This window comes from Blastomyces dermatitidis (genome assembly GCF_000003525.1).
Source record: "Blastomyces dermatitidis ER-3 genomic scaffold supercont1.1, whole genome shotgun sequence".
NCBI classification, from domain to species: Eukaryota; Fungi; Ascomycota; class Eurotiomycetes; order Onygenales; family Ajellomycetaceae; genus Blastomyces; species Blastomyces dermatitidis.
In genome coordinates this window covers 1,523,936-1,596,024 of record NW_025544774.1, presented here as the reverse complement: position 1 = coordinate 1,596,024, position 72,089 = coordinate 1,523,936, and the positions used below count along the sequence as shown (strand labels likewise).

Below are 72,089 nucleotides of genomic sequence, written 5' to 3'. Positions count from 1 at the left end.
CTTATCTGAAAGCATTCTGTATGTCATACAGAACCTGAAAGTGAAGAAAACTAAGATAAAGAATATATAAGAGAATAAGTGTATGAAGAAGCTTCTGAAGAAGTATGAAAAGATCTTCTGAATAGATCTTTCACTGAAATTATTACTGAAACAAGGATTCATACATGAGATTGACACAGAGAATATAAAATCAGTCAATCAGAATACATATTCTCTGTCACAAACACATCTTGAAGAACAGAAGCATCAGATCATAGATCTTCTAGAACATGATCTTATATAACTCTCATTAAGTATGTGAGGCTTTTCAGTTCTATTTGTAAAAAAGATGAGTGAGGAGTAACAGATGTGTATCAATTATTAGAAGAAGCTGCAAAGGAAATCTTTGTTAGAGCAGATATCAATCAAATTCAATTTGATATGAATAAAACTGAGTTAATTCACTTCTTTTCTAGATTCAATGAGAAAGAACTATCTCTAACTCTTTTAAATAGAGAGATTAAACCCAGTGTAAATGTCAAATGATTAGGAGTATGATTAAACTTCAAGTTGAATTTTAAATATCACATTCAACAAAGAACTGTCAAGGCAGAAAGACTATTGAACAACATAATCAGACTATCAAATACAGAGAGAGGTCTATTCTTCCAGGCTATGAGACAGTTATATATAGCCTGTATTACATCAGTAGCTGATTATGAAGTTCAAGTTTGATGAAATAATCAAGAGAATTTCACTGAACTCTTTCAAAGTCTGTAAAACAGAGCCTTGAGAAGAATTCTGAGAGCATTCAAATCATCTTCTATTAAAGCAATGAAAATTGAAGCTTCAATTCCTTCTTCTACTATTAGATTTTAAAAGGCCTGTATGAACTATGCTCTAAGAGTTGTAAAGATGAGCTCAAATCATATAATCAGAGAAAGAGTCTCTTCTTCATTTTCATCAATTAACTCTGGAAATGAACTGAATTGAAATAGATTTCTTGATTAAAATGAAAATAATTCTTCAAAGAAAATGTCTTTTCAACTGTACAGACTATACTCTCTGATTAAAAATCAATTTTCTTCTTTAAATGTTGAAAAAGTTGATCATGAGAAGTTATCTCTCTGAAGAGAAAAGCTTGAATCTCTTATAGACTTATAAATAAGTGAACTATCAAAAGAGAAAGAATATGAACAGCATTCAAAGAGAATTTCTACAATCAATATAAAAGACTCTATTCTGATTTATTCAGATGACTTAAAAAATGAGAACTTGAATAGATTAGATGCAGACATTACTTATACTGAAGATAATATCAATTTTATCTCAGATTTCTGAAATCTAGGCTCTGAATATGAAGTCTTTGATGCTGAACTATTTGTAATAGTGAAAGCTTTCAAACTCATTGAAATAAAATCTTATAAAAGAGAAAATTGTTTAAAAGAGATATGAATATTCTCTGATAGTCAAGCTGTTTTAAAAAGACTTAGAAATAGTCAGATTTATAATGATCAAATAAATCTTGAACTGATCTTAAACTCTATTTTAAAAATTCAAAAGAGAAGAATATCAAAGCTGATAATTCATCTACACTAAGTTCCTGCTTATATGAATATTTATAGTAATGAATTAACTGATTCAGCTGTAAAAAAAAGTACAGAATTAAGCAGATCTATTTAAAAAATTATATTCTAATCTTTTATAAAGAGAAAAATAAAAGAATCTTGTTTAGATAAGTGAAATGAAAGCTGATAGAAATAAAAGAAGAGTATACATTATTCAAGATTTGAAATAAAATTCAAGTGAAAATCTTGTTTAATTAAATATAAAAAGAAAATATTCTCATCTATAATACAGCTGAAACTAGAATATGACTATTTCAAATCTTATATATAAAGATTTAATGATAGATTTGACTCAATAGAATACTCATTCTGCAATATAAATAAGAATTCTGAGTATATTGTAATGCACTGTGCATTATACAATAGTCTCAGAGTCAGATTGAAAGAGAAGTATGATCTAAATCAATTAAATATGAGATTCTTATTCTCAACTGAGACAGAAATTAAATACTTTAATTTCTATCCAGAAATTTAAAGCAAGCAGCTATAAGAAAATGACTAAATTCAGGAATTATCCGGAATATGAAAGAGGAGAAAAATTCAACCCAGATATTAGTTCTGTTAAAACAGCTTATATACTATCTTTTATAAATTTATTTTGTTATAGTCTTTCTTTATTTTATCTTTTTCCTTTTAATTCTTTCTGTCTATCCTATCTAATGTGTCCATCTTTAAGACTGTATTCTCTTTTCCTTTGTCATGATATTGTCAAATAGTTTCAAAGTATGAGATGATGTTAAAACACTGTAATTCGTAAACAGTTTTTGTATTCTGAGCTGAAATTTTCTGATTTTGCATATCTGAAATTGATGAATGTATAATAGTTAACTTTACAGATATAGGAAAAACCCTGAGAACTAAAAGTTCTCAGATAAATGTCATAGTCTCTGACTGCATACATCTATAATTGAAGAATAATATAATAATAATAAGTATCAATTATTAAGCACTTAATAAGCTTATAATTAAGAATGAATATTCATTATTATGAATTCAATAATAGTTGAATACAGTTGAAAACACCTGATATCTATCAAAGATCAATCTTCTCTCAGAATACTGACAGATCTGTGTAGACAAACTGTCAGTTTTGTGAACTGTGTTTAATATATAATAAGACAAGTTCAAATTTCTGATAATATTATTTAGTCTGATAAATGCACTTATCATCTTTCAAATAATGATGAATATGATTCTTCATAAACAGAATGAAATCTCATATCTTATATATCTCAATATCATTCTAGTCTTTTCAAACTTATATAATGAATATCTGAAGTATCTTGATAAAGTGTTTATAACTCTGACAGAGTATAAGCTCTATATTAAATTAATCAAGTGTGTGTTTGAAATGAAAGAGTTGAAGTTTATAGAATATGTAGTAAGTAGTGACTGTATACATCTTATTCTGAAGAAATTGAATATCATAGCAAATTGACTGTGACTGAGAAATATATATCATATATGACAGTTTCTTGAGTTAATCTCATATTACTGCAGATTCATCAAGAATTTCACATGAATATCTATATCACTCTCAGATCTCTTAAGAGAAATAAATACAAATCTGTAAAAGAAGAAGTTTCATTCAATTATCTGAAATACTGTGTGTGAAGAGGCTTTTCTCACACTGAGAAAATGTATAATAACATTCTCAGTGCTTATTTAACTAGATTATAATAAATCTTTCTATATCAAGATAAATGCATTTAAATGAGCTATCAGAGACACTCTTTTACAGATGAGTAAGAACAGCAAGCTGCACTCAGTGACATATGATGATAGAAAACTATCAGATATCAAGCTCAATTACTCAGTATATGAAAAGAAATTGCTAGTGATCAAGCACACACTGATATTATAAAATAGATATATCAACAACAGATATACAATAACAGTGATTATAAATTATAAAAGTCTCATCTATCTACAATCAATGACAAAACCTTTCAAATACTTAGTATATTGAATCTCAGAGTTTCAAGTGTGTAATCTTTATATTAAATACTGAAAGAGATTAAACACTGTGATATCTGATACAATTAGTCACAGACTCAATTTCATGAATAAGAATTCTGTGAATCAGATATAAGAGATATTCACATTAAACACACTGAGAGAATGTAAGAAATCAGAATAAGTGAACATTATAATCTCTCACTTGAAGAATGATAAGATATCAGATAATAAGTATCTTATAAGAGCAGTAGAAGAGATGCTTCTGAACTTCAAGTTAAGAAAATTGAAAAATGATGTTATACTTTACTATAATCTAGAATATGCAGAAGCTCTCTATCTAGAATCTTTATTTAAACATGACTTAATGACTCACATACACAAGAAATTCAGTCACTTAGAAAGCTCTGAACTCATAAGTATACTCAAATCAAGAGTATACTGATCAAGCATGACTGAGAATATTCAGATATACACTCACAAGTGCCTGAATTATCAGGTCACAAAAGAATCTAAGAAAGAATTAGAATATGAGAAAGTATAATATCAGATGAAGTATACAATACAACTGTTTAAATAATGAAGAGTGAATCTTATAGACATATTACTGTGAATATCAAATGAAAATCAATGAATAATCACTGTTATTAATTATACTACTAGCTGATCAGTCATGAAAGCAGTTTCAGAGATAATAGAGAAGATGATGATGAAGTTTCTATATAATGAGATCTATATTAACTATGAAATGCTGTATAAGATTCTAACTAATAACAGTGTGAATCTCATAGAAGAAGTAGTGAGGCATTTTATAAGTCAGTTATAGATAAGATATTGTAGAACAACACTATATCATTCACAGATAAATGAGAAGATGAAACACTTGAATGAAATCTTAAGTAATATACTGATAAAATATCTAGTGAGCAAGCCTACAAGACTATAGAATGAATATCTCAGACAGATGCTACTAATTATGCGGATTTAACAGCATGCAGTCTTCAAGTATTCATCATTCTACCTGTTGTATGAATTGTATCCGCGCATTCTGAAGAATGCTTCAGAAAAGATGAGGAAGAGAACAGCAGTTGCAGATGCAACAGTCATGAACACAACAGTTGTGAATGCAGCAGAAACAGCAGTTATGAACACAGTAGTAGCAGTTGTGAACACAGCAGTCGCAGATGTGAAACTAAGATTGAAAGAGATCAGTTATACATATATAGAAGCTAATGAGTTACTTCTGAACTGAGTAATTCAATTGAAAAGAATATGAGACTCACTAGTTAAGAAATTGAGTCTCAAGATGAGAATATAAGTTCTTATATATAATGAGAGTTCTGAGAAGTTTCAATCTAGATGATTTGAGTTATATAAAATACTTAAATCACATTCTCTGAAAATATATATATTGAAAGAATCAGAGGAACAGATCTTATACAACTTAATAAATAATTCATAACTTATAAAAGTAAAGATACAAGATCTGAGTGAATTATGATTATTCACAGTACTATTATCAGTATTAAAAAAGAAGAGACTTACAATTAAAAAGTCTTACAAGATAAGAGAAATTATAGATACTTATGAATCAGATGATCTTACTTATTTCAATCTTTTTATAATTATAAGAAAAGAATGAGAAGTAATGAAGAAATCAGATGAATATTATACTTTAATAAGTAATAAAACTGTAGCTGATTATACAATAACACACTGCAGACAGCAAGTATAACATAGTAAAGAGTAGTCTCAAAGTAGCAGACTTGTATATAAATCAGATCATAGAAGAAAAAGAAATTCAGAGTTGAATTTAACTGTTTATATCAGTTCAATTACAGAGATCACAGAGGATGAATTATCTGAAACATTCACAGATATGTAAGATTAAGTCATCTTAATCTCTGAGAATACTCAGAGATCAGATAAAGTTAGTTTTAATAAGCTGTTCACTGTAGTAATCTGAGCAGGTAAAGAGAGACAGTATAATATATGAGACAGAATCACAAAAGATGAAAGCTGCTGAACCTAGTCATTAAACACTGTATTATATAGAGATTGTGTAAGAGTAGTGACTAGCAGATAAAGAAAAAGTGTAAGAAAAGAAAAGAAATAATGAATTAATTATTAACTGTAAGAGTCAGTTATAAAAGACAAATATTATCATATATATTTCATTCATTTTCATACATCACATGTTTAATCTATTTCCAATATCAAGTTATCTAAAAAATGTTAAAAATAAAGGAAATCTCAAAACTTGAGATCTGTAAGAGATTTAAGAGTTACAAGTCACTCTTATAATAACACTATACATATCTCTGATTTCTCTATCACTCTATGTATAATATTAATGTCATTTATCACAAGATTGGCTGGAATGCCAATATAGAAATGCATATATATATACATAGAGAAATTGAAGAAGAGCACAGAATCTGCAGAATTAGAAGTCAGAGCAGAGAGAATAAAGACAGAAGAAATAAAAGAAGAAGGCACAGAACTGAATAAATAACAGCAGAAGTCACTCAGCACTGAATACTTACAACTCAGTGTATGCATAATCTTTTCTGCAGAGAAGGAAGAAAAAGTGATAAAAGAAGCTTAAGAGCAGAAGAGAGTAGTCTTGATAATATTATCATCTTTAATTAGAATGATTTCTGACACTGAAGTAACTAAGAATCATTATTAGTGTATGAAAATTGTAAAATCAGAGATGAGAATAGTTACTGAATAAACACTCACTGATCTTAGAGTTGTATATATAATTACAACACACATGAGACTTCTTAGAAAGAGAGAGAGAGATATAAGAGAATGCAGAAAGCAGAACACAGTGTGTGAACAGCTCATTCTCATGATAATATCTTAGATAAGATATATAAGTCTCATATCTACAGATGTAAAAGAGTATGATATCTATATTTCTATTTCTGAAAACATGAATATTCTTCATCTGCATTATAAAGTTGAATAATAAATATCAAAGAATAGACTGATACAGATCAATCATTCTGAAGATATTTATCAGAGTGAATATATCTGCAATATTGAATTTAATTATTATGAAAAGTTTCTTAATATCTGTGAATATTATGACTTCATACATAGTAAAACTTATAATAATTTCCTCTAAGAATAGAAAAATCAGTGTTAGAAAGAAAAGATGAAAAGAAAAAGACTTATAATCTCAATACTATTGAGAAGAGAGATAATTCTCTGATATGAATAAATAATTATCTTATCATAAATATTTAAAATGAATATAATAATCAGTGTTTATAACTGAGCTTCAGATTATCATATTATACACAGTCTTTATATAATAAATTATTCTAGAAGTTAGTAAGAAGAGTGAGAGTATATACACTGATAAATATGATTCATTAAGTCTACACAATATCTTCTTGAAATGAGGAGAGCTGATAATGAAAGCAGAGATAACAAAATCAGAAGTAGTGAAAGTGAAGATCATGAGAACAGAAGTAGTAAGAGCAGGAGAATCAGACACAGAAGTAAGTATAGAAGATTGAGAAGTGACAGAGAAAGAAATAGAGAGAGAAGCAGCAGAGAAAGAAGTGATAGAAGAGGTAAGAAAGAATATGAAAGATCTGATCACACATGACACAGACAATTTCTTTATTATCATGTTCTTCAAGTTCTCAACTGATGATTTAACATTGAGTTCACTATCATCAGCAGACACAGATCTGTCAACATGTGAAGATTCTATACAAATAAAAACAAACATATCAGCATCTGCATTGATGCAAAATCATGCCAGAAAACACAATCAGAAACCCACTGAGAAGAAAAATGATTGAGAGTATATAAGAAGATGAAGAGAATGTGTCATTCATGATAATATATTCTGACAATTATTAGAAGATAAACAAGTTCTGATCACATTTCACAACATGTTACACTTACTGCTAATGAACTGCTCAGTATGAACACTACAATGATACTTGTTATGAGAACAAGGGGCCATCGCCAGGAATACGTATGATGTGATAGGTGAACAGATAGAAGGTGTTGAACAGAAGAAGAAGCAGTAATCTTGAATGAGATGATGATGGCGTTCAATGATGACGATGATGAAGAAGAGGATTAGAGAATGAGAAAAGTTAGTGAATGAGTAGTGTAATATAGTGGAAGTTTCTTTGTGAGAGCGTACGACATGGTCACGTGGGCGTGACTGAATCTGGTGAGGGAGGATGTGGTTCAGAAGAATATATGACTGTTGGATAATAACGCGGCCGCTTCTGAACTTGCTTACAAGTGTAAAGAGGCCATAGCAGCCACTAATTAATTTAGCGTACAATATCATGATATATAAGAAGCCAGCGTACGCCTGTAATCATACGCTGGCTTAAGCAACCTTTGAATCACAAGACTCTGTGAGTTAAACAGAGAATATCTGAGCCGTAATTATTAATATTAGAAAAAGAGATAAGAAATCTGATAAAAACTACTTATAGTGCTTTATAAAATTATATGAGATCTGTGAAAACAGAGCTCTGAAATAAAACCTGAATAATGATATATAGAATAAGCTCATTAAATAAGACTCTAAGCTTTTAACTCTGAAGAAACTGATGACTCTCATTCAATATCTGTGAATCACTATGAGAGTCACAGATCTGTAGAGAGTGAATCATCAACTGACTCTGTAAGAGTTAGAATAACAGAGAACAGATTTACTGAGAAAAAATAACAAGATATAAAGAGATTTGTATCTAACTATGAAGCAGAAAGAGAGAGCTTTATAAGCTTCTATAAATAAAGTATATAATAGAGAGATTAAGAAAAAGAGTCTTTACTTTATCTATTCTAAATCAGAATATCTTCATACAAACTATTCAGATAAATTAAAATAGAAATTTGAGAAGTTATAAACAGAGTTAGTAATAGTCTTCTTAAGAGTTTTAAAGTTAATACCTGAATCTGTTACTTCTTCAATGAAAATATATACTTATAGAAAGAGACTATACTATAATACTACTACTCTATCAGTATAAAAAGTATTAATAAACTTAGAATCTCAGATCACTATAGTGTCTCTAAAGCTTATAAAGTAAATAAGCTGAGTGATGAAAACTGAGAATCTACTCTTATAATAAACAGAGTATGAGAACTCAGATCTGAGAGTTAAGAGACTTATAAGAACTATCTTTAAATTATACAATCTCTCTAAAATCTGAAGAAGATTTGTAAAAACTGTGATTATCACAGATATTATAGATAATATATACTTAAGACTTGTATAACTTCAAAGATATAATCTGTATATAGCTGTTTATAAGTTAGGTTTATACTTCTGATCAGTGTTGTTAGACTTACTTATAGAGATAGAATCAGTTAATACTATAAAGTTAATTAGAGAAGATAAGCTTATCTATATAATAACTTTATAAATATCTGAGAACTTCATAATCATGAAAACTGAGCTTTAGATACTAGAGAAATACTGAGATCTTATAAAGATGTTTAGTTCAGTTAAGATAGCTAAGCTTTTATCTCACTATAAGAAGAATCTGATAATAGATTTAGTAGAAGAGTAGAAACTCTTCTGAGAATTAATCTATAAGCTCTTTTATTATAAGACAGAGATCTTACAGACTTATATAAAGAAGAATCTGAAGAATAACTTTCTCTGATCTTCACAGATCTCTGCAGAAGTCTCTGTGATATTTATAAAGAAGAAGAATAAATATTTCAGATTATATATAAACTATTATAATCTGAACTTTAAGATTATAAAGAGTTATTATTCTCTGTCACTGATTAAGAATGTGATTAACTGTCTTATAAAAGCTGTTATATTTATATAATTGAATATAATTAATATATATATATATATAGCTATAAATACAGTTTGAGAATGAATGAAAGACTGTCTGTAAAACTATACTGAAATTATTTAAATATCTAGTAATATCTTTTAATTTGACTACTATCTCTATGATATTTCAGTCTTTTATTAATAAAATACTTTATATATATTTAAATATCTTTATAATAATATATCTGAATGATGTGATAATGTACTCTGTAAAGAAGAAAGAATATACTAAGTATATACAAACTATATTAAAGACTCTAGATAAGACAGAACTGTATATTAAGTTTATAAAGTATAACTTCAGTACTTATCAGATTAATTTTCTAGAATATATAATCACTGTAAATAATATTCAGATAAAATCTTCACAGATTAAGACTATTCTATTATAATCAGAGCTAACTAGTATTTATAAGATTCAGATCTTTCTAAGCTTTATAAATTTCTATAGATGATTTATCTTTATATTTATAAGAATCTTTTTAACTCTTACAGATATACTGAAGAGTGAAAATAAGAAGAAGTCATCTCATAAATAAAGAATAAAAAGATTATTAAGAAGAAAGAACTGTGAGAACTTTCTTATCTTAGAAGCTTACAGAGTCTTTACAGAATTAAAATAGATATTTATAGATATAATAATACTGTTTCACTTTAATCTCTTACTCTTAATTAGATTAGTAACAGATATCTTCTTCTTTATAATTTCAGAAATAGTCTTATAACTATAGTTAAATGAGAACTGAGTTTCAGTAACTTTTTTCTTATAGAAGATATGATCTACAGAGATTAACTATAATATTTATAATTAAAAGCTTCTTATAATAGTGAAATTCTTTCATAATTAATATCATTACTTTGAGAGTCTTATAATAGTAATCACTGTTAGAACTGATTATAATAGTTTATAATAGTTTACTTTAATTAAGAAACTCTTATAATAATAGATTCACTGAGCTCAGAAACTGAGTAAATTCTGATTTAAAATAGAATATATTAAGAGAACTAAGAACTCAGTAGACAGATTCTCTCATAGATCTGACTATATTAAGAAGATCAGAATAACAGATATAGAGAGACTAGAAAAGATAGAAAAGCTTCATAGAATACTCAGACTGAGTATTATAAAGAGATTAATTAAAGAGTCTTTTAATTCTCTATAAGAGAAGAGAAAGAAGAGAGAAAAGAAGTCTGTATAACTACTCTTTATAACACTAAGAGTTAACACTCTGAGAATCTCTCTATATATTATAGAAAAACTAACTTTTTCAAATAAAATACTCTGTAATGTAATCTCATATAATATTACATACATCTCATCAAATTCATGTAAACTACTGAGATAAAAGAGCTCAGTCATTACTAGTACTGCTGATAGAAGAGTCAGTATATACTGCTAAATACTCTGTAATAAAATCTCATATAATGTTATATATATCTCTTTAAATTCATGAATGAGATTGAATAGCTGACTCTGTAGTCTACACAGATCTAATTAGCCAGCGTGACCCAGTTGATAAGACTGGTAATCAAGGCCGCACACATTAGAGATGCGTGGGTTTGAATCCCACTGCTGGCATCTGTCACTTCTTACTCATGAAAGCTCTCATATAATAGAGGCTGAGCCTAATTAGTAAGGCTTGATGCAGGGTAGAACTCTCTACTGTAAGTTAAGTCACTAGTTAAGTGAGATTCTGCGAACACTTATCAGAGTCAGTATGAGATGTTAATGTCTCAACTATTCTACTGTGCACCTGTCAAGGTTCTAATGATATAGAGCCAAGCTTAATGTAGTGATTATACACTACTTAAGCAAGTTTCTAACTAGAACTGTCATCAGAGCCTAGCTTCCTCTTAAATACAGAGAATGATTTTGAAAATCATCTGACTAGCAGGCTTAGATGTGTATCTAGGCTCTAGACAGAGCACTCTGATAGGCTAGAGTCTGTAAGCTCTCTGTCAAGCTCTAATACTAACAGGGAGAACTGCAGTCATCAAGTCTATGATTAGTTTCTAACACAGGGCAAGGTCATGACAGCTGATTGATAGGCCTATGAGCATCTAATGAGACTGAGATCAGCAACCGGAAGCTTGATGTGTATCAAGTAAGCAGTAGCAGCCACTAACTAACACCTCTGAAAATTAGTGACTGGCCCGAGAGAACGGACGCGGTGGTCGGTTAATTATAGAGAGGTTAAATGTAATTAGCTTAAGATGCATCCTGCGGGTGACTAGTGTCTGTAGTCATGAGAAGTTATCTCTCTGAAGAGAAAAGCTTGAATCTCTTATAGACTTACAAATAAGTAAACTATTAAAAGAGAAAGAATATAAATAGCATTTGAAGAGAATTTCTACAATCAATATAAAAGACTCTATTCTGATTTATTCAGATGACTCAAAGAATGAGAATCTGAATAGATTAGATACAGGCATTGCTTATACTGAAGATAATATTAATTTTATCTCAGATTTCTGAAATCTAGACTGTGAATCTGAAGTCTTTGATGCTGAACTATTTATAATAATGAAAGCTTTCAAACTTATAGAAATAAAATCTTATAAAAGAGAAAATAGTTTGAAAGAGATATGAATATTCTCTGATAGTCAAGCTGTTTTAAAAAGACTTAGAAATAGTCAGATTCATAATAATTAAATGAATCTTGAACTGATCTTAAACTCTGTTTTGAAAATTCAAAAGAGAAGAATATCAAAGCTGATAATTCATTTACACTGAGTTTCTACTTATATGAATATTTATGATAATGAATTGACTGATTCAGCTGTAAAAAAGAGTGCAGAATTAAGCAGATCTATTCAAAAAGTTATATTCTGATCTTTTATAAAGAGAAAAATAAAAGAATCTTGTTTAGATAAGTGAAATGAAAGCTGATAGAAATAAAAGAAGAGTATACATTATTCAAGATTTAAAATAAAACTCAAGTGAAAATCTTGTTCAATTAAATATAAAAAGAAAATATTCTTATTTATAATACAGCTGAAACTAGAATATGACTATTTCAAATCTTATATACAAAGATTTGATGATAGATTTAACTCAATAGAATGCTCATTCTACAATATAAATAAGAATTCTGAGTATATTATAATACACTGTGTATTATACAATAGTCTCAGAGTCAGATTGAAAGAGAAGTATAATCTAAATTAATTAAATATAAGATTCTTATTCTCAACTGTGACAGAAATTAAATATTTAATAGACTTTCTATCAGAAACTCAAGCAGCTATAAGAAAATGACTACATTCAGAATTATCTGAATATGAAGAGGAGAAAATCAATTAGATATAGTCTGTTAAAACAGCTATATACTATCTTTTAATAATTTGTTTTATTACAGTCTTTCTTTACTTTATCTTTTTCTTTCAATTTCTTTCTATCTATCTATTTAATGTGTCTATCTTTAAGACTGTGTTCTTCTTTTCTTTGTCATGATATTGTCAAATGATTTCAAAGTATCAGAAGATGTTAAAACACTGTAATTTATAAACAGTTTTTATATTCTGAGCTGAAATTTTCTGATTTTACATATCTGAAATTGATGAATGTATAATAGTTAACTTTACAGATATAGGAAAAACCCTGAGAACTAAAAGTTCTCAGGTAGATGTTATAGTCTCTGACTGCATACATCTATAATTGAAGAATAATAATAATAATAATAACAAATCTGATTAATCTAATAATAATAATAGAGATAATACAGAGTGAAAGAGAATAGAAGTGAAAGAGATGATAAGAGAGTAGAGATAGAGAGTGAAAGTGATAGAGAGAGCTATGAGACAGTAGACATGATAATGATAATAGAGAGAGTAGAGAGTGAAAGAGATAATAAGAGATAGTAAGAAGTGATAAAAGATGATCTGAAGAGAGAGTGAAAGTGATAGAAAGACTGTGAAGTGATAGAGATAATGATGATAATAGAGAGAGCAGAGAGTAAGAGATAGAAGAGATAGAAGAAGTGATAGAAGTAATACAGAGTGATACAGAGTGAAAGAGAGTGATAGAGAAAGAGAATAGAGATGATAGAGACAGTGATAATAATAAAGAGAGTAGAGAGTAAGAGATGAAAGAGATAGAAGAAGTGATAGAGATAATACAAGATGATACAGAGTGAAAGAGAGTGGTAGAGAGAGAGAATAGAGATAATAGATGTAATAATGATGATAGAGAGAATAGAGAATGAAAGAGGTAAAAGAGATGAAAGAAATTATAAGAGATAATAAGAGAGAGATAGAGAGTGATTCTGAACTTTTGAGAGAGAATGAAAGTGATAGAGAGGCTGCAGAGTGATAGAGATAATGATAATAATAGAGAAGATGAAGAATAAGAGGTGAAAGAAGTAGAAGAAGTGATAGAGGTAATATAAGATAATATAGAGTGAAAGAGAGTAGTAGAAGAAGAGAGTAGTAGAAGTGATAGAGATGATGATGATGATAGAGAGAGTAGAGAATAAGAAGTGAAAGAAATGATAAAGAAGAGATAGAGAGTGATCAGAGAGAAGAATGAAAGTAATAGAAAGAGCTGTATAAATAGAAAAGTAAGTGTAAGTGAGTATTTAATGCTTATATCTATAAGAATTCTTGAAGAGAGTATCTATAATCTGAAGAGTCTATAAACTTTAAAAAGTACTGTAGAAGATCTGATGTAAGAAGAAATAAAGTATAAGTCTTTATAAAATCTTCTATTCAGATTATTTAAACTATAACTGAAGAATGACTATACTCAGTATATTCAGAAACTACTTACAGCAGAGATCAATTCTGCAGAAATAAAGAATTGAAGACACTTAAATAATCTCTATTATTATTATTATTATTATTATTATTATTATTCTTCCATTATACTCATATGCAAGCGGAGCTTATGATGAGTCCTTGCGTGATGTTAAATACAGGCCAAGTGTTGATTATACAGAAGGAAATACAGGTGTTGAGACCATGTCAAGATAACAAGAACATAGAAAATACAAAGAAGTGACAATTAGATACATGCGATAATAACTTCCCAGCTCAGAAACATAGAGTGATTTATTGAAGTGATTTGTACACCTCTGTATTTATTAGAAACCTGAGGTGCTTGAGTTCTGGATTTAATGTATCCTCTGCGGGTTTCGAACTCACACGCCTTGGTTTCCCACACCAAGGCACTACTGAGTGACTGCATTAATCATTCAGCTACCAGGGCTAAATAAATAATCTCTTATAAAGAGAGAGCTGAATTTATATATCTATAAATAAGTTTCTATGTATAGAACTTATTAAAAGATATCATAACTCTTCTCTAGTAAGTCATTTTATAAATACTAGAACTTATAAGTTACTTATAAGAAAATACTTCTGACTGAAGATATAAGAACTTATAAAGAAGATAGTGAATTCTTATACTATTTATTAGAATTCATAGATAGTGTAGTTTAAATTATATAAAGAACTTACTTCTCTACTCATTTCACAGAAATCTTGAGAATAGCTAGAAATAAACACTCTTATAAGTCTCTCTGAAAGTAAGAATATATATAATATCTATTTTAACAGTGTGCTGATAATAGTAGATTATTTTATCAAGATAACACACTTTATACTCATCTATAAGAACTTAAAGTTAAAGAATTTAACTTATATCTTTATTCATAATACAATCTAATTATATGAATTATCTATAAATATTATCTCAGATAGAGAATTAATCTTTATAGAAAAGTTCTAATTTAATTTAATAACTATACTAAAGATCTCATAAAATCTAAGTATAGCTTTTTATTAATAGATAGATAATTAAATAGAATATTTGATAAGTATATTAAAATAGTATCTATAGTACTTTATTAATTATAATCAGAATAACTGAGTATATTAATTTTTACTCACAGAGTTTATATATAATAACTTAAAATATATCAGTATAGATAAAACTCTCTTTAAGATACTTATTAAGACTTATCTATGAATAATCTTAATAGACTTACAAGAGTATACTATAGAGTGTAATAATATCTGTGAATAGACTGAGAGAATTCAGAATATTCAGAAGAAACCTTATAAATTCTTAAGAAAGACTTAAGAGTATCAGAAGAGATACTATAACTCTAAGTATATTATAAAGAGTTTTAAGAAAGATAATAGAGTCTGACTAAGTCTGAAAAACATTATTATATAAAGATTTAGTAAGAAGCTGAATCTCTTATAAATAGAGTCTTATAAGATTATAAAAAAAGTCAGTTTACAGTTCTATAGATTGAAACTATTATCTAAAGTATAAATATATAATATTTTTTATATCTGTTTACTTCTGTGAATATAAGAAATTCTTAGAAGAGAACTCTGTGATTCATCACTCTATTTATAAAGTACTAGAGAGTGAAATTATTATTATTATTATTATTCTTCCATTATACTCATATGCAAGCGGAGCTTATGATGAGTCCTTGCGTGATGTTAAATACAGGCCAAGTGTTGATTATACAGAAGGAAATACAGGTATTGAGACCACATCAAGATAACAAGAACATAGAAAATACAAAGAAGTGACAATTAGATACATGCGATAATAACTTCCCAGCTCAGAAACATAGAGTGATTTTTATTGAAGTGATTTGTACATCTCTGTATTTATTAGAAACCTGAGGTGCTTGAGTTCTGAATTTAATGTATTCTCTGCGGGTTTTGAACTCACACACCTTGGTTTCTCACACCAAGGTGCTATCAGATGGCCGCATTAATCATTCAGTCATCAGGGCACTAGAGAGTGAAAGAGAATATCAGATTAAAGAAATTATTAACTAAAAGAAGTAAAATTATAAGCTCTGATTTAAGATTCAGTGATAAGAGTATTCTGATAAGATAAATAAGTTCACTTAAGAATTATTCAAGTAGATAAGATATCTATAGTAGCTGAGATATGACTTTTATACTGTAAATTCTGATAAGTCAGAATAATACAGTCTTTACTAAGAATCTGATTATAATAAAGATATTAATACTGCTATTTATAAACTCTAGTTTATAAAATAATAAATTTTTACTGAGATGAACAGTCTGCAGTATATATAAAGATAAGAAGAAATCATATTATTATTAAAGTTAAAGAAAAATAAAGAAAAATAAAAACAGAACTATGAACACAATTTAGAGATTAATAAAGAAAAAAATAAAGAAAACTTATATTTATATTCTTAATATCTATGATACTTAATTTCTTTATAACTATTAATTTCTCTTTTTAAAGAAGTAAAGAGTATTATATCTGTAGTACAGACAATTATTATATTTAATATAAAAACTATCAGAAATGCACAGACTTTAAGAAAGTCAGACATTAGAGTATACATAGTTATAGTAGAATCTTAAGAACTGATTATCTGTGTATATAACTAGATATCTTTTATAAAGCTATATCTGCTCACTCAGTTATACTGAAGTATTCAGTCTGAAAATAATTAAGATATAAAAAGAGAGCTCATCTACTCAGACTAACTCTTATTATGAATTCATGATATTTATATTATCTTAATTATCTGAATTTAGTAGATAACTGAGAACTTATCTCTTATTAGTAATGAACTTACAGAAATGTGCTGCAGTATAAGAACTATTGATATAAAATCTAGATATATTTATATATATCTAATCAGAGATTGTATAGATAGAAGAGAAATGATTATAGATCTGTGAAACTGTAGAGAGCACTGATAGTACTGAGAGTTTAATAGAAACTATTAGCTAGAATCTGTAAGAAATTACTTATGAAGAGACTTATAGTAAAGAGTGAGACTACACTGCTTAAAGTCAGAGACTAATCTGAGAAAGACATGAGATTAACTGCTAGCTCAAAGATTGAATACAGTAACAGAGCTGAAGAGAATAAAGATACTGTTATAAGAGATAATATTTCTACTTCATCAGCTGATAAAAAGTAATCAGAGAAGTTATGAGAATACTTATAAAAAGCTTAACAGCAGTCAGACATTGTTTATAAAGATATTGAAATTTAAAAAAAATTTTATTCTTGAAAAGTTCTTGAATTAATATGCAGATATTGTCAGAAATACTCTCTCTCTATTATCTAAGAAAAAATACTTTATGAATGAATAAGAATACTCACAGTTTGTAAACATAAGAGCTGTTATAGAAAATGAAAAAAAAAGATGAGATTTTACAGAGAGATCTGAGATATTTATATTACTCTAAAGAGATTTATTTACACTATGAATAATTTTATAAAATAGTCAGATCACTCTAGTGAATAAAGAATAATTATAAATTACAGATCTGAATCTTTCTATATAACTATAAAGAGTGATTACAGACTGCAGATATCTTAATTCTATAATTCTACAAAGTTAATAAAAGAATGAAAAATTTCTCACAATTCTACAGTATCAAAGAATGATAATTTATAAGAATGAGTAAAAGATTATCTTAAAAATACTTCTCTTTAATAAGAATAATCTTATAGAAAGTAATTCATCTGTGAGATAAATCTGTGTAATGATCATATAAAAATCTTATAGAAAAATGATTGAAGATCAACTGAAGTTCTTCAGATTAAAAGATACAGAATAAATCTATGTAATAATTATACAAGAATGCCCCGGTGGCCGAATGGTTAATGCGGCCACTCAGTAGCGCCTTGGTGTGGGAAACCAAGGCATGTGAGTTCGAAACCCGCAGGGGATACATTAAATCCGGAACTCAAGCACCTCAGGTTTCTAATAAATACAGAGGTGTACAAATTGCTTCAATAAATCGCTCTATGTTCCTGAGCTGGATTATTGCATGTATCTAATTGTCACTTCTTTGTATTTCCTATGTTCTTGTTATCTTGATGTGGTCTCAACACCTGTATTTCCTCCTGTATAATCAACACTTGGCCTGTATTTAACATCACGCAAGGACTCATCATAAGCTCCGCTTGCATATGAGTATAATGAAAGAATAATAATAATAATAATTATACAAGAATCTTACAGAAATAATTAAGAGTCAACTGAAACTGTTCTGTATGAAAGATATAAGATGAATCTGTATAATAGTCAGAGAAAGATCTGCAGGTTATAAAGAATTTTATAGAATAAGAAACTGAGTAATAGATACTTTTCTCTTTACAGTAATAAGGGATTTTTTCTCACTAAGATTTTTTATAGATATGATGAATTTTTAGTGAGTATCACTGCAGTGCTGAGTCTGACTCTATGAAATCACTCAGTGAAAGACTTTGTAGATAAAGTCTTAGAGAGAAAGAAGTATATAAGAAATCTCACTTCTTACAGATTCTTTATCTCTATTTCTATCTCTTATATAATTAATAGAGTTAGCAGCTCTTGACTATATACAACTATATAGACTGAAGTTCATGAATACTATTCACAACTCAGCTTGAATACTATTATATATTTAATCTCTACATTTTATCTTTCTACTGTGAATACTTCTAGTAGTTAACAGTATATATCACACCAAGCTGTAAACACCTGAATAATCACTCACAAGCACTTATTCTTACACAGTATTGAAATTAATAAAATATTTATCAGAGTATTTCTTTGAACAGTTATTCTAAATATAATTAACTTTTTCACAGTGATAGCAGATTCTCATTATTATTATTATTATTCTTCAATTATAGATGTATATAGTCAGGGACTATGATATCTATCTGAGAATCTTTAGTTCTTAGAGTTTTTCTCATATCTATAGAGTCAACTGTTATACATTTATCAATTTCAGATATGCAAAATCAGAAAATTCCAGCTCAGAATATATAGCAGATTCTCATTTCATTGTCTTTATATTTAGATTTAAAGTCTGTATTTTTATTATTACTCTTTTCATTATCTGAGTCTCTTATATTATCAGTTATATTTATTATTACATTCTTCAGAACTTCTCTCATTACTAAGAGATATAGTAAAATATTTTAATAAAGACTTATAAAGTCAGCTTTCAGAGATTGACTATTATTCTTATCAATCTAATTCATCTAATTTCTAATAAATAATATTCATCTCTTACTCACTTCAGTGAGTAAATAGTTAAAAAATATAAAGTCTTTAGTTGTATATTCTAGATGGATATATTCAGTCTGTATAATAATTAAATATTTAATAAAGATGTAATCTGAGCTCTTTATCTTGATAGATAGAGTTATTATTTCTCTATATAATCTTATTCTTCTAACAGTGAGTCTTTCAGTGAAATTTTTCTTCATGACTTTTTATAAAGAGTAGACTAACAGCTCAAAATTCTTTAAGACAGTAAAATAAGATTTTGCTTATAAAGTAATTACGTATTATATATAATTATACAATTATATATTATATTCTTCTTAAAATTATTGTATATTATTACTTACATTCTTCATGAAACTGATTTGTTTTTTATTAATAATATTAACTGTACAGAATTACTTCACTACTAGTAGAATCTCTTTCTTTTATATTAAGTAGTTCTCAGAGTCTATAAAAATAACTAACTTTCTAATATACTTAATCTGATCTTGAAACTTCTTTAAAATTTTTATTAGAGTAGATATTCTCTTTTACTTCTGTCAAAATTACACTAGATTTATACTGACAGTGTTATTACTATCAGTCAGAGTCTTATTAACTCTGCTAGTTTTCACCTATTCAATTTCATATTGAAGTTTAATTATCTTCAATCTCATATAAGCTATCTCACTTGCAGAATTTATATCATAGTTATATAGACTATCTGTGTTATTTAACATCTCACTGATGTATTTAATAACTGAATCTTTAAAATCATTATTGAATTTGTTCATTGTAAATATTAATAAGCTCACTGTTATTCTCTATTGTACTTTCAGTGCTTCTGAATTTCTTTTTCTATACATTGATATGTATTTCTTTATTAGATCTGATGTTCTATCAGATCTCAAATTAATCATAGGTTTAAAGAGACATCTAAATATGTTTAATAATATGTGAAGATGTGATTGATGTGTTATCAGCAGTTATTTATTAAATGACTTTATAATCTGTTGAAGAATAATGTTATCATCTATAATCTATCTAGAGTGAAACTATATATAAGTTGAGTGACATGTGATTAGAGTAGATGTGTAGTATTCACTCTAGTAATGTTGTTGTAGCAACTGCTCCGTCTACACATGATCTTATATATAATATATATATAGCTAGCTCTTTCTACATGAATACAACAGATTAATCATCTCACAGATTATAGTCTGAATAGTATATTTTTACAAAGAATTACATTATTTTTATTTTTTATTTTACTTTTGTCTTTTGTTTAAAAACATCTATGTAAGTATTGAATGTGTTCACTTCAGATAGAAGAATTCTTTTATCACATTTACATTGCATATTTCAAGTGTATCTGCTTAGTTAGTAATTGAAATAGCAGAACTCTACAGTATAATATAACACGTTTTTTTTTTTTTTTTTTTAATTTCTTCATTCAACTCTTCTTTGACTGATGAGTGATTTGTCTACACTATAAAGTGATAGAAGAAGAACTTTACATTCACATTCTCATACTCAGACATCTATCAATGAAGAATCAGAGTAAATAGATACTATATAATACACAGAAGCTATAGAAGAGATCATGAAGTCATCTATAAATAGTAAAGTAAATTATGAATCAGATGATAACACTTCAAGCTTATAAGTAATATGTATAGAAGTATGACACACAAGTATCATATCTAGAATGAGTTTAGATAATATAATATCAATGACATTTAATAATCTGATAGCATTCTGTGACAGAATGAGTATATATCAAGTAGTCATCTCTACAGCAGATGATTTCAAATCTGAGTTCTGTGAATATCAAAAGAATGTTCAAAAAGCTATGAATATCAAAGCTATAATCACATTTGATAGCAATAACTACAAGATCTGATGTACAGAAATTCTTGTGAATGCTGAAGTTATCAGCAGATCTGATATTATTATAAAAAATTAACAAGTCTACTCAGAAGACATCAGTCAAGACACATTAAATACTGAAAAATAAAGCATTTATATTAAAGCACTGTATTACTGTATGTTACAGTTCTTGTTAGAGTCTGTACATACAATCATTGAAACTCTTGAGTCAGATAATACAGTTATACTATAAAAAAGAATTGAAGTTGAATATACTATCTCACTTGCAGAGAAATGTATGAATATTGTGAAAGAATTGATCATCTTACATATTAAAGATAATAATTATCTGGTATTTCAAAAAAGATTCTGTTATCTAGTTGTATATTATAAGAAATTGATAAATAACTTAGAGAACTTCTATTATAATCTCTTTCTTATTGATCTGAAGAAGCATTAAAAGTCTTCTATCAAGATATATTTAGACAATTTCTACACATCTGGCCAGAACTCTATACACAATATCAATATTGATAATCTTATGAAACAGTTGACAAACTGTATAAGCAAGTTCAAGAATGAACATTCTAAGTCTCAGTGAGTTAATACAACTATCATAACTCTCAGCCCCGGTGGCTGAATAGTTAATGCGGCCACTCAGTAGTGCCTTGGTGTGGGAAACCAAGACGTGTGAGTTCAAAACCTGTAGAGAATACATTAAATCCAGAACTCAAGCATCTCAGGTTTCTAATAAATACAGAGGTGTACAAATTGCTTCAATGAATCACTCTATGTTTCTGAGCTGAGAAGTTATTATCACATGTATCTAATTGTCACTTCTTTGTATTTTCCTATGTTCTTATTATTCTGACATAATCTCAACACCTGTATTTCCTTCTGTATAAAAATATCTTAATGCACACGAGCCTCTGTGTGCAAAGACATTGCGGAGCTAAGCTCAAAACAGAAGACCTCACAAGATTGATTTTACAGCTTATTATTAATAATAATAGAAGAGATAGAACTGTAAAAACATATAGAGATTCATTTTTCAGTGCAAAAGCACCAGCTAACTAAGCAAGGAAAAAAACAAAAAACATCCTGCCCTGTCCCGCCGGCTCATATGTCATTCTCAAGAACAGTTTGAGTGGCCTGAAGAAGACTTGTAATAGTTCTGAATTTGATCTTCAGAGCTGCATTCTTCTTGTGCAGAGCCTCATTTTCAATACAAAGAGTTAAAATCTCAATATCATGATTATTAACTGACTTAACACTTATCATCTGTTTTTTCAAGACTCTAGCTTCTGTATTCTCAGCTGCAGAATGCTTCTTGAATAAACTCTTCTTCTTGACTTTCTTTCTCTTTTCATTCTTCTGCTTCTTTTCTTTCACTTTATCATTCTTCTTACTGACATTGACTATGTATAACTATTAGTTAATTGTATTGAAATTGACATATTTCATATTGAAAAGTGACTCACTTCTATGATAAGAGCAGTGACTTTCAGTGCTATTGTAATGACAACTAGCACAAGCTTCATAACACTGATTCAGAGCACTGATGCAGATGGTAAAAGAGCCTTCTTCTCTGACACAGTGGCTGCAGAGAACTGTAAAAACAGCATCACAGAATTGTAGAAGAAGAGCTTCATAATTTGTATTGATTTTTGTATTGATCTGATGACTTTTCTGCAAGACTGGCTCATGAGTATAGAGTAATTTAATGAGAGTCTGTAGCTTCTTTAACAGCTTCTCAGGCATTCTTTCAGTCAAATGAGTCAACAGTTGACTTGATAATCTAGGACTGACAGATGCAGCAGAGGCAGATGCAGGTGCAGACACAGAACTGAGAATGAGATTAACAGCTGACAGCTTGACAGACTGAATAAGGTTATTGAGAACTGTGCTGACTATTAGAATTGCAATTTTCATTATTTTGAGAATCTTACTTACAATGAACATGTTTTGAGACATTGTTTTCAGCTATAATAATAGTATTGATGATTTTTTGAACTTCTGATGAATTAATAGAGATAAATAACATGATTTCTGAAAAAAAAAAAACAGCTAGCAGAGATGAGAGGTGAGAGATAAGATAAATTCTTCAAAGAGAAAGAAAACACTCTGAGATTCATTCACTTCTTCTTATACATGTGTTGACAGCTGCAAGAATTCAATATCTCTTATCATATAATGCAACACAGGCCTCAATAACACAGGTCTCAGAAGATTCTCAATCTCTCAGATCAAAGATATCATTATATTAAATCTGAGCTGTATAGATTAATATCTGAATTATTTCAATATCTTCTATAGACTGCTAACTGCTCATTCTCAGGTTCAGTGATTATAATAGAATCAGCTGCAATAGATTTGTCAAATTCAATGATTGAATTCAGTGAATCTACAAGCAGAACAGGCAGAGAGAATGATAGAATAGAGAATGAAGAACTTACAGCAATGAAGAACAAGTGAATGAACAGATTAAATGTGAATCATGAAAAAGATGAAATAAAGAGTGAATGAAGCTATATAGAATATAGATTAGCAGAGATGTACAAAAAGAAAAGAAATATAACTTAGTTATCTATTAACTTTGATATCTTATATAATCAATCTCACACATCTGCATGCTTCTGCTTACTTCATCATCAGACTGATGAAATCTGGAATAATCAAAGAGTTGTTCAAACAGAAGATCTTGATATATTTTGACCTGTGAAACTGCAACATATGTGAGACCAGTCTGGAATTCAGTCTCAGAAATATCAAGAACAGCTCAATCAAGTGATAATCCTTGGGATTTATAAACAGTAATGATATATGCAACTGTAATAGAGAACTGCATGCAGCTGCAGGCTTGATTAACATGAGAAAAGTCATAACAGCTGTGAAAGATAGGCACAAGTTTAAGATCCTCTCATTTCAAATAAGCAGAGTCATCATATTTATCAAAATTGATTAGCAGTGTAAATGAAGAATCTTGACAGAGATTCTTCACATCTGAACTTCATACAATGTCATGAAGAATCTTAAGAGCACTGTTAATAAGGCTGCAGTCTGTTCAAATATTCTGTAGAAGCATGATTCAGCAGCTGATAAAGAGAGAAAGATTCTGATGAAGATTATCAGCCTTATCAGAATCTAACTGAGAAGTGTCTATATCAACATTTATGACCTGAATATTAATAACAGGTTGTTTACAGCTTTGAATAGTATCATCATTATAGACATGAACATGGCACTTCTTTACATAAATGTGAATTACATTCTCAAAGACTGAGGCTTCATGAGAGATAAGAGTCTGTACATGCTTTGAAAGAAACTCTTAATCATTCAGAGTTAACTGATCAAGATGAAGATTTTTCAAGGTCTCACAGAACTGACAGCTGATGATATCTTCACTCACTTATTATTAAATCACAGTAAATTGAATGATTTTACTAAAAGCTAAGTAGATTTGACAGCTCTGAATGTCTTCTTTGTAATCAATACACTTATTATGATAGAGCAGAGTTTGAAAAATAGATGAGAGCTGATAGAAATCTTCACTGAGAATGACACTGAGATCATCAAAATAAGTGTTCTTGTGAGAAAATATGTAATGATAGGCCTGATTGATTTATGAAAGTTGCTGTAAATCAATCATTGACTTTTCATCAATTAACAGATAGTGAACATCCTTAAAAAGGGCCTGCAAAGATTGAAGATTTTGAGGATTGAGCAGTTCATATGACATGTTCTTGTGTATGAGAAGCTGAAATAATGCATGCAAGGTTCAAGTGTTAATGAAGTGAGCAGCTATATCAGTTGACACAGCTTGAATAATTGAGATTGAGAGATCTTGAGTCTCTGCAAGATTTTGAAGAGTTGTAGATAAAATTATAATCAGATAAGTTTTATCAGTGTCATCTTCACTATTTAGATTAATTAGCAAAGGATTCAGAGATCCGCTGTTAAGAATCTCAGTATAATGATAGAGAATAGTGTCATGAAGAAGGTGTTAATCAGAGCCTAGAGTCTTGAGTGAGTCATGTTCATGAAGAGTAGTATCTGTGAAGAAGTCAGTCTTCATATTGTTTCAAAATTCTGTGTCAAGATTGATATAAGTGTCAACATGAGAGCTTCAATCATAGTTGAAATCTAAGGACTGATGATCAAGCTGTTCACAGTTTTAGATGTCAATGAGATCATCATTATCACACTGTGAGTTTTGATAGGTGAGCAATGCTCAAGAGAGATCAAGCTCCTCTTCATCATTTTAACCATCTTCAAACTCAGGTTCTGATTCCAGCATGTCTTCACCATAGGCATCAACTGAGTGATTATGAGAAAGACAGCAATAATTAAAGACCTCTGTAAAAGAGGGTTAAGAGATGAGGAGATCAACAATCTTGAGATCTTCAATTTGATGAAAAGAGTGATGAAGAAGAAGTTTGACATAAGTATAGTTCTCTGAATCAGTTTTGAACTGATAAACAGAAAAGTAGATCAACACTCAGAATTTTGTATAAGAACATCTCTTAATTTGATGACTGTGAGAAAAGATTCAAAGAAATTCAAGAAATGAAAGATCTTCAAATTCAGTTGACTGCTACTTATATTTTTTCAAAAAGAATGAATCATGTTGTAATTCATCAGATTCAAGAATATAGCTATGATAATATTGAGATTTGAGCTGACAATCAACTGTAATTGACTCATGAGAACTCATTTGTAAAGAAAGATTTAAAAGAAGATGACAAATCTTCTGAGCAGATCAATCACACTCATCAATGAGCTGATTCATAAGTTTAACAATCATAGAGAGCAGTGAGTGACTTGAACTGATTCTTGAAATCACTTATTGAACAATCTGATGATAGGATTCTGTGTCTGTTTCAGCCTTGGCAATGTACTTAGACAGATAATTAAGAATAGCACAGCTGTCAGTGCAGGGAGCAATGTCAGTATTTGCTAGTCAGCTAACTGTAATCAATCTGTTATAGTTATTGAGAATTGAGTCATTATAATGAGAGTGCAGCTGATAATATCTACTATTCAAAGGTTTAAGAATAGCACAGTCAGTCTGACATTCATGTGAGAAGTGAAATCAGTAATGTAGATTGTCAGTGATCTGGTGTTTATAAATGCAGTACTTTTCACTACAGTGATGATATTGAATACAGTTGAGAACTGTAGATAAATGTTCAATGACATTTATCTGATCAGAATGGCTGAGGGAAAGAGATGACTGTGCATCTTCAGACTGAGTGTGATTAGGCTCAGAATTCTCAGCTGTAATAATGAGGTCTCAGTAGTCAGCAAAGGCTTGATGAGAGTCTTCATTTATATCAAGTTTGAGATTCAGTGCATTCTTACATTAAAATACACTATGTGAGTGCACTGATTCACAGTCTTGTCACTTATAACAAGTTCAGTGATCTAGAATTTTGAATTTCAGATCTAGAATCTTTTTCTTGAAGATTGTAAGTTATAGATGAAAGTAATGTGTGATTATAGTGAAATAGTTATAAATACTATCTCTTACAAACTTCAACCTCTCAAGATCAGTGCTGTGCTTTTAAATAACATAGTCAGAAAAGTAATGTATCAGATCATCTCAGTGATGATCTACAGCTGAGAGAGTAAGAAATAGATACAGAGATCTGATATTTCAAATATAGACTTGTAGCTAACAATATTTTGTATCTTAAAAAGAATGAATTTCATGAAGACTCTCTGCAAACTGTGTAAGTGAATTCAAAATCATGACAGATTGTGAAGTATCAGCAGTAAAAGCAGCCTGCAGCTTCTCTAGAGTGAGGTTCTTAATAAGAGAGTCAGTGTCACGCTCCCGGCCGCGCCAAGGCCCTGTTGCGGCTTCACACGGCCCATCGCTTCCATGCGGATGATTTCATCCATCCCGCAGGCTGACCGAACCGGTTTCCAATCACTATATGACATCATTCAGATATATCATAGAAAGATCTGATTGATAAATATGAGAACCTCACTTCTATATGAGGTCAGTAGATTACTCTTTCTTAGCAATGAGATGCTACTGAGGTATCACTTCAGCTATTCTTACTTGTGAAATGAGAGAAGAATATCTGTTCATTGTCTATATAGAATAGCTAGATACTGGCTTCTTATCAAAGAAGTCAGTGATTTGTTTCTTTTTCTTCTACTGAAATATACATAAGAGTTACTATGTATCTCATACAATCTTCTTAGTATACTAAGTATCATATCTGTGATATTCTTGCAATAACCCTGTAGCCTATGAGCTCACTATTCAAGTAAGATAGTCAAGCTCACTTATACAGCTTCTTAAACAACTATCTCTACATGATACTGCTGACTAGTCACTGCTGCAGTTCTGTCATATTACAATTCAAATCACTCAATCTGATTATATGTTTGAATCAGTCAAGCTCTAACAGATTAATATAATCTCATGCACTTACACTGAGACTGATCTGATCTCACTCTCTGAAAGAAACACTACATTATTTTCTAGAGTATGTACATCTCTACTCTGGCAGAAATCTGAGATTTCTGAACTTACTGTGCATTTTAACATGAGCTCTTCAATCACTCTGTCACCGCCACAGCCTCTACACACCTACATCTATCATGGAGATAGAGAGATTAAGGTCAGAGATTCTCTGAGATATAAGAAAAACATCTTGTCTGAATTTCACAGCTTTATCTGTATTCTTGAATGAAAATTCTGCCTTAACCTGAGCCAGTATAATACTCATGAGATATAAGTAATATACACTGTCAACCTCCTTGAAGGCATCTCTGTGACTACTTGAATTATCAAGAACAGAGAGCTTGAGTGTATCAATGCTATTATAACTTGAGAAGAATTCAAGAACTTTCTACTGAATTAAATCAAAGATTACTGCAACTGTGACTTCATGATAATACAGTAATTCAACTCATTATATTAATAAGATAATGAGAATTCTTCTGATTTCAATGTAAGATTTGAAGAATATTGAGAGAAATTAACTGATGATTTGAATCAATTAAAAATACATCTTTATCTTATAAAGCTGACTTACAAGGTGTGAACAATGATATCACAATATCAGAGTTCATTAATTAATTATACTGAGCTTGTCAATCTGGCTTTCTGAATCTATTTGAATAATCAATTCTCTGAGAAAAAGATCAACAAGACCTCTTCTAAGTAATCAATGATGAGATTTAAATAACACTGTGATGACTTCAGTGTGAAGAAAGTAAAGAAGAATTTCAAGTATTCTGATTCTTCACTCACTGTGAAGAAATATTAAAAAAGATTTGATAAAGATCTCTATTTCAACTGCAGAGTTAATGAACACTATATCAGTGATTGCAAGAAGCTGAAGAAGAGAAGAAACTGAGAAGACATCTTCTCAAAGTCAACTTCTCTTCTGATAAATGTATCTGTGAAAGATAATGAAGAGAAAGAAATGAAGAATTGATAATTCTTATATCTCTGAGTTCATGTTACAATCACAATGTATACTCTGAATGAGAAGATATCAGTGAGATGCCTACTCAACTCTGAGATGAATGTCAACTTCATATTCTATTCCTTTTCTTTGATAAAGAGTTGAAAGAAGATAGATCTGTCAGATCATATGAAATTTACTGATGAAATGAAATGTCACTGTTTTGATATAATTCAAGTGAAGTGTGTGATCACAGACTCAGAAGAAATCTTTAAGAAGAGCAGTCTGCTTCTTCATGCAGTTAATATCATAGATAAGAACATCATTCTAGATCTTCTATAATTGAGAGAAAACAATTCTCTCATTGACTGAGTCACTCAGATGTGATGATATCATCTCACTAATGAAGAGACAGTAATAGAGAAATCTGAAGAGTTTTATCAAAAGAATCTTGAGAAAAAGATTGAGTCAATATACTGTATAGCAGATGATTGAGACTTGAAAATAGATGAAGAAGTCATTACTCTCACTGCAAGATTAGCAGCAGTATCTATTATTAAAGACAGATGTACATAATGTCTCTTTACAGATTTTAAGAATATCTTTTCAGAAAGAGAAGTAGTGAGATTTTCTGATATCAAGATACAATATAAGATTTGTCTTGAAGATGATGTAACAGCACTGTACAGATCTCTTTATAACTTGTCTGTAAAAGAGTTAAATGTTCTGTGCAAATATCTTGAAGAAGTGTAATCAAAGAACAGAATATGTTCATCAAAGAGTTCAGCAGAGACATCTATACTCTTTATATTTAAGAAGAATGATAGACTACATCTATGTGTAGACTACAGAGGTCTCAATAAGATAATAATTAAGAATTACTATTCATTACTATTAATTGATGAGATGATTGATTGATTATCTGAAGTGAAGATGTTCTCAAAGATTGATATACAGAATGTCTATCATAGAATCAGGGTTAATGAAGATGATGTTTAAAAAATGACTTTTTATACCAAGTACAGCAATTTTAAATATCTTGTTTTATCTTTTAATCTTTGTAATGCTTCAGTCATCTTTCAGATCTATATAAATGAGATGCTGTGAGGTCTTGTCAACATCTTCTTCATAGTATACCTGAATGACATTTTAATCTTCTTGAAATCAGAGAAAGAATATAATACTCATGTTTGAGAAGTATTGAGTTGCTTGAGACAGTATCAACTCTATATAAACACTGAAAAATGCTTATTCTACATGCAGAAGATTGATTTCTTAAGTTATATTATTAAGATGAATGACATTTCAATGAACAGAAGTTGAGTCTCTGTCATTGAGAACTGATCAGTGCTGCAGATGTACTGTGAGATGCAGATGTTTCTAGAATTTATAAATTTCTACAGATGATTCATCTATGTATATTCACAGATTACTGTCCCTCTTACAGATCTGTTAAAGAGAAGTGTGAAAGACAGGAAAATGAGACTGTTTATTCTTACTCAAGATACTATGCAGGCATTTGCAGAATTGAAACAAGCTTTCATAGATGTCATGATACTGAATCATTTTAATCTCAACTTACTCAGTCAGTGTGAGACTGATATATCTGAGAATGAGATCTGTGAAATCTTTTCACAGTTGACACTGAAGACCTTTCAATATTAAAAGAATCAGAGAATAATCATCTCTGAAGAAACAGACAATGAATTATCTGTAAGAGAAGATTTTTTCACAGAGTCTATAAGACACTGTGAATAAAGATTAGTGATCTTCTTCTCTAAGAAGTTATCACTCATACAGAGAAGATATGATACTTATAATCAGAAGATGTTAGTAATTATTGAATTCTTTAAGATCTGATAACATTATCTTCAGAATAGTAAGTACTCAGTGCAAGTTCTTACTGATTATACAAATCTGCATTACTTCTTGACAACAAAGAGCTTGATAGAATGTTAAGCCAGATGAGCAGAGCTGCTTTCAGAGTATAATTTCTATATTTGATACTATTCAGATCAGCTTAACTCTGCTGATACACTGTCTAGACAGTCTGATTATAATATTATTAATGCAGAGAAGAATTCTATAAAAGAATCTCTGTCATCACTGCAGAAGAAGCTGACTGTAGAGAATTGAGATTCTCTAAAGCTTGAGAACAGTGCTGAAGAGGCAGCTATGTGACTCAGTATAAAAGATAAAAGAGAATTCAGATCTCTGTGAAAGACTGACACTGAAGATCATGAGCTTCTTATATCATATCTTACAATTATTGAATTAGTAAAGAATAAAATAGTCTACAATCTTTCAATCTGACTATTTTTAAAATTCATTAATAAGTTACAGAAGAAGAATGTCTCTACTACAGTTTAAATTCAGAAGTTGAAGAAAAAAGAATTCAGTTTAAACTTAGAAGAGACAGACTCTGAGTGAGACAGTATTACTAAGAAATCAAGTCACTGATAACTAGAAGAATATAAACTTCTACTGCTGAATGATTCAGTCTTCATTTCTTGTAGCAGAGCAGTGTGTCAGAAGTTATTAAGAATTTATTATAATAATTCTCATACAGAACACTTTGAATTAGAGAAGACTGAGAAGCTTCTAAAATATAAATACATTTGAAACAAGCTTCAGATAGATGTTAAAGAGTATATTGAAACTTATAATATCTATCAAAGAATAAAGATTCTGTAGTATAAGTAATACAGTGAGTTAGTATCACTGTCTGTTTTAAAGAGCTTATAACAGAATCTATTGATGAATTTCATAGTTGATCTACTGAAGTTAACAAGAGTCAAAGAATATAACTTGATTTTGATTATTATTAATCACTTCATAAAGATGATTAGATATATCTCTATTTATAAAAAGATTAAAGCCTCTGAATTGACTGATCTGTTTTTAAATATTATCATTTATAATCACAGTGCTCTGAAATTATTGATAACAGATTAAGAATCTCTCTTCATCAGTAAGTACTGATCAGCTTTTTACTATCATCTTATAATAAAATATCTTCTCAGTATTATATTTCATCTGCAGACTGATGATCAGACTGAATATTAGAATCAGACACTAGAACAGTATCTTTAAGTGTTCTATTTATATTATCAGAATGATTAACTCAAACATCTTCTAACTGCTGAATTCATATATAACAATGCAAAGAATACAATCTTAAAGATATCTTCTTTCTATACTTATTATGAATATAATTCTTCATTACTCAGTGACATTGCAGACAATATTTCAAAGAAGAAAATAGACAGTCAGAATATTGAACAGATACAGAGAATAAAGTATTTCTCAGTATCAGAAGTAAAAACAAGATTGAAACTTTTAAATAAAATTTATAAGAAGATGATGAAAAGCATTCACTGCACTCAGAAGTAGCAGATAAAATACTATAATTAAAAACATCTTTTAATGAAGTTCTTGATAGAGAATCAAGTACTACTTTCAGCAAAGAATATCAAGATAATGAGATTATATAAGAAGCTTAGTAAGTGATGACTAGAATCTTTCCTGATAATAAGAGTGATGAATAAGCAGATATATGAGTTGAAATTACTCACAGAATTGAAATCAATTCATTCTGTTTTTCACATTTTCTATTTAAAGCTCTATAAGTAATGTCTCAAGACAGAGCTGTCTCAGCTAAATAATATTAAGATTGAGAGTGATACTGAATATCTTATGAAGAAAATATTGAATAAATGAACATATTACAGCAAGCTTCAATATCTCATTAAATGAGAAGATTATTCATTATCAGAGAATTTATGAGAACTGCTTAAGTATTTGAAAAATGCTGAGAAAGAGATTATAAGCTATAAGATGACTAGTAGAGATCACTCTGTTACATATCAGAGATGTTGAATAAGAAATACTGCTTAAGACTTCTCATTTTTCTTAAAGTGTTTTTTAAAGATGATCTTGCAGTGATGAGCTGATATCTTATAAACTCTGTAGCACTCTTCTTCTATTTTCTCTCAAAGAATTTTTAGAAGTTTAATGAGACTACACAAGTGTAACATTTCTGAAGCAGTTAAAAGAAAAGAGATATTTGAAATCAATAAAAAGATTAATATTATTAACTCACAGACTGCTGCTATTCTAATAGAGCTACAGCTCACTGAAAAAGTAAAAAGAGAGATCAGAGTTTACTCATTAATAATCATATTCTCATCAAACTCATTCTTCACTATTGAAGTCTTCAGCACTGATATCTTTGTCTGCTGAGAAGTTAGTACTGCAGCACTGCAGAAGAGCAGAAGAAATACATGAAATATCAATTTATTAACTTATAAAGCATCTCAGTCATCTGCTTTAATTGAAGTGAGATTCTCTTCAATCAGTGATTGATCTCTGCAGCACTTTCAACAGTGACACTGACTGATCTCTTCTTAGAGTTAGTTATTCTGAGGTGTTTTTTTATCTCAGAGATTCATACTTTTACCTTCTTCTGCAGATAAGTAAGAGAGATCTTCTCAGTCTTGATAAAATTCATTAACACTTAAAGCTCTGAGACTCTCACTCTGTACTGCTTGAGTATCTAAGCTTCTTATCAGAGTTAATACAATGTCTTTCTGTGAAGTAATACTTACAGAGAGACAGAAGTCATTGTTACAGATACAATGAAAATAACAGAAGTGAGAGAAGAGATAGATGTATAAGATCTTCTTCTTCTTCAGCTGCTTAATACAGTGTAGACAGATGACAGTACTGATCAGAGACTGCATCAGAGCCTTTTCATAGAGAGAAGATAAAGAAACTGCAGAACTCTGCAGACTCAACTCAGCAGTATTCTGAGCAGAGCTCAGACATGCTGCAGAAGAGAAACTATAAATTAAGCTTCTCAGAGTCACTGTTTCTGAAATCAAGCTCTCTTCAGGTTTCTCTTTGAATGACTACATGAGGTCATACATCACTGTATTAGCTGAGAAGAGAGGCAGCATTACAACAGTGATGAGAGAAGCAGAAGACAGAACAGACATGAATAAACTGATCAGCAGAAGAAATGACATCTCACTGCAAGATGCAGTGACTATCATCATAACTGCAAAAGAAGCAGAAGAAGAAGAAGATGTGATAATAAGAGTAGTACTCTCACAGCTCATTGACACCACTGTCTCTGCCTTTAATCTGGCTTTCTTAGTGATCACAGAGACCGCCACTGCACCATGAAGACATTTACTCATTAGAAAATGTCAGAATAAGCCCTTTACTGTTCTTCAAGAATGATACTCCCATGCACTCACTATTGCAGATGAGGGGGAGGAGAGAAAAATGTGTTATGAAGAGAGAGAATCTTTTTGAAAAAATTCTGTCACTACTGTTAACTTTGTCTCTAAAATACATCACTTTTACAGGGAATTTCATATATAGAATGAAATATGTTGAAAGATCTGTAAGTCACTTATTAACTATATTTTTCACATTTCAAATTGATATATAAGAAACTCACTTATCATATGTTTGATTTAAATGATGATGAAAAAAGAAAGATCTATACAGTCAGCAGAAAAACTCATCTATTTCTTTGTATCATACACAGTATATATACTATCAAATTGATTGATAACTATTACTATATAACAAAGATAATTTCTAATCTGATAATCTTAAGAGCATTGAGACTATACTCTTAAAGAAAAGAATATTATCACACTCTCAGCTGCATCAAGACTCTGTTATGACTTCACATAACTTATTACTTTCATGCAGATGATTTCATTCATTCTGCAGACTGACTGAACTGGTTTTCAATCACTATATAATATTATTCAGATATATTATAGAAAGATCTGATTGATAAATATAAGAATCTCACTTTTATACAAGATCAGCAGATTACTCTTTCTTAACAATGAGATACTGCTGAGATATTACTCTGGCTATTCTTGCTTATGAAATGAGAGAAGAGTATCTGCTCATTATCTATATAGAATAGCTAGATGCTGGCTTCTTATCAAAGAAGTCAGTGATTTGTTTCTTTTTCTTCTACTGAAATATACACAAGAGTTACTGTGTATCTCATACAATCTTCTTAGTATACTAAGTATCATATCTGTGATATTCTTGCAATAACTCTGTAGCCTATGAGCTCACTATTCAAGCAAGATAGTCAAGCTCACTCATACAGCTTCTCAAACAACTATCTCTACATGACGCCGCCGACTAGTCACCGCTGCGGTTCCGCCACATTACAGTCAGTTTGATTGTAGAAAAAGCAGTTCTGATTATTAATCTATCTGCAGAATAGAGAATTGAAAAGAATATATTGAAAACAGCTATAACAGACAAAGCAGCTGTTATGATATTTAAGAAGAAACTGTGTGTAATCTGAAAGACTAATTGTTCTTTGTCTAGAGAGAATAAATTCAGCTTCATCTCATGAAAAAAGTGTTGAAAAGGCTTAAGAAAAGAGTGAGTGAGTGTTATTAAACTCACTAAGTAATGTATTACAGACTGAAGACAGAGTGAGATGATTAATCTGTTCTCACTGTGATATTTTAAGTTCATGACAGAGTTGCTTAACTTTGAACTGTGAGATTAAAAGATCTGAAACATCAGAGTATTCAGATGAGATATTCAAGTTATCAAGGTTTAAATAATTCTCATTCTCAATAACTGTCAATTCTTACTTATCAAGCTTGTGAAAAGAAATCTGATCAGAGATATCTTCATTTTCAGATAACTGATTTCAAGCCTCTTTATCAATCACAATGTTCTGATAACTGAGATGGTTTTTATGAAGATAGATTAGTCATTGAGCAACAGCTTCTTTGCAAACTATGAAATCTCAGTGAAACTGATATTACAAGCAGGAATCTGCATTTGAATTTGAAGACTTCAATATAATAATATCAAGGTTCTTAGAAAGAAGTGAGAGAGTGTTATAAACACAGTCAGTGTCTCTAAGAAAGCTAACAATATAATCTTTATACTTATACTGATGTTCTCTGACTTGACAGACCTCAATGAAGACATGCATGTGTGAAATTAACATCTCTTCAACCTGACTGAGAACAGGGAGATCTGAATTAAGATCATCAGAATCAAGATTATTCTCTTGAGAGAATAAAAACAGCTTATCAGACAGTCATCTCAAATCAACAGTATGATAATGAGTACAAATATTATCTTAAAGATTCATTCTGAACTAGTAAATTTGACAACAGCTACAGATCTTCATCTGTAAATCTTCAAGTATGTGATGAAATTTCTGCATACACTGTCAATCATCAGAATTAACAGCTGAATCTGTAAGATAAGTAGAACTCTGAGAGTTCATTGAAGAATCTGAGACAATAGCAGTCTGTAACTGATCATATTTCTGAAGAATTGTGAGAGCTTCTATATTTAATGTGTTAATTGAGCTTTCAGACCATGTAGAATGCTGAGATGTCAAGAGACTGTTAACTCTTCTATTAAGTCAATTAATGAATAAATCTGCAGAGCTCTGAGAAACAGAGCTTTGAGAAGTTGAGAGTAAGAAAAATGATATAAAAGATGTCTACAGCAAAAGCATGCCTATAAAAGTGAAATAAGATTGACTTGAGAATGAGTTGAATGATGATACAGATGATTGATAAAAGACTGAAGAGAGATCTGCAGAACTAGAAGATGAATTAATTATCAAAAATAATGATCATAGCTATTTTCTCAATTGAGTTAAGAATGAAGTTGATAAGAGATGTTTTCTATGATGTCTGACAACATGATAAGCTCTTTGAATGACAGTTTTCTTTTTACAGACTGCTGTCAATGAAGATGCATCAGAACTATGAATCTCACAGTGATAAAACTTAACCTCAGATGACAGATCTGTTTCAATAGACTGTTCACAGACTTAAGAGACTGCTGTTGATTGCATGAAGTGTTGATGTGATGAAGAGAGTTCAGACTCATTTATCACAGAATCTGTGACTGTAGAAGAATCTGATTTTACTGCATGTGTTCATTTACAGTTCTACACAGTGTAAAGAGATAATCAGTGATAGAAAAGATGTAATGAGAGAAGATTACAATACCTGAGTTCTCTGAGTGCGGCATTGAAGACAGACAGCTGTAGAAGTAGTAGAACACTGTAAAGAAATGAATTGATTAAGAGACTGGTTTTGCAAGCAGCGAACACAGGCTTTTGACGTGTTATTCATTCTTGAGAATCTATGAGAGGTGGTTAATCAGATGCATTATCTATTCAAGAATCTGTACAAAGTAGGTAGTTGATGAGATGCATGATCTATAATTCAAGAATCTGTACAGAGTAGATGATATGATTGATGAGATGTGTAATCTATAATTCAAGAATCTGTACAGAGTAGATGATATGATTGATGAGATGAAAGATGAACGCGTTGTGAGTGTGTAGAAGTCATAGTACAATGTCATGAGATTGCACTTCACTTAATTCTACATCAATCAGTGAGCTGTATTCGCGCCAAGAACCTCAAAAAGGAAATTCTCCACTTTTAATGATCAGGGTTTTCATCATATATTTGCTTCGCTTCGCTCCGCAAATCAACACTTGACCTGTATTTAACATCACGCAAGGACTCATCATAAGCTGCGCTTGCATATGAGTATAATGAAAGAATAATAATAATAATAATAATCATAACTCTCACTACATCATTCACACACAGTTTCAAATATGAGATATACAGTTTAAGATGATACTGAAAAAACATCTGTTAATATCTGCATTCAGAACTTGCTACTGAACAGTGATATAAGTTAAACAAGAAATATATCATTACATCTGAGAAGAACAATAGCAACAATACCAGTATCAGTGAACATGGTAAGTGAAAGAGTAAAAAGAAGAACAAAGATGATAAGAAGAAGAAATTCTCTGATTTTATAATCTTATAATCTGCAGCTATCAATGCAGCAATTGCTTTTTCAGTAACTATTAATATAATAAGCAAGCCTTGATTTCTTGACATATGTGTGAGTTTTCATATGACAGGTGAAAAGCAGTCTCTCATTCAGCAGAAGATATATGATAATAATATGAAGATTTATATAGCAGACAGAGATTATAGTTATATTAAAAAGATCAGTAATCTTCTTCTAGAATCTAAAGAAGAAAATATCACTGTTTATAATATTTATTATTATCACGCTTCCGGCCGCGTCAAGGCCCTGTTGCGGTTTCACACAGCTCATCACTTTCATGTGAATAATTTTATCTCATCTGAACCGGTTTTCAACCACTCTATGACAGCATTCAGATATATTATAGAAAGATTTAATTAATGAATATAAGAACTCTACTTCTATACAAGATCAGCAGATTACTCTTTCATAATAGTGAGACATCACTGAGATATCACTCTGACTATTCTTACTCATAGAATGAGAGAAGAGTATTCACTCATTGTCTATATAGAATAGCTAGATGCTGACTTCTTAATAAAGAAGTCAGTGATTCATTTTTCTTCTACTGAAATATATATAAGAGTTACTATGTTTCTCATACAATCTTCTTAGTATACTAAGTATCATATCTGTGATATTCTCACAATAACTCTGTAGTCTATGAGCTTGCTATTCAAGCAAGATAGTCAAGCTTATTTATATAGCTTCTTAAATAACTATCTCTATATAATACTGCTAACTAGTTATCACTTCAGTTTTATTATATTACAATTTGAATCACTTGATCTGATTATAAGTTTGAATCAGTTAAGCTTTAATAGACTGATATAATTTTATATATCTATACTGAGACTGATCTGATCTCACTCTCTGAGAGAAACTCTACATCATTTTCTAGAGTGTATACATCTTTATCTCAGCAGAAATCTGAGATTTCTGAACTCACTATATATTTTAATATAAGCTCTTCAATCACTCTGTTATCACTGCAGTCTTTACACACCTACATCTATTATAAAGATAGAGAGATTAAGATCAGAGATTCTCTGAAATATAAGAGAAATATATTATCTGAATTTCACAGCTTTACTCATACTCTTGAACAGAAATTTCATCTTAACTCAAGTCAGTATAATACTTATAAGATATGAGTAATATATACTGTCAACTAGACTGGCCGCCGGGACCATGAATTTCACATTTGATTCCATTTGGTCTGGTCTCATACATTTCTTGGCGTGAATCCCGCTGGGACTGGCTATCAAAAAACCATGCAAAGTGACTATATATCAGATCTTAAAATGAGACCATGACTTGAAAAAAATGAGAAAGTGATCTCATTTAATCTCATTTAGTCTCATTCTTGGCATAAAGTTACTATTTTTAGACATTTTAAGGTTTTTTTTAGACTATTTTTAATTTTTTAAAAAGTAACACTTTTTGGTAATGCTCAAATGAGATTTAAAGTCATTTAAAGTAATAAAAATAATTTAAATTGAGAAGTGGAAATCATGGTCTCATTTGAAAAATGTGACAAGAGTAGACAGTAAGTCTCACTGAGACAGTATGAGACTACTATCTAATGATAAAACCGTGTAATGGAATCTGTCAAATTGATAATGAAACTATCAAAAAATCTGGTCCTGGTCCCAGACACGGTCACACGGTCAGTCTACTGTCAACCTTCTTGAAGACATCTCTGTGACTACTTGAGTTATTAAGAAGAGAGAGCTTAACTGTACTGATACTGCAATAACTTGAGAAGAATTCAAGAACTTTCTACTGAATTAAATTAAAGATTACTGTAATCACAGCTTCATTATTATTATTATTATTATTATTATTTCATTATACTTATATGCAAGCGGAGCTTATAATGAGTCCTTGCGTGATGTTAAATACAGGCTAAGTGTTAATTATACAGGAGGAAATACAGGTGTTGAGACCACACTAAGATAACAAGAACATAGAAAATACAAAGAAGTGACAATTAGATACATGCAATAATAACTTCTCAGCCCAGGAACATAGAGTGATTTTATTAAAGTGATTTGTACATCTCTGTATTTATTAGAAACCTGAGGTGCTTGAGTTCCGGATTAATGTATTCCCTGCGGTTTCAAACTCACACACCTTGGTTTCTCACGCCAAGCGCTACCAGGCAGCCGCACTAACCATTCAGCCACCGGGGCATCACAGCTTCATAGCAGTACAGTGATTCAACTTATTATATTAATAAGATAATAAGAATTCTTCTGATTTCAATATAAGATTTGAAGAATATTAAGAGAAATTAACTAATAATTTGAATTAATTAAAGACACAGCTTTATCTTACAAAGCTGACTTATAAGATATAAATAGTAATATTATAGTATCAGAGTTCATTAATTAATCACACTGAGCTTATTAACTTAGTTTTTCAGATCTATTTGAATAATTAATACTCTGAGAAAAAGATTAACAAGATCTCTTCTAAGTAATTAATAATAAGATCTAAATAATACTGTGACAGCTTCAGTGTGAAGAAAGTAAAGAAGAATTTCAAGTATTCTCATTCTTCACTCACTGTAAAGAAATGTTAAAAAAGATTTAATAAAGATCTCTATTTTAACTGTGAAGCTGATAATTACTATACTAGTAATTATAAGAAGCTGAAGAAGAGAAGAAACTGAGAAGATATCTTCTTAAAATTAACTTCTCTTCTGACAAATATATTCATGAAAGATAAAGAAGAGAAAGAAATGAAGAATTGATAATTCTTATATCTTTAAGTTCATGTTATAATCACAATGAATATTCTAAATAAGAAGATATTAATAAGATATCTACTTGACTTTAGAATGAATATTAACTTCAGATTCTATTTCTTTTCTTTAATGAAGAGTTGAAAGAAGATAGATCTATCAGACTATATAAAATTTACTGATGAAATGAAATATCACTACTTTAGTATAATTTAAGTAAAGTATATGATTACAGACTTAGAAGAAATTTTCAAGAAGAGCAGTCTACTTCTTTATATAGTTAATATTATAGATGAGAATATTATTCTAGATCTTCTGTGATTAAGAGAAAACAATTCTCTCATTGACTGACTCACTCAGATGTAGACTGGCCGCCGGGATCATGAATTTCACATTTGGTCCCATTTGGTCTGATTTCATACATTTCTTGGCGTGAATCCCGCTGAGACTAATCATTAAATAAACATGCAAAGTGACTATATATCAGATCTCAAAATGAAACCATGACTTGAAAAAAATGAGAAAGTGGTCTCATTTGATCTCATTTAGTCCCATTCTTGGCATAAAGTTACTATTTTTAGACATTTTAAGGTTTTTTTTAGACTATTTTTAATTTTTTAAAAAGTAACGCTTTTTGATAACACTCAAATGAGATTTAAAGTCATTTAAAGCAATAAAAATAATTTAAATTGAGAAGTGAAAATCATGGTCTCATTTGAAAAATGTGACAAGAGTAGACAGTAAGTCTCACTGAGACAGTATGGGACTACTATCTAATGTTAGAACCGTGTAATGAGATCTGTCGAATTGACAATGAGACTATCAAAAATTCTGGTCCTGGTCCCAGACACGGTCACACGGTCAGTCTACTCAGATGTGACAGTACTGTCTCACTAATGAAAAGACAGTGATAGAGAAATCTGAAGAGTTTCATCAGAAGAATCTTGAGAAAAAGATAGAGTTAATATACTATATAACAGATAACTAAGACTTAAAGATAGATAAAGAAGTTATCACTCTAACTGCAAGATTAACAGCAGTATTTATTAATAAAGATAAATGTATATAATATCTCTTTACATATTATACGAATGTCTTTTCAGAAAGAAAAGTAGTGAAGTTTTCTGATATTAAGATATAATATAAGATTTATCTTAAAGACAGTGTAACAGTGCTGTACAGATTTCTTTATAACTTATCTATAAAGAAATTGAATATTCTGTATAAATATCTTAAGAAAGTGCAATCAAAGAACTGAATATACTTATTAAAGAGTTCAGCAGAGACATCTATACTCTTTATACTTAAGAAGAATGATAGACTATATCTATATATAGACTACAGAGGCCTCAATAAGATGATGATTAAGAATTACTATTTATTACTATTAATTGATGAGATGATCAATTGATTATCTGAAGTAAAGATGTTCTTAAAGATTGATATATAGAATATCTATCATAGAATCAGAGTTAATAAAGATGATGTTTGAAAAATAGCTTTTTATATTAAGTATAACAATTTTGAATATCTTCTTTTATCTTTTAATCTTTGTAATACTTCAGTCATCTTTCAGATCTATATAAATGAGATACTGTAAGGCCTTGTCAATATCTTCTGTATAGCATACTTGAATAATATTCTAATCTTCTTGAAAACAGAGAAAGAATATGATACTTATATTTAAAAAGTATTAAGTCACTTGAGACAGTATTAACTCTATACAAACACTGAAAAAAGCTTGTTCTATATACAGAAGATTGATTTCTTAGATTATATTATTAAGATGAACAGTATTTTAATAAATAGAAGCTGAGTCTTCATTATCAAGAACTGATCAGTGCTGCAAATATATTATAAAATACAGATATTTCTGAAATTTACAAACTTCTACAGATGATTTATCTATATATATTTATAAATTACTACTCTTCTTACAGATCTGTTAAAGAGAAGTGTGAATGATAGAAAAATAAGATTATTTATTCTTACTTAAGATACTGTGCAGATATTTATAGAATTAAAATAAGCTTTTACAGATATTATAATACTAAATCACTTTAATTCTAACTTACTCAGTCAGTGTGAGACTAATATATCTGAGAATGAAGTCTGTGAAATCTTTTCACAGTTAACACTAAAGATCTTTCAATATTGAAAGAATTCAGAGATAATGAAATATCTGTAAGAAAAGGCTTTTTCACAGAGTCTATAAGATATTATAAATAGAGATTAGTGATCTTCTTCTTCAAGAAGTTATCACTCAGACAGAGAAGATATAATACTCATAATTAAGAGATATTAGTAATTGTTGAATTCTTTAAGATCTAATAATATTATCTTCAGAGTAGTAAGTACTTAGTGTAAGTTCTTACTAATTATATAAATCTGTATTACTTCTTGATAACAAAGAGCTTGATAGAACATTAAGCTAGATGAATGAAGCTGCTTTCAAAGTATGATTTCTATATCTGATATTATTCAGATTGAGTTAACTCTGCTGATATACTGTCTAAACAGTCTAATTATAATATTATTAATTCAGAGTAGAATTCTATAAGAGAATCTCTATTATCACTGTAGAAGAAGCTAGCTGCAGAGAGTTGAAATTCTTTGAAGCTTAGAAACAGTGCTGATAAGACAGCTGTATAACTCAGAATAGAAGATAAAAGAAAATCTGAATCTCTGTAGAGAACTGACACTGAAGATTATGAGCTTCTTATATTATATCTTACTATCATTGAATTGATAAAGAATGAAACAGTCTATAATATTCTAATCTGACTACTTTTGAAATTCATTAATAAGTTATAGAAGAAGAATATCTCTACTATAGCTTAAATTCAGAAGTTAAAGAAGAAAGAATCTGATTTAAACTTGAAAGAGACAGACTCTGAGCAGAGCAGTACTACTAAGAAATTAAGTCACTGATAACTAGAAGAATGTGAACTTCTACTACTGAATAATTCAGTTTTCATCTCTTATAGCAGAGTGATGTATTAGAAGTTATTAAGAATTTATTATAATAATTCTCATACAGAGCACTTTAAGTTAGAGAAGACTGAGAAGCTTTTAAAATATAAATATGTTTAAGACAAGCTTCAGACAGATATTAAAGAGTACATTAAGACTTATAATATCTGTTAAAGAATAAAGATTCTGCAGTATAAGTAATACAGTGAGTTAGTATCACTGAGTGTTTCAAAAAGCTCATGACAGAATCTATTAATAAATTTCATAGTTAATCTGCTGAAGTTGACAAGAGTCAAAGAATATAACTCAATTTTGATTATTATCAACTGTTTCACAAAGATAATAAAATATATCTCTACTTATAAAAAGATTAAAGCCTCTGAATTGACTGATCTATTTTTAAATATCATTATTCATAATCACAGTGCTCTGAAATTATTGATAATAGACTGAGAATCTCTCTTTATCAGTAAATACTAATCAGCTTTTTACTATCATCTTATAATAAGATGTCTTCTCAGTATCACATTTCATCTGCAGACAGATAATCAGACAGAATACTAGAATCAGATATTAGAATAGTATCTTTGAGTATTCTATTTATATTATTAAAATGATTAACTCAAACATCTTTTAATTACTGAATTCATATATAATAATATAAAGAATGTAATCTTAAAAGTATTTTCTTTCTATACTTATTATAAATATAATTCTTTGTTACTCAGTGATATCACAGATAATATTTTAAAGAGAGAAATAAACAGTCAGAATATTGAATAGATACAGAGAATAGAGTACTTCTCAGTATTAGAAGTAAAAGTAAGATTGAAACTTTTAAATAAAATTTATAAGAAGACAGTGAATAGTATTCACTGTACTTATTATTATTATTATTATTCTTCAATTATAGATGTATGCAGTCAGAGACTATGACATCTATCTGAGAACTTTTAGTTCTCAGGGTTTTTTCTATGTCTGTAGAGTTAACTATTATACATTCATCAATTTCAGATATGCAAAATCAGAAAATTTCAGCTCAGAATACAAAAACTGTTTACAAATTGCAGTGTTTTAACATCTTTTGATACTTTGAAATCATTTGACAATATCATGACAAAGGAAAAGAGAAAAAGAACACAGTCTCAAAGATAGACACATTAAATAGATAGATAGAAAGAAATTGAAAGAAAAAGATAAAGAAAAAGATAAAGTAAAGAGAGACTATAACAAAACAAATTATTAAAAAAGAGTGTATAGCTGTTTTAACAGACTATATCTGATTGATTTTCTTCTCTTCATATTCAGATAATTCTGAATTTAGTCATTTTCTTGTAGCTGCTTGAGTTTCTGATAGAAAGTCTATTAAGTATTTAATTCCTGTCTCAGTTGAGAATAAGAATCTTATATTTAATTAATTTAGATTATACTTCTCTTTCAATCTGACTCTGAGACTATTGTATAATACACAGTGCATTACAATATACTCAGAATTCTCATTTATATAGCAGAATGAGCATTCTATTGAGTCAAATCTATCATCAAATCTTTATATATAAGATTTGAAATAGCCATGTCTGAGTTTCAGCTGTATTATAGATGAGAATATTTTCTTTTTACATTTAATTGAACAAGATTTTCACTTGGGTTTTGTTTTAATCTTGAATAATGTATACTCTTCTTTTATTTCTGTCAGCTTTCATTTCACTTATCTAAACAAGATTCTTTTATTTTTCTCTTTATAAAAGATCAGAACATAATTTTTTGAATAGATCTGCTGAATTCTGCACTCTATTTTACAGCTGAATCAGCCAATTCATTGTCATGAATATTCATATAAGCAGAAACTCAGTACAGATAAATTATCAGTTTTGATATTCTTCTCTTTTGAATTTTCAAAACAGAGTTTAAGATCAGTTCAAGATTCATTTGATTATTATGAATCTGACTATTTCTAAGTCTTTTTAAAGCAGCTTGACTATCAGAGAATATTCATATCTCTTTCAAATAATTTCCTCTTTTATAAGATTTTATTTCAATGAGTTTGAAAGCTTTCACTATTGTAAATAGTTCAGCATCAAAGACTTCACATTCAGAGTCTAGATTTCAGAAATCTGAGATAAAATTAATATTATCTTCAGTATAAGCAATGTCTGTGTCTAATCTATTTAAGTTCTCATTTTTTAAGTCATCTGAATAAATCAGAATAGAGTCTTTTATATTGATTATAGAAATTCTCTTCAAATGCTGTTCATATTCTTTCTCTTTTGATAGTTTACTTATTTGTAAGTCTATAAGAGATTCAAGCTTTTCTCTTCAGAGAGATAACTTCTCATGATCAACTTTTTCAATATTTAAAGAAGAAAATTAATTTTTAATCAGAGAGTATAGTCTGTACAGTTAAGAAGACATTTTCTTTGAAGAATTATTTTCATTTCAATCAAGAAATCTATTTCAATTCAGTTCATTTTCAAAGTTAATTGATGAAAATGAAGAAGAGACTCTTTCTCTGATTATATGATTTGAGCTCATCTTTACAACTCTCAGAGTATAGTTCATACAGGTCTTTTCAAATCTAATAGCAGAAGAAGAAATTGAAGCTTCAATTTTCATTACTTTAATAGAAGATGATTTGAATACTTTCAGAATTCTTCTCAAGACTGTGTTTTGCAGACTTTGAAAGAGTTCAGTGAAATTCTCTTGATTATTTCATTAAACTTGAACTTCATAATTAGCTACTGATGTAATACAGGCTATATATAACTGTCTCATAGCCTGGAAGAATAGACCTCTCTCTGTATTTAATAGTCTGATTATATTATTTAATAGTCTTTCTGTCTTGACAGTTCTTTGTTGAATGTGATATTTAAAATTCAACTTAGAGTTTAATCATACTTCTAATCATTTGATATTTACACTGGGTTTAATCTCTTCATTTAAAAGAGTTAGAGATAGTTCTTTCTCATTGAATCTAGAAAAGAAATGAATTAACTCAGTTTTATTCATATCAAATTAAATTTGATTGATATCTGCTCTAACAAAGATTTTCTTTACAGCTTCTTCAATTACTTTCAAATTCTCTTTGATAGTTTTAGAGCTGTAGACTAGATCAATATTATTCATATAACTTAAAGATTGCACTATTCTTATATTTCTATTCTTGAATAGATATGCAGTGTATATTATAAATAAAATGAGTGAGATTGAAGATTTCTGTGATACTTCTATTTTTATCTCAGTTTTATCTTATTTCATTTTATCAAAGAAGAGTTGTATAATTCTTCTAGATATAAAACAGTTAACTCATTTTATTAGAGAAAGTGACAGTTTTAATATCTTCAATGTCTGAATTAACTTTAACTTTGAAACATGATTAAATGTCTCTTTTATATCAATAAAAACTGCAGTTGAGATCAGATTCTCATGCTTTGCTATTTAAATATCATGAATAACTGAGAGAACAGTGTCAATTGCAGAACACTGTTTTCTATCTCTTATTTATTCACTGAATAAAAGAAAATCATCTATAGAGCTTATAAAAAATAGTTGAGTAGCTATTATCTTTTCTAAAATCTTTTCTAGACAGTTCAATAGAGATATTACTCTATATAACTTAGAAATTGAAGTTTTTCTATTAGATTTTATAAGAATCACTTCAGTGGCTTCTCTTCAGCATTCAGAATGATATTCATTTTTCAAGAGATTGAAAAAGAGCTCAAAATATTCATTCTTTAAGTAGAAATATGTATTTTGAATAATTAAGTGATTAATTGAGTCAGGATCTGCAGCAGTTTTAACAGAACTTGAGAAGATAACTGACTCTAATTCATCTTGTGTAAGATCAGGCCATTCCCAGTCATTTTCATCAATGTAGTTGAGAAGTGATATATTCTCTTTCTCTGAATCTGAATCTGAATCAGGTGAGTTCTGAAAGAGAATTCTTATAAAAGCTTGACATTTTTTCTCAAAAGAGTTTGCTGTATATGATTCATTCTGAAACTTATATTCTAAGACTGGAAGTTTTGCTACACTTCTTGTTTTAGTATAGTTAAAAGCTTTAAAAACTTCCTTCTCTTATACTTCTTTAAGAAATTTATTTCAGTAGTCTGTTTTAGCTCTTTTAATATCTGAAAAATATTCATTTCTGACAGTTTTAAACTCTTTATCAGATATTACATCATTCTTTTAATCTCTTCTAACAGTAGCTAATTCTTTTCTTTTAAATGAGATATTCTTATTTCATCAAGATTTTGAATACTCAGAAGATTTTCTTTTTGAAATATTATCTCTAACACTTGTTAGAATAATAGATGTAATGTGATTCGGAAGAACATACGACCGTCGGATAATAACGCGGCTGCTTCCGAACTACTAGCGTACACGTGTAAAGAGACCATAGCATACACTAATTAATTTAGCATATGAGATTACAATATAAGAAGCTGGTGTACACCTGTAATCATACACTGGCTTAAGCAACCTTTGAATTACATCTGATAGCATGTCTAAAAACCGGTGAGAAGTGCAGGCTCCTTCAGGGTGTGATAATTCTGTCTACAAAGCAATTTGTAGTTATCATGCCAGTGTGGTCCTAGAAAACATCTCAAAAGATAGTGTATGAAGAGCAGTGAGCAGAAGAGCATCTGATTGATACTGCTTCACTTATTGAGGAAAAACTCCACACCCAGGCGCATGCCATGTATGAGATGCGAATGGATGAGATGTGAGAAAGGGGATGAGAGTGGTGAACCAGATTCAAAGGAGTCCGCTCCCTACCCAAAAGAAGGATAAAAGGGGGGAGTGACCACCACCGGAGTCGTACAATGATAACAGAAATCATACAGCAATATAGCAATATAATGATAGATATTGTACAATCAACCAGAAACCACCGAAATGAATACCTCTCCTAGCTGATACAAATAACACCCTTCTCTGCTACCTGAACTGAAAGATATACAGAACCTCTCAGAGGGTTTACTCAAAGCAGTAAGAAAAGTGACTGAAACTGCTGAATCAGAATTGAAGCTCTGTACATGTACAAGAATTCTAAATGAGATTGAGGCCTTGTGTATGCAGTGACAGGCTGAGATGAAGACTAAACAACAATTGATATTCACTGTGAATCAAGCATTCACTATGAAGAGCTTTGTCAACATAATCATCATCATTAATAAGAATAGAGAAAACCAGATCTTAGATCTGCAGCAGAAGATTGAATATTTACACAGACAGATGACTACACTGAACCTGAAGATCTCATTACAATTGTTCACAACCTCTTCAGAAGTGTACACATCATCAGAGATCACTACACAGAATGAGAATCTGAGCATGAAATATATCAAGTCAGAAGATCTGCTGAAGTCACTAAGCTTCAATGATAACTGAAAAAATGATGCTGTAATCAGCTGACTAAGTCAGATATAATCATATTATCAGATTAAACATGAACTCACAGACAGACAGTCAATAAAATTTTAATAAGTCTTAAGATCTGCTGCATTTCTACACAGAAAAGTGAAGTCATTATAAATGACTGATAAAAAGATGAATCTCACAGATCTGAAGTGATATTCATTCTTATGAATATGAAATGAGTTTTTCAAGTGAATCTTGCATAACTTTGAGAAAGTGAACATATGAGACAAGTATTATAAACACTTCACTGAGTGTAGATAAGTAAGTAATCTTACATCATACTTCACACACTTTAGCTTATACTATCTTGTGTTGAATGAAGAGCTTTCAACATCTTTCTATTTACAGATCTTCATTCATGATCTTACACTCAAGTTGAGAGTGAAATGAAAATGCTTAATCTCACAGTCAGACACAGTGAAGAAAGCATACAACATTCTCATTGTACAGGAACAAGTGAGTCAATTATGATAGAAAATACTGCAATTGAGTATGCCTCAGCAGAGAATGAATAATCAGACTTCTATGATACAAGTCATACATCTGAATGCAATGAATCTAGATCTGAATATTATTACTAAAGTGCTGAATCCTCTGAAAAAGAGATTCTCTGAGTGAAAACCTTGATATCACAAGCATCAAGCTTGTTTCAACTGCAGATATTAAAATCATGATGTAAAAGATTGCACTCAGTGTACACAGTTAAAAAACTAGCAGAATCAGTGAGCTCAGAGACACTTGCTGATATTCTATGAAAAGTCTTCAAAGTGAAAGAGATGTCTGTGTTAGATGATTCTCTGAATTCTGCAAATGTAAAGAAGAAGCAGGCTTCTGACTGAGATGCAGATGAGAATGAAGTGAATACTTATCTCAATGTCTTGAGACCTGAAATGTTAATGTATAAGAGACACTTGAATAAGAATTGAGAGATAGCTGTAAAAGTGTTAGCAGACACAGAAGCTTTGATACAATATATTGATAATTATATAATCTGAAGATTGAAAGAGGTCTGCTGAGTGAAGAATCCTCAATGTATAAGATTATCTGATAACTGATATTTGATATTACCTGTAAAAGTAAGAGTTTCCTTGTACTTTGAAGAATGATCTTGCTATATTTGAGTGTGAGAGCTGCAGAATGTGGAATACAATCTTATTCTTAGACTTGATTGGTTTCAAAGATTCAATCTGCAGATTCAATGATGTACATGCTATATGCAGTTGACTGATAGAAAGAAAATGGTTCATACAATTCTATTAACTGATATGAGAAGGACATTTCACATCTCTGATATAGAAGAATTAAATCTGCTTACACATCAACAAGCAAAGAGAATAATTCACAAGACCTTATCTGAAAGCATTCTGTATGTCATACAGGACCTGAAAGAGGAGAAAACCAAGATAAAAGATATGTGAGAGGATAAGTGTATGAAGAAGCTTCTGAAGAAGTATGAAAAGGTCTTCTGAACAGATCTTTCACTGAAATTATCACTGAAATGAGGATTTGTACATGAGATTGACACAGGGGATGCAAAATCAGTTAATCAGAATGCATACTCTCTGTCACAAATGCATCTTGAAGAACAGAAGTGTCAGATCACAGACCTTCTAGAACATAGTCTCATATAACCCTCATCAAGCGCGTGGGGCTTTCCAGTTCTATTTATGAAAAAGGCAGGTGAAGAGTGACAGATGTGTATTGATTATCAAGCACTTAATAAGCTAACAATCAAGAATGAATATTCACTGTCACAGATTCAACAACAGTTGAATACAGTTGAAAACATCTAATATCTATCAAAGATCAATCTTCTCTCAGAATACTGGCAGATTCATATAGATGAACTGTCAGTCCTGTGAACTGCATTTAATACACAATGAGAGAAGTTTGAATTTCTAGCAATGTCATTTGATCTGATAAATGCATCTGTCATCTTTCAAATGATGATGAATACAATTCTTTATAAACAGAATGAAATCTCATGTCTTATATATCTTGATAACATTCTAGTCTTTTCAAACTTATACAATGAATATCTGAAGTATCTTGATGAAGTGCTTATAACTCTGACAGAGTATAAGCTTTATACTAAATCAATCAAGTGTGTGTTTGAAACAGAAGAGTTGAAGTTCATGAAATATATAGTGAGTGATGACTGTATACACCTCATTCTGAAGAAATTGAATGTCATAGTGAATTGACCGCGGCTGAGAAATATACATCATGTATGACAGTTTCTTGAATTGATCTCATATTACTGCAGATTCATCAAGAACTTCACATGAATATCTGCATCACTCTCAGATCTCTTAAGAGAAATGAATGCAAATCTGTGAAAGAAGAAGTTTTGTTCAATTATCTGAAATGCTGTATGTGAAGAGGCTTTTCTTACACTGAGAGAATGTGTAATAACATTCTCAGTGCTTATTCAATCAGATTGTAATAAATCTTTCTACATTGAGACAGATGCATCTGAATGAGCTATCAGAGGCGCCCTTCTACAGATGAGTAAGGATGACAAGCTGCACTCAGTGATGTATGATGGTAGGAAACTATCAGACACTGAGCTTAATTACTCAGTGTATGAAAAGAAATTGCTAGTGATCAAGCATGTGCTGGTGTTGTGAGATAGATATATTAACAACAGATATATAACAACAGTGATCATGAATCACAAAAGCCTTGTCTATCTACAATTAATGACAAAATCTTTCAAATGCTTAGCATGTTGAATCTCAGAGTTTTAAGCATATAATCTTCATATCAAATAACTGTTTAGGAAAGGTTTTAGAAAAGATAATAGCTACTCGACTATCTTTTATAAGCTCTATAGATGATTCTCTTTTATTCAGTGAACAAATGGGAGGTAGAAAACAGTGTTCTGCAATTGACACTGTTCTCTCAGTTGTTCATGATATTCAAATAGCAAAGCATGAGGGTCTGGTCTCAACTGCAGTTTTTATTGATATAAAGGGAGCATTTGATCATGTTTCAAAGTCAAAGTTAATTCAGACATTGAAGATATTAAAACTGCCACTTTCTCTAATAAAATGGGTTAACTGTTTTATGTCTAAAAGAATTATATAACTCTTCTTTGATGGAATGAAACAAGACAAGACTGAGATAAAAATAGGAGTACCACAGGGATCTCCAATCTCACTCATTTTATTTGCAATATACACTGCATATCTATTCAAAAATAGAAATATGAGAATAGTGCGATCTCCGAGTTATGTGGATGATATTGGTCTAGTCTACAGCTCAAAAACTATCAAAGAGAATTTGAAAGTAATTGAAGAAGCTGCAAAGGAAATCTTTGTTAGAGCAGATATCAATCAAATTCAATTTGATATGGATAAAACTGAGTTAATTCATTTCTTTCCTAGACTCAATGAGAAAGAACTATCTCTAACTCTTTTAAATAGAGAGATTAAACCCAGTGTAAATGTCAAATGGTTAGGAGTATGGTTAAACTCCAAGTTGAATTTTAAATATCACATTCAACAAAGAACTGTCAAGGCAGAAAGACTATTGAACAACATAATCAGACTATCAAATACAGAGAGAGGTCTATCCTTTCAGGCTATGAGACAGTTATATATAGCCTGTATCACATCAGTAGCTGATTATGGAGTTCAAGTTTGGTGGAATAATCAAGGGAATTTCACTGAACTCTTTCAAAGTCTGCAAAACAGAGCCTTGAGAAGAATTCTGGGAGCATTCAAATCATCTCCTATTAAAGCAATGGAAATTGAAGCTTCAATTCCTCCTCCTGCTATTAGATTTGAAAAGGCCTGTATGAACTATGCTCTGAGAGTTGTAAAGATGAGCTCAAATCATATAATCAGAGAAAGAGTCTCTTCTTCATTTCCATCAATTAACTCTGGAAATGAACTGGATTGGAATAGATTTCTTGATTGGAATGAAAATAATTCTTCAAAGAAAATGCCTTCTCAACTGTACAGACTATGCTCTCTGATTAAAAATCAATTTTCTTCTTTAAATGTTGAAAAAGTTGATCATGAGAAGTTATCTCCCTGGAGAGAAAAGCTTGAATCTCTTATAGACTTACAAATAAGTGAACTATCAAAAGAGAAAGAATATGAACAGCATTTGAAGAGAATTTCTACAATCAATATAAAAGACTCTATTCTGGTTTATTCAGATGGCTCAAAAAATGAGAACTTGAATAGATTAGGTGCAGGCATTGCTTATACTGAAGATAATATTAATTTTATCTCAGATTTCTGGAATCTAGGCTCTGAATGTGAAGTCTTTGATGCTGAACTATTTGCAATAGTGAAAGCTTTCAAACTCATTGAAATAAAATCTCATAAAAGAGGAAATTGTTTGAAAGAGGCATGGATATTCTCTGATAGTCAAGCTGCTTTAAAAAGACTTAGAAATAGTCAGATTCATAATGGTCAAATGAATCTTGAACTGATCTTAAACTCTGTTTTGAAAATTCAAAAGAGAAGAACATCAAAGCTGATAATTCATCTACACTGGGTTCCTGCTCACATGAATATTCATGGTAATGAATTGGCTGATTCAGCTGCAAAAAAGGGTGCAGAATTAAGCAGATCTATTCAAAAAATTGTGTCCTGGTCTTTTATAAAGAGAAAAATAAAAGAATCTTGTTTAGACAAGTGGAATGAAAGCTGGCAGAAACAAAAGAAGAGTATACATTATTCAAGATTTGAAACAAAACCCAAGTGGAAATCTTGTTCAATTAAATGTAAAAAGAAAATATTCTCATCTATAATACAGCTGAAACTAGGACATGGCTATTTCAAATCTTATATACAAAGATTTGATGATAGATTTGACTCAATAGAATGCTCATTCTGTAATACAAATGAGAATCCTGAGTATATTGTAATGCACTGTGCATTATACAATAGTCTCAGAGCCAGATTGAAAGAGAAGTATGATCTAAATCAATTAAATATGAGATTCTTATTCTCAACTGAGACAGGAATTAAATACTTAATAGACTTTCTATCAGAAACTCAAGCAGCTACAAGAAAATGACTAAATTCAGAATTATCTGAGTATGAAGAGGAGGAAATAAATCAGATATAGTCTGTTAAAACAGCTATACACTCTCTTTTAATAATTTGTTTTGTTATAGTCTCTCTTTACTTTATCTTTTTCTTTATCCTTTTCTTTCAATTTCTTTCTATCTATTTATTTAATGTGTCTATCTTTGAGACTGTGTTCTTTTTCTCTTTTCCTTTGTCATGATATTGTCAAATGATTTCAAAGTATCAAAAGATGTTAAAACACTGCAATTTGTAAACAGTTTTTGTATTCTGGGCTGGAATTTTCTGATTTTGCATATCTGAAATTGATGAATGTATAATAGTTAACTTTACAGACATAGAAAAAACCCTGAGAACTAAAGTTCTCAGGTAGATGTCATAGTCTCTGACTGCATACATCTATAATTGAAGAATAATAATAATAATAATAATTCATATCAAATACTGAAAGGGATCAGATGCAGTGATGCCTGATACAATCAGTCACAGACCTGATTTCATGAGTGAGGATTCTGTGAACCAGGTACAAGAGACATTCATGTTAAACACACTGAGAGAATACAAGGAATCAGAATGAGTGAATATCATAATCTCTCACTTGAAGAATGACAAGATGTTGAATGACAAGTATCTTGTGAAAGTAGTAGAAGAGATGCTTCTGAACTTCAAGCTGAGAAAATTGAAAAACAACATTGTGCTTTACTGTGATCTAGAATATGCAGAAGCTCTCTATCTAGAATCTTCATTTCAATGTGACTTAGTGGCTCACATGCACAAAGAATTCAGTCACTTAGAAAGCTCTGAACTCATGAGTGTACTCAAATCAAGAGTGTACTGGCTAAGCATGGTCAAGAACATTCAGATATATGCTCACAAGTGTCTGAATTGCCAGGTTGTGAAAGAATCTAAGAAAGGATTAGAATGCAAAGAAGCACAATATCAGATGAAGTGTATGATACAACTGTTTGAACAATGAGAGATGAACCTTATAGACATATTATCATAAACATTAAATGAAAATCAATGAATAATCACTGCTATTGATTATGCTACTGACTGGCCAGTTGTGAAAGCAGTTTCAGAGGTGACAGAGGAGATGGTGGTGAAGTTCCTACATGATGAGATCTATGTCAACTATGGAATGCCGCGTGAGATTCTAACTGATAACAGTGTGAACCTCATAGAAGGAGCAGTGAGGCATTTCATAGGCCAGTTACAGACAAGACATTGTAGAACAACATCATATCATCCATGGACAAACAGAAAGATGAAACACTTGAATGAAATCTTGAGCAACATGCTGATGAAATATCTAGTGAGTAAGCCTATAAGACTATGAGATGAATATCTCAGGCAGGTGCTATTGATCATGCAGATTCAACAGCATGCAGTCTTCAAGCATTCATCATTCTACCTGTTGTATGGATTGCATCCGCGCATCCCGGAGAATGCTTTGAAAAAGGTGAGGGAGGGAGCAGTTACAGATGCAACAGTAGCAGTTGTGAATGCAACAGTTGCAGATGTGAAACTAAGATTGAAAGAGATCAGCCATGCACATGCAAAAGCTAATGAGTTACTCCTGAACTGAGCAATTCAATTGAAAAGAATATGAGACTCACTTATTAAGGAATTGAGTCTCAAGATGAGAATGTGAGTTCTCATACACAATGAGAGTTCTGAGAAGTTTCAATCTAGATGGTTTAAGCCATATAAGATACTCAAATCACATTCTCTGAGAACATACACATTGAAAGAACCAGAGAGACAGATCTTATACAACTTAATCAATGATTCATGACTTATGAAAGTAAAGATGCAAGACCTGAGTGAATTATAGTCATTCACAGCACTATCATCAGTGTTGAAAAAGAAGAGACTTACAATTGAAAAGTCTCAAGAAGTAAGAGAAATCATAGACACTTATGAATCAGATGATCTCACTTATTTCAATCTTTTTATGATTATAAGAAAAGAATGAGAAGCAATGAAGAAATCAGATGAATGCCATACTTCAATAAGTGATGAGACTGTAGCTGATCATACAATAATGCACTGCAGACAGCAGATGTAATACAGTAAAGAGCAGTCTCAGAGCAGCAGACTTACACATGAATCAGATTGCAGAAGAAAAAGAAATTCAGAGTTGAATTCAACTGTTTACACCAGTTCAATCACAGAGATCACAGAAGATGAACTATCTGAAACATTCACAGACATGTGAGATCAAGCCATCTCAATCCCTGAGAACACTCAGAGGTTGAGTGAGGTTAGTTTCAATGAGCTGTTCACTGTAGTGGTCTGAGCAGGCAAAGAGAGACAGTATAATGTGTGAGACAGAATCACAAAAGTTGAAAGCTGCTGAACCTAGTCACTGAACACTGTATCATATAGAGATCATGTAAGAGTAGTGACTAGCAGATAAAGAAAAAGTGTAAGAAAAGAAATAATGAATTGATCATCAACTGTAAGAGTCAGCTGCAAAAGACAAATGTTATTATACACATCTCATTCATTTTCATACATCACATGTTTAATCTATTTCTAACATCATGTCACCTGAAAAACATCAAAAACAAAGGAAATCTTAAAACTCAAGATCTGTGAGAGATTTGAGGGCTGCAAGTCACTCTTGCAACAATGCTGTGCATGTCTCTGATTCCTCTATCACTCTGCATATGACATTAATGTCATTTATTGCAAGATTGATTGGAATGCTAATATAGGAATGCACACACATACATGTAGAGAAATTGAAGAAGAGTGCAGGACCTGCAGGACCAGGAGCCAGGGCAGAGGGGGCAGAGGTGGAAGAAACAGAAGGAGGAGAAGGCACAGGACCAGATGAACAACGGCAGGAGTCACCCAGAGCCGAACACTTACAATCCAGTGTGTGCACAACCTTCCCCGCAGGAGAGAGAGAGAAAGTGACAGAAGGAGCTTGAGAGCAGAAGGGGGTAGTCTCAGTGGCATTGTTATCTTCAATCAGAATGGCCTCTGATGCCGGAGCAACTAAGAATCATTGTTAGCATACAAAAATCACAAAATCAGAGATGAGAATAGTTATCAAACAAACACTCACTGGCCTTAGAGTTGTACATACAATTACAACACACACAAGACTCCTCAGGAAGAGAGAGAGGGACACAGGGGAATACAGGAAGCAGAATGCAGTGTGTGAATGACTCATTCCCATGATGACATTTCAGACAAGGTGTACAAGCCTCACACCCGCGGGTGTAAAAGAGTACAACATCCATGTTTCTGTTCCTGAAAACATGAATATCTTTCACCTGCATCACAAAGTCAGATGACAGATATCAGAGAATAGACTGATACAGATTGATCATTCTGAAGAAATTCATCAGAGTGAATATTCTCATAATGTTGAACTTTATGATTGTAAAAAGTTCCTTGATATCTGTGAATGCTATGACTTCATGCACAGTAAAACTTATAACAATTTTCTCTAAGAACAGGAAAATCAGTGTTAGAAAGAAAAGATGAAAAAGAAAAAGACTTATGATCTCAATACTGTTGAGAAGAAAGATGATTCTCTGAGATGAACAGACAATTGCTTCATCACAAATATTTAAAATGAATGTAATAATCAGTATTTATAACTGAGCTTCAGATAGTTGTATTATACACAGTCTTCATACAATAAATTGTTCTGAGAGTCAGTAAGAAGAGCAGAAGTGTACATGCTGAGAGATATGATTTATTAAGTCTATACAACATCTTCTTGAAACAGGGAGAGCTAGTAATGAAAGCAGAGATGGCAAAACCAGGGATCATGAGAACAGGGGTAGCAGGAGCGGGAGAACCAGACACAGAGACAAGTGTAGAAGATTGAAGAGCAGCAGAGAAAGGGACAGAGAAGGAAGCAGCAGAGAAAGAAGTAGTAGAAGAAGTAAGAAGAGATATGAAAGACCCAGTCACACATGACATGAACAATTCCTTCATTATCACATTCTCTAAGTTCTCAATCAAGAATGCAATATCAGGTTCACTATCATCAGTGAATGTGAATCTGTCAATGTGTGAAGATTCTATGTAAATAAAAACAAACATATCAGCATCTGCATTCATGCAAAATCATGCCAGAAAACATGATCAGAAACCTGCTGAGAAGAAGAAACAGTTAAGAGTATATAAGAAGATGAAGAAGATGTGTCATCATTCATGATAATACATTGTTCTGGTGATTGTTAGAAGATAAACAAGTCCTGATCATGTTTCACAATGCGTTATACTTACTGCTAACAAACTGCCTGGTATGAGCACTACAATGACACTTGCTGTGAGAACAGAGAGCCATTGTCAGAAACACATACAATGTGATAGATGAACAGATGAAAAGAGTTGAACAGAAGAAGAAGTAGAAATCTTGAATGAGATGATAGTGTTTGATGATGATGATGATGAAGATGATGATTGAAGAATGAGAAAAGTTAGTGAATGAGTGATGTAATATAGTGAAAGTTTCTTTGTGAGAGTGTATGCAGAATACTAGCTGAATCAGGAATAGATCACACAATTGTGAAACACTAGTGGCGAGCTAATCCGCATGAAGCTAGGGTGTATGACATGGTCATGTGGGTGTGACTGAATCTGGTGAGAGAGGATGTGATTTGAAAGAATGTACAACTGTCAGATAATAATGCAGCCACTTCCGAACTACTAGTGTATGTGTGTAAAGAGGCCATAGTGTACACTAATTAATTTAGTGTATGAGATTATAATATAAGAAGCCGGCGTACGCCTGTAATCATACGCTGGCTTAAGCAACCTTTGAATCACAGTAATAAGCTTCACTCTATTCTCAAGCATTTCATTTGAGATATCTTGACCAGAATTTCAATATAGCTCATTCTGTCTTTCAGATTTTAACAGTTTTATACTTTCTTTAACTGCTTTTCAATCAGCTTTTTCAAAGTTATACTGATTAGAGAGAAGAGGATTTTCACTCATTTATTTTTCACTCAGTTCAATATTAAATTAAATAATCTCATGATCTGATTCTGATGTCTTATTTAAATTAATAAATCAGTTTACAAGTCTTCTTTTCATTAGATTTTATGATATGAAGATTAGATCTATAATAGACTTCTGTTTCATACCTTTTCTAAAGAATGTTTGTTAATCAGACTTATTAATCAAATCTATTGAATGCTCAAAGATTTATTCAATCAGATTATCAGCTCTCACTGCTCTCTTGCATTCTGAATTTCATTAGAAATGATGTGCATTGAAATCTCCTGCAATTATAGAGTTTCTTAATGAAGTTATGTTCAGAAATTCTCTATCAATTGTTCAGATATTGTTATTTTTCTTCAATGACTTTTCATTATAGATATTTATGAGCTGTATAGTATCAAACTCATTTTCTTTATCTATAATATCACTCATCAGAATATTAGAATCAGACATAATATTAAATCTTAGATTAAATTAATATCTTGATCTCTTTCTTTCATAGATCACTACTCTTGACTTTATGTCAGACTTTTGAGATAAAAAGCAGTAGTAGCTTGAATGAGAAATGACATATTTTTACTCAGTATTAAAATTCAGCTTCTGAAGCAGTATAAAATCAACTTTTTATTCAAATACAATTTGAAGATAAGAATAAATACAATTTAAGTTTCTATTCACATTATTTTGAATAAATGTGATTTTTGAAGAGTTTTTAAACTTTTTTTATTGTTTTTATTGTATATTCATACTAAAAGAGAGTAGAGTAGAATCTAATCACTATTATCAGATAGTAGATTATAACTATTCTGAAAAGTAGAAATCTCAACTGCTTGTATTATATCTAGTTTATCATCAGAGTCATTTCTCAATTGTCTAATCTTAACAGAAGTTTGAGAATTCAAATTCTGTTTATATTTAGCTAAAGAATTGAAGTTTAAAGACTTAGATAATTGAGAGTTTCTTCTTTTTAAGCTTATAGTTGTAAGTCTACTGACTTGACTCTTCTCTTCAGTTCTAGATTGACTTTAAGCTTCATCTTTTCTTCAGTTCTTTTGAGTTCTAGAAGCAAACATACATTCTTTTGAGCTAGATACATGTTTTTCTTTGCAATTAGAGTACTTAAGCAGAGTATATTACCAAATTTCATCTCTTTTTAAGCATATTTTACATTTATGCTCACTAGTTTTATGATCTCTGGCACAGAATGCACATTTTGAGTCTCTAAAACATGAGATTGTAAAGTATTCATATCTTTGACAATTTGAACACTGTGTTTGAGCTTTGAGATTCATTCTTGAGTCTTTATATTCATGAACTCTCATTTTCAAATCTGCTACTCTTTCTTCAGAGATCTTTGACTGTTTAAGTGTTTTTATATATACTAGAATGTAGGCATTTCTTCTGCTTTGTCTGAACTTAATTAAATTTAGTTATACAGACTTCTTTCTCAGTTGAATAGAGTTGTATTTCTTCAATTCATTTTTGAGAAGTAGTATTTCTTCTTCACAGTCAAAAATTTCAACTAAAATATTATAAAGAATGAATTTGTCTCACTTTTCATCTCTTTGAGATAGAATTATTATATTTAGTAAAGATTCTACTGCTGACTTTCAGAGATTCTTATTCTGAATAAGAAATTCAGCACTGAATTCAGACATTGTAGTCAGAATAATGAAGTTTTCAAAGAATGATGACTTAATTGAAGCTATAACTGATTTTTAAACTTTAATATCAGTCATTAACTGAGAAAAGAACTGCTGATTAATTTCATTTCTAATTCTGAAAATGAGATTTGAGTTTAACTTGTTTCTTTGCAGAATATTCTGATTTGAGACTTTGAGAATAAGTCTTCTATTTCTGAAGATTTGAAAGTTTTTCTCTTTTTGCATTTTCTTTTTCACTTTTCTATGAATAGAGACATGAGCAGTATTCTTCTCAGTTTTCTCAGGATTTTGAGCAGGTTTTGAGATAGCAGGTTTAGAGATAGCAGATTCAGCTGCTTGAGCATATGTTTTCTTCTGATTCAAAGAAGAAGAAGAAGTAGGAAAAAAGAAAGAAGAAGAGTAAGATGAAGAGTCAGTAATTATACTAGAAATTTTCAAGGTTTTTTGAACTGTGTTTGAGATTTCAAGTTTGAACTTGATCATCTTCTGTAGTTGTCTAGTCTGAGCATGAAGAATTAACAGAACTTCTTCATTCATCTCACTCAGACACTGCTTTTCAAGAATCTTACTTACTTTTTCAAGTTTCTGTATTTCAAGAACTTGTTGTTTCTCTATTTCTTCTTTCTTTCTTCTCTTCAGAATTTCAATCTCAGGAATAGTATTTGAGAAAGCATCTTTTTTCACATCAACTGAGTGTATTTTTGAACTCATTGTTTTCACTCAATGAAAAGTTGATCAGACTGTTTCAATTGAGATATTTCTAAGTCTGTTTTCAATTGAAAAGTTGATCAGACTGTTTCAAAAGAAGAATAAAAAACTTTTATGTATAAAACACCTGATTTTTTTCACACTAGTTCAGTAACTAGATTAGATTTTTAAAGAGAATCTAATAAACTAAAATTGATTTTTAAGATAAATTAATAAAATCTTTACAATCTCTTTCTTGAGATACAGTGAGAAAAGATATGATATCAATTGATAATAAATCAGATAATATGACAGTTTTTGAGAGAAAAACTGATAAAAAATAAATCAATTTTTTGCAGAGAAATTGATTAAAACTATTCAATTTTATTCTAAATCATTCAATTCTTCTCACATAACAAGTGTGCAACTCAAATCAGTTAATAGACTGGCCGCCGGGACCATGAATTTCACATTTGATCCCATTTGATCTGGTTCCATACATTTCTTGGCGTGAATCCCGCTGGGACTGGCTATCAAAAAAACATGCAAAGTGACTATATATCAGATTTTAAAATGGGACCATGACTTGAAAAAAATGAGAAAGTAGTCTCATTTGGTCCCATTTAGTTCCATTCTTGGCATAAAGTTACTATTTTTAGACATTTTAAGGTTTTTTTTAGACTATTTTTAATTTTTTAAAAAGTAACGCTTTTTGGTAACACTCAAATGAGATTTAAAGCCATTTAAAGCAATAAAAATAATTTAAATTGAGAAGTGGAAATCATGGTCTCATTTGAAAAATGTGACAAGAGTAGACAGTAAGTCCCACTGGAACAGTATGAAACTACTATCTAATGTTAGAACCGTGTAATGGGATCTGTCGAATTGACAATGAAACTATCAAAAATTCTGGTCCTGGTCTCAGACACGGTCACACGGTCAGTCTATCAGTTAATAAAGAGTGTAAAAAATAATTAAGTATTAATGAAAGCTCTTCAGTCACTGAAAAAGTAATTCTTACTTAAAAGAATATAAAATTATAACAGAAAACAACTCTGTTTTTAATTCTTTATAAGAATATTGTATAAAACTCAGAGAAAAACATCTTACTTTTTCAAGAGAAGTAAAAAACTATTTCTAAGATCTTTTTTTTTTGAATTAACTGCTGCAGAAGAATGAAATAGAAACTGCTAAAATATACACTACTGTATACTCTCTATCAAGACTTTCTCTCTTCAGAGTCTTGATATTATAGAGAATATAAGTCTATTTCTATATAATAATATAAATATTATCAGCAGAATGTAGAGAAACTGATTATTTATATCTCAAAATAGAAGACTTTGTCAATGATTATATTAATATAGAGTTAATTCTCAAATTCAATAGAAACCTAGTGTTGCTGTTCTCAATTTCTTGCAGAATCTATTGAATATTGAGATATTAAAACTAGATTTAATATATCTCACTGTGCAGAGATCAAAGGCTCAGTCAGATCTTGAGATATACTGATTTTATAATTATTTTATCTGCTGATTATGTATCAAGTACAGTTGCTGAGGTATCTTTTTGTACTTTTCTGTTGAGAATGAGCCAGATTGAGAGAGATGGTACAAGGGTGAGACTTGATATTGATGTCTAGATACACTGAAGACAGACTGTGAAGATTGCACTTCAGAAGTGACTGTTGATTATATGCTTGATATTATCACTGAGATATCTTTTTGTATTTTTCTGCTGGGAATGAGCCAGATTGAGAAGGACAGTATGAGGGTGGAACTTGGCATTGATGTTTTGAAACATCAAAGATGAACAGGGTTTTCACAGAGATCACTTCTCAGATATCTTCACAACTACAGATTGAGAATCTTCCAAAATCAAGAAGATTGATGCATATGACTAGGTCTCTTCACCTTACAATTTGTATGGCAATTTGGCCCGGGGTTGTGGTGTGATAGGGGAGAATGAGGGATAATCCCACCCAGGAGTTCTGAACGATGTCTGGTTCACATTTGACTGGATAACTCCACCATCACACGGGGTATGCAGTCAGCGATGGGTTCAAAATGCTCGTATAATCGAGGGCTTTTCGATGAATCTATCGGCGGGTTCTTATTCAAAAAATCGAGCGAGTTCGTGGTGAAGCGGTTGTAATAATACTCATTCACTGTACTTAGACGTAGTAGATAAAATACTATAATTAAAAACATCTTTTAATAAAGTTCTTAATAGAGAATCAAGTACTACTTTTAACAAAGAATATTAAGATAATAAGACTATATAAGAAGCTCAGTGAATAATGACTAGAATCTTTTCTAATAATAAGAGTGATAAGTAAGCAGATATATAAGTTAAAATTATTCTTAGAATTGAAATCAATTCATTCTATTTTTCATATTTTCTATTTAAAGCTCTATAAATAATACTCTGAGATGAAGTCATCTCAGCTGAATAATATTGAGATTAAGAGTGATACTGAATATCTTATGAAGAAAATATTAAATAAGTAAATATATTACAGTAAGCTTTAATATCTTATTAAATAAGAAAATTATTCATTATCAGAGAATTCATAAGAACTGCTTAAATATTTGAAAAATGCTGAGAAAGAAATTATAAGCTATGAGATAACTAGTAAAGATTACTCTATTATATATCAGAGATATTAAGTAAGAAATACTGTTTAAGACTTCTTATTTTTCTCAAAGAGTTTTGTAGAGATAATCTTACAGTGATAAGTCAGTGTCTTATAAACTCTGTAGTACTCTTTCTCTATTTTCTCTCAAAGAATTTTTAAAAGTTTAATAAGACTATACAAATGTAAAATTTCTGAAGCAGTTAATAAGAAAAGAAAGAGATATTTAAAATTAATAAAGATTAATATTATTAATCTGCAGATCACTGCTATTCTAATAGAGCTGTAGCTCATTGAAAAAGTAAAAAGAGAGATCAGAGTCTACTCATCAATAATTATATTCTTATTAAACTTATTCTTTATTATTAAAGTCTTCAGTACTAGTATCTTTATCTGCTAAGAAGTTAGTACTGCAGCACTGCAGAAGAGTATGAGAAATATATAAAATATTAACTTATTAACTTATAAAGCATCTCAATCATCTACTTTAATTAGAGTGAGATTCTCTTTAATCAGTAATTAATCTTTATAATACTTTTAACAGCAGTGCTGACTGATCTCTTCTTCTTGAGATCAGTCATTCTGAGATATTTTTTCATCTCAGAGACTTATACTTTCATCTTCTTTTACAGATAAGTAAGAGAGATCTCTTCAGTATTGACAGAATTTATCAATACTTAAAGCTCTGAGACTCTCACTCTGTACTGCTTGAGTATCTGACTTTCTTATCAGAGCTGATATAATGTCTTCTTGTAGAATAGATAATACTTACAGAGAGATAAAAGTCATTATTACAGATATAACAGAAATATCAGAAGTGAGAGAAGAAGTGAATATATAAGATCTCTCTTTTCTTCAGCTGCTTAGTATAGTGTGGATAAGTAACAGTACTAATCAGAGACTGCACTGAAGTCTTCTTATAGAGAGAAGATAAAGAAACTGTGAGACTTTGCAGACTCAACTCAGCAGTATTCTGAGCAGGGCTCAGATATACTGTAGAAGAGAAACTATGAATTGAGCTTCTCAGAGTTACTATTCTCAGAATCAAGCTCTTTCTGAGATTCTCTCTGAATGATCACACAGGGTCATATGCCACTGTGTTGACTGAAAGAGAGAACAGTGTTATAACAGTGATGAGAAGAGTAGAGAAAGAACTGAATACAGATGAACTGATCAGCAGAAGAAATAACATCTCACTGCAAGGCATGACTGCTACTATCACATCTGCAAGAGATGCAGAAGAAGGAGAAGATATAATAATAACAGCAGTACTCTCACAGCTTATTGACATCACTGTCTTCATCTTCAACCTGACTTTCTTAGCAGTTATGAAGACTGCAGCTGCATCACAAAGACATTTATTATTCACTAGAAAATATCAGAATAAGTCTCTTATTATCTCTCAAGAATGATGCTCTCATGCACTCACTATTACAGATGAGAGAGAAGGAGAGAAAAATATTATATAGAGAGAGACAATCTTTTTAAAAAATCCTATTACTACTGTTAACTTTGTCTCTAAAATACATCACTTTTGTAGAGAATTTTATATATAGAACAGAATATAATGAGAGATCTGTAAGTCACTTATTAACTACATTTTTCACATTTTAAATTGATATATAAGAAACTCACTTATCACATGTTTAATTTAAACAGAGATGAGAAAGAAACATCTACACAGTCAGCAGAAAAACTCATCTATTTCTTTATATCATATACAGTATATATACTATTAATCAGTTGATAATTATTACTATATAATAAAGATAACTTCTAATCTGATAATCTTGAGAGTATCAGAACTATGCTCTTAAAGAGAAGAATATTATTATACTCTCAGTCATGTCAAGGCTCTGTTATGATTTTACATGACTTATTACTTTTATATAAATGATTTTATTCTGTCTGAAATGGTTTTCAATCACTCTATAATATCATTCAGATATATTATAGAAAGATCTGATTGATAAATATGAGAATCTCACTTTTATACAAGATTAGCAGATTACTCTTTCATAATAGTAAGACACTGCTGAGGTATCACTCTGACTATTCTTACTCATGAAATGAGAGAAGAGTATTCACTTATTATCTCTATAGAATAGCTAGATACTGACTCTCTGTCAAAGAAGTTAGTAATTTGTTTTTCTTCTACTGAAATATATATAAGAGTTACTGTGTTTCTTATACAATCTTCTTAGTATACTAAGTATTATATCTGTGATATTCTTGTAATAACTCCGTAGCCTACAAGCTCACTATTCAAGCAAGATAGTCAAGCTCACTTATACAGCTTTTTAAACAACTATCTCTACATAATGCTACTGACTAGTCACTGCTTCAGTTCTGTCATATTATAATTATATTCTCAATCTCACAGTCAATCTATTGTCATGCATCAGATTGAAGAATCAGAGTTTTCAACATAAGCTTTCAAGCTTAAACACTCTATTCTATTTCATTATTAAAGTATTAAGTGAAGTGATTTTAACTGCAATCTGTACATCTCAGAACTCAATTTATAAAATAGTTGAAAGAATGTCAGAAGTTTATGTATATCAGAAGTGTAAAGCAGTTTACTTCACAGTGAAATTATATGTATATGATAATAACTATGCTAAAGTCATGATAACTATTGATGATAATAATCTCATCAATAATTAATCTCAACATTGAGAATTATCTACAATTATGAAAACACTTGTGAAGTGATATATTGATCTGAGACATATACACACAGAAGCTATTATAGTATTAATAAAGAATTCACTATCTGACATCTGTGTCAAAGATATTAAGATCAATTTCTTTTACAACACCTGTATTAAAGCAGGTATGACATATAAATACTTAATTACTTTCATGCCACAGACTGTATAATTAATAAAGTGAATTCATATCAATCTTACAGGTGATGAGTGAATATTGAGCAAGTCTATAAATCAGTCTGTTGAATCATGACAGAGCAATAAATATTATATATTAATCACAGATGATGTGATTAGATACAGATGAATCTATTTCTTATATATCAAGAATTAAGCTTACAATTACTATGCACACTGAATTCAATTTATGAAGAATCTAGGTTTTACTGCATCAGCATATATCAGAACTGATATTAATAATATATTCAGATTCATGAAGATTACAGCATTGTTCATCAATTATAACACAGTATGAAAATCAACTACTTCTTAATTATTATATTAAGATGATGTGTCTGAGCGCGGAATACATATGATTATAACCTGTGTCAGAGCAGTTCTCATTAACAAGAAGATCTTAAAGAAATTCTGAGCAGATATTCTGAAAACAGTTGTTTTAATTATAAATAATACACTTACATCTACAGTTCTATATAATGAGAAGTATTGATCTGCAGTTGCAGATGATGATAGTAAAGAGGCTGTTTATAGCTCTTATATAATTTCTTTTTCAGTATTGATAAATACTTCCGCCACAGATCACACATTTCTGTGAGCTTGAAACTGATGTTTTTACTCATCTTCATGAATCACAGAAGCTGTTGAATAAGTTATTCATATAGACTGATTTATATAAGCTTATCAGATTCTGTGAATATTCAATCTATTACTTATGAAGTTCTACAACAGATAAAATTTTTGACACAAGTGATGTAGTTTTTCTCACAAAAGTGTAAGAAATGCTGAAGATTACTACAACTACTATAACTGCAGTAACTGATACTGTTTCTATCATCTATTTGATGAAGGATTTCAATATTTCTGAATTGATAAATACAGATTGAATGCAGTTTATAAAGGCATTTACAGCTTACACTTTCACTCTCATTATCAATTTTCTTTTAAAATCACATAATGTAAGAGGCCTACGCCGAATAGATTGATATAATATTAATAGGTCTTATATAACAAAGATAAAAATGTTAGAGAAGGAAAGAAAGAGAAAGTATGAGAATCAGTGATTGAGGTGAATATTTATATGTGTATGTGATAGTGTATGTGATGAAGCTTCAGAGTGGAAGAATATACACGCATTTGTAGCAGCTGAGAATTGATGATTGAGAATGACTGAGAATCAGAGTGTATGCTACGCGCGTTCATAGCAGCTGAGAATTGATGATTGAAAATGGCTGAGAATCAGAGTGTATGCTACACGCGTTCATAGTGGCTGTGAATCAGTGATCAGGAATGAAAGAATCTATGAAGTGTAATGAAATAGTCTATATAATTGATCAGGTGCAGTCTGTCACATTAGTTCTCTCTTTTCAGAGGCAGTTTTCATCAGTCAAGAGCTGCTGTTTCAGATAACACAGAACTTGAAGTTCAGGTCAGTTAATTGTAGCTGACTCATTTTACAAGATATTATCAGCTGCAGCTGCAGAATCTCTCATTGAGAATATCTTCAATCTCTCACTTAAGCTCATTATCTTCTTCTATGATATCTGGCAGCTGTCAGTCAGAAGTCAGCTGAGAAGAGAACAGATCAGTGACAGCACAGCAGAGCAAGCTTGTATAAAATACATTATAAATCTCTGATAATGTGTTAAGATGATAGTTATAACTATCTAGAACTTCTATCACTTTATATCTGATATAGTGATAATCTAGTGTATAAGATAAATATGTAATTCATATATTCTTAAGATTTAATTATACAAGATCTTCTATCTTATACTACTCTGCAGAATCTCATCAGATATTGATTTAATCTTCTTAGTCTTATTTCATAATTGTCATGAAGATCTCTGCTCAGTTATGAGTATCTCAGAGCTTTATTACTATATTATCAGTGATCTGAATCAGACTGTGAGAGTTCAGTGTGAACTGTGTAATCTCTAGAAGATTCAACACTTTCATGTGATATTTATATGTAAGAAAGAATGAACTTACATCTGTTAAAATGACATCTTAACTGTTAATAGTGATCTCTGCATATAGAAGAAGATTATATCAATCATCTTATAAGTAATTACAGAACTTATAAAGATAAATCTTTATGATTTGAATTATCTGTTCTGATGCATTATCAGTCTCAAGATGATAGACAGTTAACAGACAGTGTATAATCTTGAGAACTTGATAGATTCTTATTCAGAGAGTACTTATAAATTAATAACTCTGATCTGATACTATTAATCTCAGTAATTTATACATCTGATAGAATGAACTCTGTAAGAAGACTTTGATAACTTGTTTAGTATTCATTTTATTATAAGATTTTAATATTATACTCTTACTTAGTTAATCAATAATGATCAGAATATTTCTGCAGTTCTTACTTTTAGATAGATTAATAGTGAAGTTAATTACTACATCTTATCAGATTCTATCAGAAATATTAAGTGATTTTAGTAGATCTTTTCTACAGTTCTTTCATGAAATAATAGAAGAATAGTAATTGCAGTTTCAGACAAAGTATCTGATACTATTTAATATTTCAGATTAGTAGAATTCTCAGAAGATTATTCTATACAGTTATTCACAGCTTAAATGACTGATTATATATAAATCATACATCTCTTGTATTATCTGAGTGTATAAGAGTTCAGAGTGAGAGACTCAGCATTATTTATAAAATTATAGAGTGTTATTATCATTGATTGAGTATTCTGAGATATCAGTTCTTATACATAGTTCTGAGAGAAATCAGAATACTTCTTAATATACTACTTCAGTGAGAGTCTGAAGAAGTTTATCAGTCTGAGCTGCTGTATATCACAGTTTATTCAGTGTAGAGAAAGTAAAGATATTAATATCAGTTTTAATTGAAGAAGTATATATAATGCTGTAAGCTGTTTAATCTTAATTAATTAATATCTTTGAATTCAAGAGCTGATGCTCTCAGTTCATTCAGTGAGTATCTATTATATCAGATGATATATCTTACTCTCATTATAAGAGAGTATCTATCATTGAGTTCTGACTGTCAGAACAGTAGTATATTATAAAATAAAAGTGATTTAGAAACTCAAATGATCACATCTGTTATTCAGTAAGTTTATAGATAGTTATAAAGTATTTAAGATTCTTATAATCTGTGACTATCTTAAATTCAGAGACACTTCAGAGTTCAGAGTCTCATTCTTTTAAACAGTGTATAATTATAAGAAGTTTCTTATTATAGATCTTATAATTGTATTCAGTGAGACTCAGTTTCTTAAATATAAAGACACATAATTATAGAATATCTTTATTATTATATTATAATATCACTTCTTCTATTATATAGTCAGAGAAATCAGCTTCAATAACTATCTCATGATCAGAATTAAATATTATTAGCAGAGAAGTATTAATAAATATCTTCTTTATCTGTATAAATGCAGCTTCAGTGTCTGCTGATTATTGAAATACTGAGTCTTTCTTAGTGAGATCTGTAAGTAATTTTATAATATCTGAGAAGTTTTATATAAATTGCTGATAGAAGTTAGCAAATGTGATGAAGCTTTATACATCTTTCACAGTATACAGAGCTTCTCATTCAAGAACAGTAAAGACTTTCTCAGAATTTATTTAAATTCTCTTATCAGCTTCTATAATAAAATTCAGATATTTAATACTCTTGACTTCAAAATCACACTTGTCAATATCTATTGATAGTTCTGCTTCTTATAGCTGTTATAATATCTTTTATACATATTCTTAATATTCTTTTCTAGATTCATTGATAAAGATGAGAATATTATCTAGATAAGCAGATACAAACTTATTAAGAAAATCTCAGAGTGCTCAGTTAATATACTTCTGAAATGTACTGAGAGTATTAGTCAGTTTGAAGAATGTGACTATTCATTCAAAGAGACTATAATATGTTTGAAATACTGTAAGTCATTTATCTTCTTTAATGATACAAATCTTGTGAAATATGATGATAATATCTAGTTTTATAAATCATTGAGCTCATCTGATTCATGCTAGAGTTTCATTGATAAGAGATAAAAGATATTGATCTTTTTTCATTAATCTGTTCAGATCTTGATAGTTTACACAGAATCAGAGTCCTCTATCTGATTTCTTTATAAAGAGAATAGAGGCTGTGATGAAAGAGTTATTAATATGTATAAATTCTTTATTTAACAGATCATTGAGTGTCTTTTGAAGAAGAAGAAGTTCATCTTGAAACATGTTATAAAGAGAGTCTTATAACAGTTCAGAGTTCTTATCATTCTTTTTTTCTAACTTGATACTGTGATTCACTTCAGAATCTCATAAGAAGAGTATATTTATAATATTATCTTATTGAAAGATATCTAGATATTCATGATATTATTAAGAGAGTTTTATATAAGAATCTGTTATTATAATACAGAATAACTTTTCTAGAGTCTTTTTAATATTAGTCAGACTAATGAAATAGATTGATATATAATTCTACTGTCAGTGAACTTGTTAATGACTAGACTGACCGTGTGACCGTGTCTGGAATCAGAACCAGAATTTTTGATAGTTTCATTGCCAATTCGACAGATCTTATTACACGGTTCTAACATTAGATAGTAGTTCTATACTGTCTCAGTGAGACTTACTGTCTACTCTTGTCACATTTTCCAAATGAGATCATGATTTCCACTTCTCAATTTAAATTATTTTTATTGCTTTAAATGACTTTAAATCTCATTTGAGTGTTATCAAAAAGCGTTACTTTTTAAAAAATTAAAAATAGTCTAAAAAAAACCTTAAAATGTCTAAAAATAGTAACTTTATGCTAAGAATGAAACTAAATGAGATCAAATGAAATCACTTTCTCATTTTTTTCAAGTCATGGTTTCATTTTGAGATCTGATATATAGTCACTTTACATGTTTATTTAATGATTAGTCCCAGCAGGATTCACGCCAAGAAATGTATGAGACCAGATCAAATGAGATTAAATGTGAAATTCATGATCCCGGCGGTCAGTCTATTAATGACTCTGTTGATAATTTTAATAATAACTTCTTTTTCAGAGTATTTTATACATGTTGACAGAGATCTGTGTTAGATTCATGATCTTGTGAATATCATCTTTGTGAACTCTATTATTATTAGAGAATATCAAGCTTCTGTTTCAAGTGTTCAATAAGATGTCTTATTCAGATAGTCAGATAAGTTCTAATATAAGATTATAATCAAGATTATTAACTTCATATATATAGGCATTCTTATGTTGATGTCCTCTCATATCTATAATCAGCTTTATTATGTAACAGATATAAACATCTTTTGAATCATCAAATTCTGTGAGAAGTTAAGGTTTTAATAAAGAGATACACTGAAGATTATAATATCTTACAACTGAAGATTTTATCATTGCATAGTGATATAGACTACTGTCTATCATGGCTTTTATATTATACATATTATCA

The 72,089-nt window shown here is 30.1% G+C and overlaps 2 protein-coding genes across 2 annotated transcripts; one reads left to right on the top strand and one right to left on the bottom strand.

Annotated features, from left to right (window-relative positions):
• Positions 1–22,403: 22,403 nt before the first annotated feature.
• BDCG_00262 (uncharacterized protein) lies at positions 22,404–23,258 on the bottom strand (the record flags this gene model as incomplete). Its single annotated transcript, XM_045415783.1, has 3 exons — positions 22,404–22,702; positions 22,766–23,194; positions 23,234–23,258. The coding sequence occupies 3 exons, from the start codon at positions 23,256–23,258 to the stop codon at positions 22,404–22,406; spliced, it is 753 nt and encodes a 250-aa protein (XP_045271646.1).
• A 25,203-nt stretch (positions 23,259–48,461) lies between these two features.
• On the top strand, positions 48,462–48,713 carry BDCG_16079 (uncharacterized protein; the record flags this gene model as incomplete). Its single annotated transcript, XM_045425352.1, has 1 exon — positions 48,462–48,713. The coding sequence occupies one exon, from the start codon at positions 48,462–48,464 to the stop codon at positions 48,711–48,713; it is 252 nt and encodes an 83-aa protein (XP_045279090.1).
• Between the last annotated feature and the right edge of the window lie 23,376 nt (positions 48,714–72,089).